The sequence below is a fragment of the Bufo bufo genome, chromosome 2 (genome assembly GCF_905171765.1).
Source record: "Bufo bufo chromosome 2, aBufBuf1.1, whole genome shotgun sequence".
NCBI lineage: Eukaryota > Metazoa > Chordata > Amphibia > Anura > Bufonidae > Bufo > Bufo bufo.
The window spans coordinates 112,557,915-112,630,003 of NC_053390.1; positions in this window are offsets into that span (position 1 = coordinate 112,557,915).

A 72,089-nucleotide genomic window follows, 5' to 3' on the forward strand; every position below is an offset into this window, starting at 1 on the left:
ATCACGGTTGAATTTTCTACTCTTCTTTTCTTTGATTTCCTCCTCTTTTTGGTGAATCCTTCTTTTTATGTTTTCTACCAGTTGGTGAATGCTCGCATGATCTTTCCAAGGTCTCAGTGTTTCAAATGTTGCCATTATTATTTTGTTGGTTTTGCGCAATCTTTCACCCCTTTTGTTGATGATAAATTTGATTGCATTGCGGGAGAACTCATGGAACATGCGTTCCCATTCGTTTGTTATGCCATGTTCTCCCATGTCCCCTGACAGTGTCTTTTCTACTTTTAATCCCCTGGGTATGATGTCCCATTCAAGGTATTTCTCTAATGAGGTAATTTCCCAAAGGTCCTTCATCTCGAGAATTAATAGTTGTTCTAACTCTCTGAGTGTGTCCTTCACATATGTAAACTGTATGCCATTATCTTGATTGAATACTTCGGATTGTCTTTTGTATGAACCAAAGAAGGTTTGTACCCTCTGTATTCTGTCTTTTCTGTCCCACCATAATTTTGACATTATTTCTTTGTGTCGTAGGTGTATTTTTTGTTGTTGTCAGTCTTGTTGTCTTCACGTTTGATATTCTTCTTAATTGGTTTTAGTCCTATTAGGCTGTCTGAATTTGTGTGGTGGTGTATATTCCACACTATTCTTTTTCTTCTGTAGTTCCTTATTTATAATTTGATTTTTAATTTTCTATTTTATTTTTATTTTTATTTATTTTTAGTTTTAGTTTTTAATTATATATATAAAATTGGTCTGTTCAAATCGTTTTGGAATTATAGAGTAGTTAGTTTGTGTGCAGCTGGCCTAGGTGTGTTGGCGATATGTGGTAAAGATAAAACAGTAGTGATGCACCGGCGCTTGCACTTGGTTAAGCTGACGCAGCGGTACCGCAACGGTATCGCCACCGTTGGATATCAAATAAATGATGTATGCAATATATGTATAGGTACTGCGCGACTTGTACTCCCTATTACTTTCTCAATCAGGATGGCACCATGAAGATACGCAGTGGATATAACAGGAACTTACAGTTCAGTTGTGATGTCTTAATCCTAGATGTTCCTCTGTGGGCACTGTTCTTCTGCGTCTTTCCGGTTCTCTTCTTTTTTCTTTTTTCTTTTGTTTTTGGTGCCGTCCGGGATGAGGGAAGGTTGAGGGAGCTGGGCCCTAATAGTAACAAATGTTTTAAATAGAATTGTTTCTTGAGCTTGCCCCGGCCGGTGGCACAGCTCGTGGTTTTAAAAAAGCCGCTTATTCGCGCTCGCTCGGAGCGCTGCGTGACGTCACGGCAGTGGCTACGGTGGACCAGGAGGACCAAAGTTTTCTCCAACGCGTTTCGATTAGTTCGCTAATCTTCGTCAGGGATGAATCCTCTGTCTCCTGATGCTGTTTTTAAAGGTATATGACTCCTCCCTTCCTTCATTCCTGCATCCCTGACTTGCTTTGATTGATGTATTAGTTGAAGGCAAATAGTTCTATCTCTGAGTTAAGACCCGAGGGTCCCAGAGTGTTCAAGTTAAATATCCAGCGGCTTTCTGATCTGGACATTTTCTTGATAAAATCTCCTCCTCTTTTGTCTTTTGTAACTATTTCAATCCCCCGGAAAGTGGTGCCGCTGTAGTTTCCTCCGTGTTTGTCCTTGTAGTGTCTAGAGAGTGGGTGGCCCTCATATTTCCTTCCTATATTGTAAATATGTTCCCCTATTCTTTTGCTTATAGTTCTCTTTGTGCGTCCTATATATATTTTTTTGCACGGACATGTAATTGCATATATTACTCCCTGGCTCCTGCAGGTTATGTGGTCTTTTATTTTGTATGTTTCTGTGTCCCCTGTCCATTCATTTTTTATTTCCATGTTGGTGTGCTGTTTTTTATTTATTTTTAATTTTTTGCAGACACCGCAAGTGCCGCATGGGACAAAACCTCCCTGGGATTTTGTTCCAAAGATGGTGTTTTGTTTCTCATTATCTTTACTCAGGCATTTGTTGGTGGGGGCTATTATGCTACCCACATTTTTGGCCTTTCTATAGATAAATTTAGGATTTCTTGGGATCTGGTCTCCTATTATTTTGTCTTCCTTCAGGGTTTCCCAATGTTTCTTGATAATTCTTCTTAGTATTCCTGCTTGGCTGTTGTATTGTGTGATGATGGGTGGCATTTCAAAGATTTCCGTTTTTGTGCCGTCTTCTGGTTTTTTCTTCTTTTTAATTAACTCCTGTCTGTCTAATTTACCTACTAATTCTTTCTGAATTTGTAGCTTGTTCATGTTGTAGCCTTTCTCTTCAAATTTTTTCAGCAATTTCTCTGCCTCTGTTTGATATTCGCTTTCCTTTGTACAGTTACGTTTTAGTCTCATCAGTTGTCCTTTAGGGATGTTTTCCAGCCACTGCGGGAGATGGCAACTTTCCCGGGAGATAAAGCCATTGACGTCTGTAGGTTTGTTGTATGTCCTGGTTTCTATTTTGCCATCCTCTATGTAAATGGTTAAGTCCAAGAAATTTATTTCATTCTGACTGAATATTGGTGTGAATTCTAGGTGGTAGTCATTGTGATTAATTTCTTCAAAAAATGTATTGAGTGCTTCTTTTTCTCCTGCCCAAATGAATATAATGTCGTCTATGAAACGTTTCCACAGGACGAGATTCGACCGGAGCTCGCCATGTGGACAGATGACTTGATGTTCCCACTGTCCAACATATATGTTTGCGAACCCCGGTGCGAATCTCGTCCCCATCGCGGTCCCCCACTGCTGTATGTAGAACTTGTCCTCAAATATGAAGTAATTTCTTTTTAGAATGAACATAATGCATGCCCCAATGAAGTCTATTTGTTTTTCAGGGAGGATTCCCTGATTCTGTAGGCAGGTTTTTGCTGCGTTACATCCTTTTTCATTTTCAATGATGGTGTATAGGGATTTGACATCCAGGGTACCTAAAATGTAGTGTGGTTCCCATTTGACCTGATTTAAGATGTTGAGGATGTGCTGGGTATCTTTCAAATGTGTTGGTAACAGGTTTACACACGGTTGCAGGAAGAGGTCTATATATTCGGATAGATTGCTTGTCAGGCACTCTACTCCTGATATTATTGGTCTTCCCGGGGGGTCTATTGTACTTTTATGGATTTTTGGATTGTAATAAAATGCGGCAATTCTGGGTTGCTTTGTTTCTATGTATTCAGCCTCTTTAGGGGTCAGAATGGCTTCTGTTTTTCCTCTCTTGACCAGTTCACCTAATTCCTTTCTAAAACCTTCTGTTGGGTCACTTTTTAGTATTTTGTATGTTTTTTCGTCGCCTAATAGTTTGTATGCTTCCTGTTGGTATTTTGCTTTGTCCAGTATTACAATTCCCCCGCCTTTGTCAGCAGGTCTTAGAATGATTTTGTCATTTTCTTGTATCTGTGTTAGTGCTTCCCGTTCTGCATGTGATATATTTCCTAGGTGTTTTTGTTTCTGCTTTTTAGGACTTCTGATTTTTCGTATGTCCTTGGTGACCATATTCATAAAGCTGTTAAGTGCCTGTGAGTATTCTTGCACGGGATGGTATTTGGATTTTGCTTTTAAATCCGTGTGTTTGTATCCCCTTTCTGGGTTGGTATCTTCTGTTACTTCTGTTTTGTCGGATTGATGGATTTTAATAGTGTCTTTCCTGTTGATGTTGTTTTTTTGTTGTTTTTTTATGAAATATTTCTTTAGCGCTAATCTTCTCATAAATTTGCGGATCCCTATGAACGCTTCAAATTTGTTGAACAGCGTACTTGGTGCAAATTTTAACCCTTTTTCCAGGATATTTTGTTCTCCCTTTGTCAGTATATGTGTGCTAAGGTTAAAAATCTTCTGTTCTGACCCCCTTCCAATCTCCTTTTGTTTTAGTTTCTTCTTTTGGGCGAGTTTCCCTCCTCTATTACCCCTTTTGTATTTTTTCTTCTCAGAAAAAAATCCTGTTTCATAGTTTTTTTTATTGTTGTTCTTTTTTCTCTCTGTTCATTACGTCCTCTTTCCTGTTCTTGAGATTTGTTTCTGTGTGTGTTTCTTGTTGTCATTGTTTGATTGGCGGTTCTCGATTCTTTTTTCCTGGTGTCATGGTTGCTAGTAGCAACTTTCACATTGTTTCCATCAGTATTGGGTTCTTTCTTATTTTTTTGGTGATTGTCTTCTAATGAGTCTTGTCTGTCTTTTTCTTGTGTATTCTTCTGTTGACAGGAGGGAGTTATTTCTTCTTCATCTGTTTCATAGTTCATTAGTACCTCATAGCGGTTATCCGTCTGTATTTCATTTCTATTTGTGACTTCGTTTTGTCTTCTGATTCTGACTTCTGGGGTTATAGGTATCGGTTGTTCTATTTGAATGTTCCCCTCGTCTTGGTAGTTTTCCTCTTCATGTACTGTGAAGATAGATGTATGCTCTTCCACTTGGCTATATCTGCCTTCGTCAAGTGTTTGGAAGGAATCCTGGCTATTGTATTCCGTCTGATTTTTTGGTAATGCATCACGGTTGAATTTTCTACTCTTCCTGCAACCGTGTGTAAACCTGTTACCAACACATTTGAAAGATACCCAGCACATCCTCAACATCTTAAATCAGGTCAAATGGGAACCACACTACATTTTAGGTACCCTGGATGTCAAATCCCTATACACCATCATTGAAAATGAAAAAGGATGTAACGCAGCAAAAACCTGCCTACAGAATCAGGGAATCCTCCCTAAAAAACAAATAGACTTCATTGGGGCATGCATTATGTTCATTCTAAAAAGAAATTACTTCATATTTGAGGACAAGTTCTACATACAGCAGTGGGGGACCGCGATGGGGACGAGATTCGCACCGGGGTTCGCAAACATATATGTTGGACAGTGGGAACATCAAGTCATCTGTCCACATGGCGAGCTCCGGTCGAATCTCGTCCTGTGGAAACGTTTCATAGACGACATTATATTCATTTGGGCAGGAGAAAAAGAAGCACTCAATACATTTTTTGAAGAAATTAATCACAATGACTACCACCTAGAATTCACACCAATATTCAGTCAGAATGAAATAAATTTCTTGGACTTAACCATTTACATAGAGGATGGCAAAATAGAAACCAGGACATACAACAAACCTACAGACGTCAATGGCTTTATCTCCCGGGAAAGTTGCCATCTCCCGCAGTGGCTGGAAAACATCCCTAAAGGACAACTGATGAGACTAAAACGTAACTGTACAAAGGAAAGCGAATATCAAACAGAGGCAGAGAAATTGCTGAAAAAATTTGAAGAGAAAGGCTACAACATGAACAAGCTACAAATTCAGAAAGAATTAGTAGGTAAATTAGACAGACAGGAGTTAATTAAAAAGAAGAAAAAACCAGAAGACGGCACAAAAACGGAAATCTTTGAAATGCCACCCATCATCACACAATACAACAGCCAAGCAGGAATACTAAGAAGAATTATCAAGAAACATTGGGAAACCCTGAAGGAAGACAAAATAATAGGAGACCAGATCCCAAGAAATCCTAAATTTATCTATAGAAAGGCCAAAAATGTGGGTAGCATAATAGCCCCCACCAACAAATGCCTGAGTAAAGATAATGAGAAACAAAACACCATCTTTGGAACAAAATCCCAGGGAGGTTTTGTCCCATGCGGCACTTGCGGTGTCTGCAAAAAATTAAAAATAAATAAAAAACAGCACACCAACATGGAAATAAAAAATGAATGGACAGGGGACACAGAAACATACAAAATAAAAGACCACATAACCTGCAGGAGCCAGGGAGTAATATATGCAATTACATGTCCGTGCAAAAAAATATATATAGGACGCACAAAGAGAACTATAAGCAAAAGAATAGGGGAACATATTTACAATATAGGAAGGAAATATGAGGGCCACCCACTCTCTAGACACTACAAGGACAAACACGGAGGAAACTACAGCGGCACCACTTTCCGGGGGATTGAAATAGTTACAAAAGACAAAAGAGGAGGAGATTTTATCAAGAAAATGTCCAGATCAGAAAGCCGCTGGATATTTAACTTGAACACTCTGGGACCCTCGGGTCTTAACTCAGAGATAGAACTATTTGCCTTCAACTAATACATCAATCAAAGCAAGTCAGGGATGCAGGAATGAAGGAAGGGAGGAGTCATATACCTTTAAAAACAGCATCAGGAGACAGAGGATTCATCCCTGACGAAGATTAGCGAACTAATCGAAACGCGTTGGAGAAAACTTTGGTCCTCCTGGTCCACCGTAGCCACTGCCGTGACGTCACGCAGCGCTCCGAGCGAGCGCGAATAAGCGGCTTTTTTAAAACCACGAGCTGTGCCACCGGCCGGGGCAAGCTCAAGAAACAATTCTATTTAAAACATTTGTTACTATTAGGGCCCAGCTCCCTCAACCTTCCCTCATCCCGGACGGCACCAAAAACAAAAGAAAAAAGAAAAAACAAGAGAACCGGAAAGACGCAGAAGAACAGTGCCCACAGAGGAACATCTAGGATTAAGACATCACAACTGAACTGTAAGTTCCTGTTATATCCACTGCGTATCTTCATGGTGCCATCCTGATTGAGAAAGTAATAGGGAGTACAAGTCGCGCAGTACCTATACATATATTGCATACATCATTTATTTGATATCCAACGGTGGCGATACCGTTGCGGTACCGCTGCGTCAGCTTAACCAAGTGCAAGCGCCGGTGCATCACTACTGTTTTATCTTTACCACATATCGCCAACACACCTAGGCCAGCTGCACACAAACTAACTACTCTATAATTCCAAAACGATTTAAACAGACCAATTTTATATATATAATTAAAAACTAAAACTAAAAATAAATAAAAATAAAAATAAAATAGAAAATTAAAAATCAAATTATAAATAAGGAACTACAGAAGAAAAAGAATAGTGTGGAATATACACCACCACACAAATTCAGACAGCCTAATAGGACTAAAACCAATTAAGAAGAATATCAAACGTGAAGACAACAAGACTGACAACAACAAAAAATACACCTACGACACAAAGAAATAATGTCAAAATTATGGTGGGACAGAAAAGACAGAATACAGAGGGTACAAACCTTCTTTGGTTCATACAAAAGACAATCCGAAGTATTCAATCAAGATAATGGCATACAGTTTACATATGTGAAGGACACACTCAGAGAGTTAGAACAACTATTAATTCTCGAGATGAAGGACCTTTGGGAAATTACCTCATTAGAGAAATACCTTGAATGGGACATCATACCCAGGGGATTAAAAGTAGAAAAGACACTGTCAGGGGACATGGGAGAACATGGCATAACAAACGAATGGGAACGCATGTTCCATGAGTTCTCCCGCAATGCAATCAAATTTATCATCAACAAAAGGGGTGAAAGATTGCGCAAAACCAACAAAATAATAATGGCAACATTTGAAACACTGAGACCTTGGAAAGATCATGCGAGCATTCACCAACTGGTAGAAAACATAAAAAGAAGGATTCACCAAAAAGAGGAGGAAATCAAAGAAAAGAAGAGTAGAAAATTCAACCGTGATGCATTACCAAAAAATCAGACGGAATACAATAGCCAGGATTCCTTCCAAACACTTGACGAAGGCAGATATAGCCAAGTGGAAGAGCATACATCTATCTTCACAGTACATGAAGAGGAAAACTACCAAGACGAGGGGAACATTCAAATAGAACAACCGATACCTATAACCCCAGAAGTCAGAATCAGAAGACAAAACGAAGTCACAAATAGAAATGAAATACAGACGGATAACCGCTATGAGGTACTAATGAACTATGAAACAGATGAAGAAGAAATAACTCCCTCCTGTCAACAGAAGAATACACAAGAAAAAGACAGACAAGACTCATTAGAAGACAATCACCAAAAAAATAAGAAAGAACCCAATACTGATGGAAACAATGTGAAAGTTGCTACTAGCAACCATGACACCAGGAAAAAAGAATCGAGAACCGCCAATCAAACAATGACAACAAGAAACACACACAGAAACAAATCTCAAGAACAGGAAAGAGGACGTAATGAACAGAGAGAAAAAAGAACAACAATAAAAAAAACTATGAAACAGGATTTTTTTCTGAGAAGAAAAAATACAAAAGGGGTAATAGAGGAGGGAAACTCGCCCAAAAGAAGAAACTAAAACAAAAGGAGATTGGAAGGGGGTCAGAACAGAAGATTTTTAACCTTAGCACACATATACTGACAAAGGGAGAACAAAATATCCTGGAAAAAGGGTTAAAATTTGCACCAAGTACGCTGTTCAACAAATTTGAAGCGTTCATAGGGATCCGCAAATTTATGAGAAGATTAGCGCTAAAGAAATATTTCATAAAAAAACAACAAAAAAACAACATCAACAGGAAAGACACTATTAAAATCCATCAATCCGACAAAACAGAAGTAACAGAAGATACCAACCCAGAAAGGGGATACAAACACACGGATTTAAAAGCAAAATCCAAATACCATCCCGTGCAAGAATACTCACAGGCACTTAACAGCTTTATGAATATGGTCACCAAGGACATACGAAAAATCAGAAGTCCTAAAAAGCAGAAACAAAAACACCTAGGAAATATATCACATGCAGAACGGGAAGCACTAACACAGATACAAGAAAATGACAAAATCATTCTAAGACCTGCTGACAAAGGCGGGGGAATTGTAATACTGGACAAAGCAAAATACCAACAGGAAGCATACAAACTATTAGGCGACGAAAAAACATACAAAATACTAAAAAGTGACCCAACAGAAGGTTTTAGAAAGGAATTAGGTGAACTGGTCAAGAGAGGAAAAACAGAAGCCATTCTGACCCCTAAAGAGGCTGAATACATAGAAACAAAGCAACCCAGAATTGCCGCATTTTATTACAATCCAAAAATCCATAAAAGTACAATAGACCCCCCGGGAAGACCAATAATATCAGGAGTAGAGTGCCTGACAAGCAATCTATCCGAATATATAGACCTCTTCCTGCAACCGTGTGTAAACCTGTTACCAACACATTTGAAAGATACCCAGCACATCCTCAACATCTTAAATCAGGTCAAATGGGAACCACACTACATTTTAGGTACCCTGGATGTCAAATCCCTATACACCATCATTGAAAATGAAAAAGGATGTAACGCAGCAAAAACCTGCCTACAGAATCAGGGAATCCTCCCTGAAAAACAAATAGACTTCATTGGGGCATGCATTATGTTCATTCTAAAAAGAAATTACTTCATATTTGAGGACAAGTTCTACATACAGCAGTGGGGGACCGCGATGGGGACGAGATTCGCACCGGGGTTCGCAAACATATATGTTGGACAGTGGGAACATCAAGTCATCTGTCCACATGGCGAGCTCCGGTCGAATCTCGTCCTGTGGAAACGTTTCATAGACGACATTATATTCATTTGGGCAGGAGAAAAAGAAGCACTCAATACATTTTTTGAAGAAATTAATCACAATGACTACCACCTAGAATTCACACCAATATTCAGTCAGAATGAAATAAATTTCTTGGACTTAACCATTTACATAGAGGATGGCAAAATAGAAACCAGGACATACAACAAACCTACAGACGTCAATGGCTTTATCTCCCGGGAAAGTTGCCATCTCCCGCAGTGGCTGGAAAACATCCCTAAAGGACAACTGATGAGACTAAAACGTAACTGTACAAAGGAAAGCGAATATCAAACAGAGGCAGAGAAATTGCTGAAAAAATTTGAAGAGAAAGGCTACAACATGAACAAGCTACAAATTCAGAAAGAATTAGTAGGTAAATTAGACAGACAGGAGTTAATTAAAAAGAAGAAAAAACCAGAAGACGGCACAAAAACGGAAATCTTTGAAATGCCACCCATCATCACACAATACAACAGCCAAGCAGGAATACTAAGAAGAATTATCAAGAAACATTGGGAAACCCTGAAGGAAGACAAAATAATAGGAGACCAGATCCCAAGAAATCCTAAATTTATCTATAGAAAGGCCAAAAATGTGGGTAGCATAATAGCCCCCACCAACAAATGCCTGAGTAAAGATAATGAGAAACAAAACACCATCTTTGGAACAAAATCCCAGGGAGGTTTTGTCCCATGCGGCACTTGCGGTGTCTGCAAAAAATTAAAAATAAATAAAAAACAGCACACCAACATGGAAATAAAAAATGAATGGACAGGGGACACAGAAACATACAAAATAAAAGACCACATAACCTGCAGGAGCCAGGGAGTAATATATGCAATTACATGTCCGTGCAAAAAAATATATATAGGACGCACAAAGAGAACTATAAGCAAAAGAATAGGGGAACATATTTACAATATAGGAAGGAAATATGAGGGCCACCCACTCTCTAGACACTACAAGGACAAACACGGAGGAAACTACAGCGGCACCACTTTCCGGGGGATTGAAATAGTTACAAAAGACAAAAGAGGAGGAGATTTTATCAAGAAAATGTCCAGATCAGAAAGCCGCTGGATATTTAACTTGAACACTCTGGGACCCTCGGGTCTTAACTCAGAGATAGAACTATTTGCCTTCAACTAATACATCAATCAAAGCAAGTCAGGGATGCAGGAATGAAGGAAGGGAGGAGTCATATACCTTTAAAAACAGCATCAGGAGACAGAGGATTCATCCCTGACGAAGATTAGCGAACTAATCGAAACGCGTTGGAGAAAACTTTGGTCCTCCTGGTCCACCGTAGCCACTGCCGTGACGTCACGCAGCGCTCCGAGCGAGCGCGAATAAGCGGCTTTTTTAAAACCACGAGCTGTGCCACCGGCCGGGGCAAGCTCAAGAAACAATTCTATTTAAAACATTTGTTACTATTAGGGCCCAGCTCCCTCAACCTTCCCTCATCCCGGACGGCACCAAAAACAAAAGAAAAAAGAAAAAAGAAGAGAACCGGAAAGACGCAGAAGAACAGTGCCCACAGAGGAACATCTAGGATTAAGACATCACAACTGAACTGTAAGTTCCTGTTATATCCACTGCGTATCTTCATGGTGCCATCCTGATTGAGAAAGTAATAGGGAGTACAAGTCGCGCAGTACCTATACATATATTGCATACATCATTTATTTGATATCCAACGGTGGCGATACCGTTGCGGTACCGCTGCGTCAGCTTAACCAAGTGCAAGCGCCGGTGCATCACTACTGTTTTAGTTATAGAACTAGTCTTACCTGGTTTTCGCAGGATCATTGAAAGCAATCCGGTTGGTGAGTCGGGCCTCATCACTCGTTTGCCCTTAAAGAGCTCCTCCTCGACTTGCAGATATTCAGGATGAAATTTACGACTAGAAATGAAAAAAAATAATATAAATTCTCAAAATGTTCTAGGACAACAAAAAGTTATATTTGATAAAGGACAATGTGTGGGGCATGGGAATCCATATCACTTCCATATAAAGTAACATTCTCAATTGCTTACCACCCTATACCTGAGCTTAACCATGGGTCTAAATCATGTTGCCCTCATCGTGCTAAAATATGATGTCTCTAACCTGAGCTGAAAACATGGGGGAATTAAATAACCAGTCTCTATCCAAGTCTCCATAAAAGTCCCCCAAATATATGAGTATAAACTTACTAAACGTAGATGAATAGCCACAGTCCGAGCCCCAGGACGATGACAATGAGCGATGTTCCAGCCACGACCACTTTGGCCAAAGTTGGCCTTCCTGGAATCACTGTAGAAACAAATGAAATGAGATGAAAAATAACAGAATAAGTATTAAATCTCACAAGGAGTTTAATAGAAAATAAAATTTAAATGCAAAAATTCCATTACCTGAATTCCAGAACCGGTCGGATGTTTCACGGAACCAGGCAGCAGGCGCTGATTCTGCAAAAGTATAAAAAAAAAAGTTATAAAATAAGTAGCAAATCCACGTAACGGCAGTAAACGTCAGAGGCATTCTATGATGGTCCAGTGGGTGGTGTGTAATTATTTGCCAGATCTACATTGACATTGATTATAAAAGGAGCTTGGGTCTTATATATCTGTATATGCATTAGATCATTGGTCCATTTGAGCGGACACTTACCCTCTTTGCCAGACAGTCTCCTCATCAGGGGATGAACCCCGGAATATTTGGATCCTCAAAAAGAAAAAGTTTACGATGAACCATAGAAACATAGAAGAGTGACAGCAGAAAAAGACCACCTGGTCCATCTAGTCTGCCCTTATATTATTTCTTTTTTTATGTTAGGATAGCCCAGGCATGTTTAAATTCACTTACTGTAGATTTCCCAACCACATCTGCTGGAAGTTTGTTCCAAGCTTCAACCACTCTTTCAGTAAAATATTATTTCCTGACATTGCTCCTGATCTTACCCCCAGCTAATTTCAGGGTCTGTCTCCTTGTTCTTGTGTTTAGCATCTTATTGACAACACTTCCCTACTGAACCTTAGTTAAACCTTTATGTAAATGTAGTGTGAATAAGCCCTAAGGGTAAATTCACAGAGCAGATTTTTACGCGCCCTTCGCTTTGGATGCAACAGGCCAACTCGCAGTTTAGCAGCACTGAATGGAGCTAAACTGCGAGCGGACACCTATTGTGGCTTCAAGCAATGTCTGTCCGCACTGCACCAAGAAGGGATATATCTCTTTTTGGCACTGTCATGGCTTTAAACTGTTGGGCTGCAACAATGGGAGGCAGACACGCATCTGTCTCTGGAATTTTGGTGTGATGTTTGTGCCAAAATGGCAAATTCCACCATATAAAGGGCCCTAAGGGGTTATTATAAGGTTTAGGGCAGTAAATGGGGGATGGGTGGGTGGGTGGGTGAAATAGGCATCCGTGGTGGTCTGGGGCAGTAAGGCGCTAATTTGATCATCCCTTACCTGGTCCTGGCAGTGGTCTCCCATGTCCTTGGACAATGAGAGAAAAAATAATGAAGACAATCACTGTGATCCTCATTGCAAAGTCGCTTTCTCAAAACCAAGTGAGAAATGGTTGCCCCCTGCTGCCGCGCACGCCTTTTTATAGGCTCGGGGGGCATTGTGACATCATCAATCACCAGGCAAGCCTCTGATTGGCTGCCATGGTCACATGGTATAACCACTTTAGCCATTCAGCAGCAGGTTAAAGCAGACATACACAGGGCTGTCACCCATAGTGATCAATCACAGCACAGCCTTGATTTATTTTTTTAAGACATTTTTATAAATGAGGCCCATTCTATGACCTATGTTTTTTGCCATCCACATCAATGCTCACACATCGAGCAAAGCCTGAGGCTGCACTACTGAGACATTCTGATGTCCCTGGAGACATGTGTGGTTGAAAATGACCCAATATATCAATTTCCATATAGAGATAGCTATTCCAGGCAGAAATGAGAGATATTATTGCAGATTTTGCATTGGGGACTGAGAGCTTCAGATGACTCTTCTGAGAGCAGTGATGTGCCCTGCAGGCTGCACTATCAGAATTTTATTTTAACTGCCATGCTCCCATTTAAAAGTCCTGGCCTCTTTGAAGGTAGCCCACCCCTTTCATGCTATGCTCCACCTAGGGTTGCCAGTTTTCAGAAAGAAAAACTACCTCCCAAGTTTATATGGCTAAAATGGGAGTGGCTTTGGGGGCGTGGTTTAACATAGGGTGCTATTTCACATCTATGGTTTTATCATATTTCGAGTTTTGCAGCATTTTTCCTGTCTTTTTCAATATCAAATGCAGCCAAAAATCATGCACTGGCCTCATATGTGAACAGGTATAATGAATGAGCTCTTATGGAGAAAAAAACTACCAAAAGGAGAGAAAAATCCACCTTCTTCACCTATTTCACTGCTGCCCCTGAACCGTATGGCCCTATGCAGGAGCCCAGATTGACCAGGTTTATGATACTGCTCTGTTCTAGAAAACCAATTGAAGATGACGGTTTATTGCCACAGTCAGCGATACAAAATGTCTGTTCTGATAGATTCACCAGGGGATCAGCAAAAACACATCCAGTATATAATACTACTGGTGCCACATCAATATTTTTTTTGTGTTTGAAAAAAATGGATCCTGCACAATTGACTTAGATTGTGTTTCATGCCGGATCCGTCTTGATCAGTATCTCATGACACACTCAAAAACGCTGCTTGCAGTGCTGTTATGTGTGTCATGGGAATGCAACAAAACGGAATGCATTTTGGTGCACTCCGTTCCAGACTCCAATAATATATTGTGTATTACCTTCAGATCTGATGCCTCCAAGGACCCTTCCTCCCAACCTTACCCAAATCCTAATGAAGGAAAATAAAATTGCCAAATGTCCCATAAAATCCTATCCTCTTCTTCCTTAGATATACTCCCCCAATAAGAAATCAAACACCCGAGCCCCTATCCATTCCCTCCTTAGAGCTATACTCCCCCATAAGAAACCTACAGTCTTCAAATACCTAGGCCATATTTGTAAGCCCACAACTTAGTAACCCCTACTCTTGCTTAAACCTCCGTCAAGCCACCTACTCTGCTAGGACAAGGGTCCCCACTACATGACTCACACCCAGATGAATAGTACAGTTGTAAAATGAACAAATCTGCCTTTAGGGAATATACCCTTAGAAATACTAGACATGCAACTTGTTCCCAGTACTTTTGGGGGTATTCTTTTGTATTGCAGTTGTCACACTTTAGGGGTGTATGCAGGCACAGTTGAGGCTACACAAAAACTTACATTGCATGACAATTTTATTAGCAACTTTTTAGTGACTAAACAACTTGTCTATAACTTTGCTATTTGCGCAGTACCCCGAAATAGGGTACTTGCAAACTTTTCTTGTTATGTCGTGTTTTATAATGTTATGTAACATGTTAATATCTTGAAATGTACCAGCATATCGCTGTATGGATCAGTCGGGTTTAATAATCCTGACTTAGCCCCTGCAGGAAGTTAGGTATGGGATATGGGTCTGCCCCTAGCTGAGTAGTTACTAGTTAACATAGGAAATAAGAGCTCTGACATGTGCTCTGTTGTTCATAAGACAAGGCTAAAGTTCCAGAGAATCACTATCTCTGAGGATTATCTACTGAGAGAAAGAACTCTCTACTTTTATAGCACTCCAGGAAAAGAGAGAAAGAAAGAAAGGTCCAGAATTTACTGAGAGCTGTGAAATGATGATAATTACCACCAAAATTATCTAGTCAATCTTTCCATCAAAAAAATCATGGATATATCTATTTTTTTTCAAGGACAGAGGAAGAAAGTCACTTATTTTTATGGACTGTCCAGAAATGTCTGGATAGTTTGCAACCCGGCCCCATATTTTGACTCGTCCTGGCCAGCCATAACTCAAACCTTTATCCCACAGCTGGGAATTACAGTTCTCCTTTGTGGTTGTTAACAGTCCGGAACAGAAATTTTCCTTGAGTAGGGATGTCCATGATAACTTTGAAGCGCATGGTCAGATCTCATAAATAAAGACTCTGTATAAGAGATCTGAACTTTCACCTACAACGGGCCACCCCCCAGAGTGATCGATTCCCAGTGTTTAGGATGCCAGGTGGTATAGTACGATCCTTATAGTTTGTGTCACGGTGCTCCTACCTGGATACTGTTTCCTCCCCGGGCTTAGCCTCCGTACCAACAAAGGAGTCGTAGTTACGAAATTATCAAGGCGCCCCAACTGTAAACGCGTTTCGAACCAACTACGTGTCCTTAATCATTTTGGTAATGATTAAGGACATGTAGTTAGTCTAAAACACGTTTACATTCGGGGTGCCATGATTATTTGTATGTTCTTGCTGTACTCAAGAATAAAGGATCGTCACAGCTTTTAAGGACGGTGCTGGTTTTCACTTAATGGATTGCAAAAAGTTGGAAATCAGACTATAGCTGTGCACGTCTGGTACAAAAAAGGTACAGGTGAGCTGGAGCGTACTTTTGCATAATATGTGATCTTTCTCTTGGCTCCAGCAGGCTAAGGGTAAACTGGCAGGTTAACTTGAATACTTTGCTTTATCTCTCTGCTGCTGTGCTAATTTCTGGCTTCAGTCTGGTTACTGGACTTTCTAGCAGTTTTGATACCGTTGAGTGGGGTTTTGGCTGTGGACCCCTCGTAATACTCTGTCTGTAAACTGCCTGGAGCCAGGGAGCTTTACAAGCTGCTTTCCGGGGCTCCTGCAGCTAGAAGGGGGATCGCTCCCCTCACTGCACCATGTCTGCACCCATTGTACTCTAAATTCCACTCCCTATAAAGCTTTCTGCAACCCTTTCCTTGGTAGGAAGCAGGACTAGCCCACTTCTGCCCAAAAGGGGGAAGAATGGAATGGTAAGTTCCATTCTATCCAAAGGTACTCTTGCCAGATACACTGCCACCTGCTGGACAACCAGGCACATTATATGTAATAAAAGTTGCATAACAATATTATTAAGGCACGGTATCAGAGGACCTAGAATTAAATACTCAGATTACATTCTTTTTTCAAACCATTTGAGACAGTAGCTAGGTGTAAAAATGATAATGCCACCTCCGGGGTACTACACACTGAGATGCTATAACTGAGATATCAATGTTAAAAGTTAAGGTGCATTCAAACAGCTATGTCCGTTTTGTGGAAGTGTGTAGATCTGGATCCCTGCAGACATGTTGCAAAAGATAGGACATGTCACCAGGACTAACACTATTAAACCAAGGCACGAGAAGGGGGCGTGGCAGACGTGGAACAGCAAGTAAGAGGAATCAGAAAATCGACAAGACGAAGACGTCAGGTCTCCTGGCGACAGTAGTTCCTGACGAACTCATTATTCAAACACCTCCTGAAAATGTGGTCCTTAATCTCACAGGCTCTGAACTGCCCCAGGGCTGTATCCCACTCCTCAATCGGGGGCTGGGATACAGCCTACCTGGACAGTTCAACCTGGTTGACTTCGAGATAGACCTGTTCTTGTCTATCCGCAAGCTATACCTTAAGAGATTGTTCTCTGAAACTACCTCTCAGGTCCCTGACCCCCTACAGGGGGAGGTTCCTGCCACAATGTCTATTACTGATTTTCATTTGTCTGGTAAATTCAGTGATGAAGAAATTTCCTGCATCCATTTCCTTTCCAGCACTGAACCAGATGAACCCACTGAGGGAGCAATATATTCTAATAAATACACAGGAGGCATCAGGTCCACCTTCCTTCCTCCCATGCCGGCCGGCTCACCTATTGACCTTTTTCACAAACAAGTTTTGAAAGAAATACGTGCGCTGGTGTATCCAGCAGCACCTTCCAACCTTTCGGTGGAAGAGTCTGATGCTTTATTGTGGTTAGGTAAGCAGAAAAATATGGTGATCAAGCCGGCCGACAAGGGAGGGAACGTGGTCCTGATGTCGAGGGAGTATTACATGGAGGAGGCCAATAGACAGCTGGGAGATAGTACGGTCTATAAGAAGCTTAGGGGGAACCCGATACCAGAAATATCTTCCAAACTTTATCGGTTTATTGACCAGCACATATATAATGGGTTTTTACCAAAAAATTTCAGGGATAAACTCGTGCCAGCTTTTCCAAAAATCCCCACCTGGTATTTCGTACCAAAAATTCACAAGTCCCTCACCCGGCCTCCGGGACGCCCTATTGTGGCGGGTATCGGTTCAGTGCTGGAACCTCTATCCGGCTATGTTGATTGGCTCCTTAGACCTTTACTAAGGAGCACTCCGACATATCTCAAGGACACGGGAGACTTCCTCCGGGCACTCCATGCCTTGGAGTGGCGGGAGGAATTCAGTCTCGTGTCCTTAGATGTCGAGAGCCTTTATACCAGAATACCCCATGATCTTGGTTTGAGGGCTGTTGATACAGTCCTGAGCAGAAGCAACAAGAGTGCGGTCTTCATTGATTTTGTCCACAGGGCATTAGACCTTGTTTTGTCAAACAATGTCTTTCAATTTGATGGACAGTGGTACCGCCAGGTACTAGGTACGGCTATGGGCACGCCTGTCTCGTGCACATTCGCCAACCTGTACCTGGCGGTATTTGAGGAGACCTACATTTTCGCGGTGGATAACCCCTATGTGAGCCACATTAGCCTATTTTTAAGATATGTGGACGACATTTTCCTGGTCTGGTCGGGGAGCGAGGAGTCGTGTCGGGCATTTGTCGACCATCTTAACGTATGTAACCACATGAACATGAAGTTCACCATCAATTTTGGTGGTGAAGTTCTGGATTTTCTAGATGTACATGTTATGGTTAAAGATGGAGCGATACATACTTGTGGCTATCGTAAGCCGACAGCGACTAACTCGCTCCTCCACCAGACCAGCTTCCATCCAGCATCCGTCACACGCGCAGTTCCATACGGGCAGTTTGTCCGTCTGCGAAGAATCAATGATACGGACGAAGGTTTCCTTCGCCAAGCTGAAGAACTCAGAGCTAGGCTTATCAGTAGGGGCTATCCACCGCGAGAAGTCTCCTCAGCTCTACTAAAAGCGTCTACACTTGAACGTAATTCTTTGCTCACTGAACGGAGCAATAGTACCAAACCTTCACGTTTTGCTTTTGCATTTCAATATAGTCCGGTTGCTGAAATGGTTCGGCAGAGTATTAATCGAAACTGGGACCTTCTCAAGGGAGACCCCACTCTTAATAGCCTCACTGAAAACAGACCATTGGTCACATTTAAAAGATGCCCCACAATTAAAGACAAATTAGTCAGAAGTGTCTTCTCTTCACCAAGAGATGAAATTTGGTTAAAGAAACCGATGGGCAATTTTAGATGTGGCCATTGTTCCTTTTGTGCACTAAATGTCTGCTCTAGGCATCTACAAATAGGCAGTGTATCACATACAGTACGGGACTTCATTAATTGCCGTACGTCTTATGTAGTATATGTGGTTTTCTGTCCCTGTAGACGCTTCTACATTGGAAAGACAATTCGCCCCCTTTTTGAGCGTATTCGTGAACACATTGGTTCTATTCGATCAGGCAGAGGTAGTCCTCGCCTCATTGAACATATCCGCACGGCCCACGACGCGTATCCGCGTTGTCTCTCCTTTGCGGGCGTAGAGCATGTCCGCCCTATCCCTCGGGGTGGTGACCGGCATCGCCTGCTCCTGCAGAGGGAGGCAAGGTGGATCATGCGTACGGAAGCCATGCATGCGGTGGGAATGAATGACAGAAATGATATGTCTGTATTTTTGTGATATTCCATGCGCTCATATATGGAGGGATCTTGTGGCGAGTTGTCTTTCCCGTGTAGAAGCAAATCCTCTTCTCCTCTTATCCTTTGCAGTAAAAGCTTTGTGCCTGTTTTATTAGGCCTTATATATGTATCGCGGACTTTTGTCCATGTCAAGGCATTCTGATTCATTATCGTAGCCTAGACCAGCTATTTCATTTTCGATTTCGCTGCATGCCCGAATATGTATTTTGTAATATTTGTCCTCTCTATGTATGCTCTCTTTATTTGTTCTAATTCTGGCTCAATTGATTATGTGATCGTAATCTTACCTGTTGTTTTGCATGTATTTTTATCACGTCACATCCGTGGGAGTGAGATACTTGCTGACGGCGTCGGCCGTCCCCCTATCCACTATGTATAAAGCGCACGTATGCGCAATGACGTAATCAGTGGCCTGAGGAAGCGCGTCTTAGCGCGCGAAACGGCCGTCGCTGCTCGCAACTATGTGTCCGCCCTGGATCCTTACCGCTACCTGCTGAGGAAGCCACAATAAAAGACACTTTTGATACACTTCGGTGAGTGCCGCAACTTTATTTTTCATTTCTCTCTTCAAGTTACTATTAAACCATACACAATGCCTGATAGGGATGTCCCAAGTGATTAATAGTGGTGTTATTGAGAAATGTAATCTTCAAAAAATATGCAAAGGAGGCCTAAAGTGCACCAAGGACAGACTCTTGCTGTTCCTTAGCTCCTCCCATCTGCACAGCTAGACTCTCCCTCCTCTAATTGATTTATAGGACCAGGCATCAAAGGTGTCGTGTCTGCTGACCCTTTAATCCTGTGCCTGCATAGTGCAGTACACCCACATAGATATGCCGTAGATACCATTGTCCTAGCCCTGTCACAAATAAAACTACTCCACATGTGCCGAGGGTGCACTGCACGGTCCTAGCGTGGACTTATAGTCCCAGCCAAGATGACTGGTCCAATTACCATTAGGGTAAACCCAGTGTGACCATTAGTGTACACTTAGCTATGGGATGTGATGACAAAGGTCTATCAAGGACTGAACACACAGACCAGTTAAGATTTTTATTTTATTTTTTTAATTTTAATTTTAATTTTTAAAGATAATATGGTGTTACTGGGTAAGATGAAGACCATGATGTTATTGGTCTTTTTGGCCATGATGTTTCTAGCCTTCTGGACCTTGATGTTAGTGGTCTACTTGGCCATGATGTTATTGACCTCTTTGAACATGATGTTTTTAGTCTTTTTGGATAGTAAGAGATGGTGGATGAGCGGCTTTCTGAAGGAGAGCTTTAAGAGATGGTGCGTATACCTCTGATGTCCTGGGGTGTGGTCGAAATATTCAGATGGAATAGATGTTTTAAGCTTTAGCAATGAGATGTTACTGTGGCAAGACGATGATGTTACTTTCGTCTCTTTTTGATCTTCTTGACCATGATGTTTTTGGTCTTCTTTGCCATATTTTTGGCCTCCTTGACCTTGATGTTTTTGGTCTTCTTGGCCATGATGTTTTGGGTCTTCTTGGCCAGGATGTTTTTGGCCTCCTTGACCTTGATGTTTTTGGTCTTGGTGGCCATGATGTTTTTGGCCTGCTTGACCTCCTTCTTTATGGCAACTGTCTTATCTTTTAATTGATTGGTCAGTTTCTTCACTCTCTTAGCCACATATTTTTTCACTGCCTTACTTTTCACACCTTCATCAGCGGCACTGTCATCTTCACTCTCCTCTGTTTCCTGCTCGTTTTCCACCATGTAGTTAGATGCTGCTATCAACCAATCTGACAAGGCACGACGTTGTTCTTCTTCGTCATCACCTTCTTCAATGTCCCTATGCTTTTTCACAGCATGATATTTCTTAGGAACTATGAAAATAAAAAAAATAATTGAATTAGGAATTCAAAATGGATATTGGAAGCAAAAGGTGAAATGTCAGATGATAAAATTGCAGGGTGGCACTTAGCCTCTCCTAGTTATAGAACTAGTCTTACCTGGTTTTCGCAGGATCATTGAAAGCAATCCGGTTGGTGAGTCGGGCCTCATCACTCGTTTGCCCTTAAAGAGCTCCTCCTCGACTTGCAGATATTCAGGATGAAATTTACGACTAGAAATGAAAAAAAATAATATAAATTCTCAAAATGTTCTAGGACAACAAAAAGTTATATTTGATAAAGGACAATGTGTGGGGCATGGGAATCCATATCACTTCCATATAAAGTAACATTCTCAATTGCTTACCACCCTATACCTGAGCTTAACCATGGGTCTAAATCATGTTGCCCTCATCGTGCTAAAATATGATGTCTCTAACCTGAGCTGAAAACATGGGGGAATTAAATAACCAGTCTCTATCCAAGTCTCCATAAAAGTCCCCCAAATATATGAGTATAAACTTACTAAACGTAGATGAATAGCCACAGTCCGAGCCCCAGGACGATGACAATGAGCGATGTTCCAGCCACGACCACTTTGGCCAAAGTTGGCCTTCCTGGAATCACTGTAGAAACAAATGAAATGAGATGAAAAATAACAGAATAAGTATTAAATCTCACAAGGAGTTTAATAGAAAATAAAATTTAAATGCAAAAATTCCATTACCTGAATTCCAGAACCGGTCGGATGTTTCACGGAACCAGGCAGCAGGCGCTGATTCTGCAAAAGTATAAAAAAAAAAAGTTATAAAATAAGTAGCAAATCCACGTAACGGCAGTAAACGTCAGAGGCATTCTATGATGGTCCAGTGGGTGGTGTGTAATTATTTGCCAGATCTACATTGACATTGATTATAAAAGGAGCTTGGGTCTTATATATCTGTATATGCATTAGATCATTGGTCCATTTGAGCGGACACTTACCCTCTTTGCCAGACAGTCTCCTCATCAGGGGATGAACCCCGGAATATTTGGATCCTCAAAAAGAAAAAGTTTACGATGAACCATAGAAACATAGAAGAGTGACAGCAGAAAAAGACCACCTGGTCCATCTAGTCTGCCCTTATATTATTTCTTTTTTTATGTTAGGATAGCCCAGGCATGTTTAAATTCACTTACTGTAGATTTCCCAACCACATCTGCTGGAAGTTTGTTCCAAGCTTCAACCACTCTTTCAGTAAAATATTATTTCCTGACATTGCTCCTGATCTTACCCCCAGCTAATTTCAGGGTCTGTCTCCTTGTTCTTGTGTTTAGCATCTTATTGACAACACTTCCCTACTGAACCTTAGTTAAACCTTTATGTAAATGTAGTGTGAATAAGCCCTAAGGGTAAATTCACAGAGCAGATTTTTACGCGCCCTTCGCTTTGGATGCAACAGGCCAACTCGCAGTTTAGCAGCACTGAATGGAGCTAAACTGCGAGCGGACACCTATTGTGGCTTCAAGCAATGTCTGTCCGCACTGCACCAAGAAGGGATATATCTCTTTTTGGCACTGTCATGGCTTTAAACTGTTGGGCTGCAACAATGGGAGGCAGACACGCATCTGTCTCTGGAATTTTGGTGTGATGTTTGTGCCAAAATGGCAAATTCCACCATATAAAGGGCCCTAAGGGGTTATTATAAGGTTTAGGGCAGTAAATGGGGGATGGGTGGGTGGGTGTGTGAAATAGGCATCCGTGGTGGTCTGGGGCAGTAAGGCGCTAATTTGATCATCCCTTACCTGGTCCTGGCAGTGGTCTCCCATGTCCTTGGACAATGAGAGAAAAAATAATGAAGACAATCACTGTGATCCTCATTGCAAAGTCGCTTTCTCAAAACCAAGTGAGAAATGGTTGCCCCCTGCTGCCGCGCACGCCTTTTTATAGGCTCGGGGGGCATTGTGACATCATCAATCACCAGGCAAGCCTCTGATTGGCTGCCATGGTCACATGGTATAACCACTTTAGCCATTCAGCAGCAGGTTAAAGCAGACATACACAGGGCTGTCACCCATAGTGATCAATCACAGCACAGCCTTGATTTATTTTTTTAAGACATTTTTATAAATGAGGCCCATTCTATGACCTATGTTTTTTGCCATCCACATCAATGCTCACACATCGAGCAAAGCCTGAGGCTGCACTACTGAGACATTCTGATGTCCCTGGAGACATGTGTGGTTGAAAATGACCCAATATATCAATTTCCATATAGAGATAGCTATTCCAGGCAGAAATGAGAGATATTATTGCAGATTTTGCATTGGGGACTGAGAGCTTCAGATGACTCTTCTGAGAGCAGTGATGTGCCCTGCAGGCTGCACTATCAGAATTTTATTTTAACTGCCATGCTCCCATTTAAAAGTCCTGGCCTCTTTGAAGGTAGCCCACCCCTTTCATGCTATGCTCCACCTAGGGTTGCCAGTTTTCAGAAAGAAAAACTACCTCCCAAGTTTATATGGCTAAAATGGGAGTGGCTTTGGGGGCGTGGTTTAACATAGGGTGCTATTTCACATCTATGGTTTTATCATATTTCGAGTTTTGCTGCATTTTTCCTGTCTTTTTCAATATCAAATGCAGCCAAAAATCATACACTGGCCTCATATGTGAACAGGTATAATGAATGAGCTCTTATGGAGAAAAAAACTACCAAAAGGAGAGAAAAATCCACCTTCTTCACCTATTTCACTGCTGCCCCTGAACCGTATGGCCCTATGCAGGAGCCCAGATTGACCAGGTTTATGATACTGCTCTGTTCTAGAAAACCAATTGAAGATGACGGTTTATTGCCACAGTCAGCGATACAAAATGTCTGTTCTGATAGATTCACCAGGGGATCAGCAAAAACACATCCAGTATATAATACTACTGGTGCCACATCAATATTTTTTTTGTGTTTGAAAAAAATGGATCCTGCACAATTGACTTAGATTGTGTTTCATGCCGGATCCGTCTTGATCAGTATCTCATGACACACTCAAAAACGCTGCTTGCAGTGCTGTTATGTGTGTCATGGGAATGCAACAAAACGGAATGCATTTTGGTGCACTCCGTTCCAGACTCCAATAATATATTGTGTATTACCTTCAGATCTGATGCCTCCAAGGACCCTTCCTCCCAACCTTACCCAAATCCTAATGAAGGAAAATAAAATTGCCAAATGTCCCATAAAATCCTATCCTCTTCTTCCTTAGATATACTCCCCCAATAAGAAATCAAACACCCGAGCCCCTATCCATTCCCTCCTTAGAGCTATACTCCCCCATAAGAAACCTACAGTCTTCAAATACCTAGGCCATATTTGTAAGCCCACAACTTAGTAACCCCTACTCTTGCTTAAACCTCCGTCAAGCCACCTACTCTGCTAGGACAAGGGTCCCCACTACATGACTCACACCCAGATGAATAGTACAGTTGTAAAATGAACAAATCTGCCTTTAGGGAATATACCCTTAGAAATACTAGACATGCAACTTGTTCCCAGTACTTTTGGGGGTATTCTTTTGTATTGCAGTTGTCACACTTTAGGGGTGTATGCAGGCACAGTTGAGGCTACACAAAAACTTACATTGCATGACAATTTTATTAGCAACTTTTTAGTGACTAAACAACTTGTCTATAACTTTGCTATTTGCGCAGTACCCCGAAATAGGGTACTTGCAAACTTTTCTTGTTATGTCGTGTTTTATAATGTTATGTAACATGTTAATATCTTGAAATGTACCAGCATATCGCTGTATGGATCAGTCGGGTTTAATAATCCTGACTTAGCCCCTGCAGGAAGTTAGGTATGGGATATGGGTCTGCCCCTAGCTGAGTAGTTACTAGTTAACATAGGAAATAAGAGCTCTGACATGTGCTCTGTTGTTCATAAGACAAGGCTAAAGTTCCAGAGAATCACTATCTCTGAGGATTATCTACTGAGAGAAAGAACTCTCTACTTTTATAGCACTCCAGGAAAAGAGAGAAAGAAAGAAAGGTCCAGAATTTACTGAGAGCTGTGAAATGATGATAATTACCACCAAAATTATCTAGTCAATCTTTCCATCAAAAAAATCATGGATATATCTATTTTTTTTCAAGGACAGAGGAAGAAAGTCACTTATTTTTATGGACTGTCCAGAAATGTCTGGATAGTTTGCAACCCGGCCCCATATTTTGACTCGTCCTGGCCAGCCATAACTCAAACCTTTATCCCACAGCTGGGAATTACAGTTCTCCTTTGTGGTTGTTAACAGTCCGGAACAGAAATTTTCCTTGAGTAGGGATGTCCATGATAACTTTGAAGCGCATGGTCAGATCTCATAAATAAAGACTCTGTATAAGAGATCTGAACTTTCACCTACAACGGGCCACCCCCCAGAGTGATCGATTCCCAGTGTTTAGGATGCCAGGTGGTATAGTACGATCCTTATAGTTTGTGTCACGGTGCTCCTACCTGGATACTGTTTCCTCCCCGGGCTTAGCCTCCGTACCAACAAAGGAGTCGTAGTTACGAAATTATCAAGGCGCCCCAACTGTAAACGCGTTTCGAACCAACTACGTGTCCTTAATCATTTTGGTAATGATTAAGGACATGTAGTTAGTCTAAAACACGTTTACATTCGGGGTGCCATGATTATTTGTATGTTCTTGCTGTACTCAAGAATAAAGGATCGTCACAGCTTTTAAGGACGGTGCTGGTTTTCACTTAATGGATTGCAAAAAGTTGGAAATCAGACTATAGCTGTGCACGTCTGGTACAAAAAAGGTACAGGTGAGCTGGAGCGTACTTTTGCATAATATGTGATCTTTCTCTTGGCTCCAGCAGGCTAAGGGTAAACTGGCAGGTTAACTTGAATACTTTGCTTTATCTCTCTGCTGCTGTGCTAATTTCTGGCTTCAGTCTGGTTACTGGACTTTCTAGCAGTTTTGATACCGTTGAGTGGGGTTTTGGCTGTGGACCCCTCGTAATACTCTGTCTGTAAACTGCCTGGAGCCAGGGAGCTTTACAAGCTGCTTTCCGGGGCTCCTGCAGCTAGAAGGGGGATCGCTCCCCTCACTGCACCATGTCTGCACCCATTGTACTCTAAATTCCACTCCCTATAAAGCTTTCTGCAACCCTTTCCTTGGTAGGAAGCAGGACTAGCCCACTTCTGCCCAAAAGGGGGAAGAATGGAATGGTAAGTTCCATTCTATCCAAAGGTACTCTTGCCAGATACACTGCCACCTGCTGGACAACCAGGCACATTATATGTAATAAAAGTTGCATAACAATATTATTAAGGCACGGTATCAGAGGACCTAGAATTAAATACTCAGATTACATTCTTTTTTCAAACCATTTGAGACAGTAGCTAGGTGTAAAAATGATAATGCCACCTCCGGGGTACTACACACTGAGATGCTATAACTGAGATATCAATGTTAAAAGTTAAGGTGCATTCAAACAGCTATGTCCGTTTTGTGGAAGTGTGTAGATCTGGATCCCTGCAGACATGTTGCAAAAGATAGGACATGTCACCAGGACTAACACTATTAAACCATACACAATGCCTGATAGGGATGTCCCAAGTGATTAATAGTGGTGTTATTGAGAAATGTAATCTTCAAAAAATATGCAAAGGAGGCCTAAAGTGCACCAAGGACAGACTCTTGCTGTTCCTTAGCTCCTCCCATCTGCACAGCTAGACTCTCCCTCCTCTAATTGATTTATAGGACCAGGCATCAAAGGTGTCGTGTCTGCTGACCCTTTAATCCTGTGCCTGCATAGTGCAGTACACCCACATAGATATGCCGTAGATACCATTGTCCTAGCCCTGTCACAAATAAAACTACTCCACATGTGCCGAGGGTGCACTGCACGGTCCTAGCGTGGACTTATAGTCCCAGCCAAGATGACTGGTCCAATTACCATTAGGGTAAACCCAGTGTGACCATTAGTGTACACTTAGCTATGGGATGTGATGACAAAGGTCTATCAAGGACTGAACACACAGACCAGTTAAGATTTTTATTTTATTTTTTTAATTTTAATTTTTAAAGATAATATGGTGTTACTGGGTAAGATGAAGACCATGATGTTATTGGTCTTTTTGGCCATGATGTTTCTAGCCTTCTGGACCTTGATGTTAGTGGTCTACTTGGCCATGATGTTATTGACCTCTTTGAACATGATGTTTTTAGTCTTTTTGGATAGTAAGAGATGGTGGATGAGCGGCTTTCTGAAGGAGAGCTTTAAGAGATGGTGCGTATACCTCTGATGTCCTGGGGTGTGGTCGAAATATTCAGATGGAATAGATGTTTTAAGCTTTAGCAATGAGATGTTACTGTGGCAAGACGATGATGTTACTTTCGTCTCTTTTTGATCTTCTTGACCATGATGTTTTTGGTCTTCTTTGCCATATTTTTGGCCTCCTTGACCTTGATGTTTTTGGTCTTCTTGGCCATGATGTTTTGGGTCTTCTTGGCCATGATGTTTTTGGCCTCCTTGACCTTGATGTTTTTGGTCTTGGTGGCCATGATGTTTTTGGCCTGCTTGACCTCCTTCTTTATGGCAACTGTCTTATCTTTTAATTGATTGGTCAGTTTCTTCACTCTCTTAGCCACATATTTTTTCACTGCCTTACTTTTCACACCTTCATCAGCGGCACTGTCATCTTCACTCTCCTCTGTTTCCTGCTCGTTTTCCACCATGTAGTTAGATGCTGCTATCAACCAATCTGACAAGGCACGACGTTGTTCTTCTTCGTCATCACCTTCTTCAATGTCCCTATGCTTTTTCACAGCATGATATTTCTTAGGAACTATGAAAATAAAAAAAATAATTGAATTAGGAATTCAAAATGGATATTGGAAGCAAAAGGTGAAATGTCAGATGATAAAATTGCAGGGTGGCACTTAGCCTCTCCTAGTTATAGAACTAGTCTTACCTGGTTTTCGCAGGATCATTGAAAGCAATCCGGTTGGTGAGTCGGGCCTCATCACTCGTTTGCCCTTAAAGAGCTCCTCCTCGACTTGCAGATATTCAGGATGAAATTTACGACTAGAAATGAAAAAAAATAATATAAATTCTCAAAATGTTCTAGGACAACAAAAAGTTATATTTGATAAAGGACAATGTGTGGGGCATGGGAATCCATATCACTTCCATATAAAGTAACATTCTCAATTGCTTACCACCCTATACCTGAGCTTAACCATGGGTCTAAATCATGTTGCCCTCATCGTGCTAAAATATGATGTCTCTAACCTGAGCTGAAAACATGGGGGAATTAAATAACCAGTCTCTATCCAAGTCTCCATAAAAGTCCCCCAAATATATGAGTATAAACTTACTAAACGTAGATGAATAGCCACAGTCCGAGCCCCAGGACGATGACAATGAGCGATGTTCCAGCCACGACCACTTTGGCCAAAGTTGGCCTTCCTGGAATCACTGTAGAAACAAATGAAATGAGATGAAAAATAACAGAATAAGTATTAAATCTCACAAGGAGTTTAATAGAAAATAAAATTTAAATGCAAAAATTCCATTACCTGAATTCCAGAACCGGTCGGATGTTTCACGGAACCAGGCAGCAGGCGCTGATTCTGCAAAAGTATAAAAAAAAAAGTTATAAAATAAGTAGCAAATCCACGTAACGGCAGTAAACGTCAGAGGCATTCTATGATGGTCCAGTGGGTGGTGTGTAATTATTTGCCAGATCTACATTGACATTGATTATAAAAGGAGCTTGGGTCTTATATATCTGTATATGCATTAGATCATTGGTCCATTTGAGCGGACACTTACCCTCTTTGCCAGACAGTCTCCTCATCAGGGGATGAACCCCGGAATATTTGGATCCTCAAAAAGAAAAAGTTTACGATGAACCATAGAAACATAGAAGAGTGACAGCAGAAAAAGACCACCTGGTCCATCTAGTCTGCCCTTATATTATTTCTTTTTTTATGTTAGGATAGCCCAGGCATGTTTAAATTCACTTACTGTAGATTTCCCAACCACATCTGCTGGAAGTTTGTTCCAAGCTTCAACCACTCTTTCAGTAAAATATTATTTCCTGACATTGCTCCTGATCTTACCCCCAGCTAATTTCAGGGTCTGTCTCCTTGTTCTTGTGTTTAGCATCTTATTGACAACACTTCCCTACTGAACCTTAGTTAAACCTTTATGTAAATGTAGTGTGAATAAGCCCTAAGGGTAAATTCACAGAGCAGATTTTTACGCGCCCTTCGCTTTGGATGCAACAGGCCAACTCGCAGTTTAGCAGCACTGAATGGAGCTAAACTGCGAGCGGACACCTATTGTGGCTTCAAGCAATGTCTGTCCGCACTGCACCAAGAAGGGATATATCTCTTTTTGGCACTGTCATGGCTTTAAACTGTTGGGCTGCAACAATGGGAGGCAGACACGCATCTGTCTCTGGAATTTTGGTGTGATGTTTGTGCCAAAATGGCAAATTCCACCATATAAAGGGCCCTAAGGGGTTATTATAAGGTTTAGGGCAGTAAATGGGGGATGGGTGGGTGGGTGTGTGAAATAGGCATCCGTGGTGGTCTGGGGCAGTAAGGCGCTAATTTGATCATCCCTTACCTGGTCCTGGCAGTGGTCTCCCATGTCCTTGGACAATGAGAGAAAAAATAATGAAGACAATCACTGTGATCCTCATTGCAAAGTCGCTTTCTCAAAACCAAGTGAGAAATGGTTGCCCCCTGCTGCCGCGCACGCCTTTTTATAGGCTCGGGGGGCATTGTGACATCATCAATCACCAGGCAAGCCTCTGATTGGCTGCCATGGTCACATGGTATAACCACTTTAGCCATTCAGCAGCAGGTTAAAGCAGACATACACAGGGCTGTCACCCATAGTGATCAATCACAGCACAGCCTTGATTTATTTTTTTAAGACATTTTTATAAATGAGGCCCATTCTATGACCTATGTTTTTTGCCATCCACATCAATGCTCACACATCGAGCAAAGCCTGAGGCTGCACTACTGAGACATTCTGATGTCCCTGGAGACATGTGTGGTTGAAAATGACCCAATATATCAATTTCCATATAGAGATAGCTATTCCAGGCAGAAATGAGAGATATTATTGCAGATTTTGCATTGGGGACTGAGAGCTTCAGATGACTCTTCTGAGAGCAGTGATGTGCCCTGCAGGCTGCACTATCAGAATTTTATTTTAACTGCCATGCTCCCATTTAAAAGTCCTGGCCTCTTTGAAGGTAGCCCACCCCTTTCATGCTATGCTCCACCTAGGGTTGCCAGTTTTCAGAAAGAAAAACTACCTCCCAAGTTTATATGGCTAAAATGGGAGTGGCTTTGGGGGCGTGGTTTAACATAGGGTGCTATTTCACATCTATGGTTTTATCATATTTCGAGTTTTGCAGCATTTTTCCTGTCTTTTTCAATATCAAATGCAGCCAAAAATCATGCACTGGCCTCATATGTGAACAGGTATAATGAATGAGCTCTTATGGAGAAAAAAACTACCAAAAGGAGAGAAAAATCCACCTTCTTCACCTATTTCACTGCTGCCCCTGAACCGTATGGCCCTATGCAGGAGCCCAGATTGACCAGGTTTATGATACTGCTCTGTTCTAGAAAACCAATTGAAGATGACGGTTTATTGCCACAGTCAGCGATACAAAATGTCTGTTCTGATAGATTCACCAGGGGATCAGCAAAAACACATCCAGTATATAATACTACTGGTGCCACATCAATATTTTTTTTGTGTTTGAAAAAAATGGATCCTGCACAATTGACTTAGATTGTGTTTCATGCCGGATCCGTCTTGATCAGTATCTCATGACACACTCAAAAACGCTGCTTGCAGTGCTGTTATGTGTGTCATGGGAATGCAACAAAACGGAATGCATTTTGGTGCACTCCGTTCCAGACTCCAATAATATATTGTGTATTACCTTCAGATCTGATGCCTCCAAGGACCCTTCCTCCCAACCTTACCCAAATCCTAATGAAGGAAAATAAAATTGCCAAATGTCCCATAAAATCCTATCCTCTTCTTCCTTAGATATACTCCCCCAATAAGAAATCAAACACCCGAGCCCCTATCCATTCCCTCCTTAGAGCTATACTCCCCCATAAGAAACCTACAGTCTTCAAATACCTAGGCCATATTTGTAAGCCCACAACTTAGTAACCCCTACTCTTGCTTAAACCTCCGTCAAGCCACCTACTCTGCTAGGACAAGGGTCCCCACTACATGACTCACACCCAGATGAATAGTACAGTTGTAAAATGAACAAATCTGCCTTTAGGGAATATACCCTTAGAAATACTAGACATGCAACTTGTTCCCAGTACTTTTGGGGGTATTCTTTTGTATTGCAGTTGTCACACTTTAGGGGTGTATGCAGGCACAGTTGAGGCTACACAAAAACTTACATTGCATGACAATTTTATTAGCAACTTTTTAGTGACTAAACAACTTGTCTATAACTTTGCTATTTGCGCAGTACCCCGAAATAGGGTACTTGCAAACTTTTCTTGTTATGTCGTGTTTTATAATGTTATGTAACATGTTAATATCTTGAAATGTACCAGCATATCGCTGTATGGATCAGTCGGGTTTAATAATCCTGACTTAGCCCCTGCAGGAAGTTAGGTATGGGATATGGGTCTGCCCCTAGCTGAGTAGTTACTAGTTAACATAGGAAATAAGAGCTCTGACATGTGCTCTGTTGCTCATAAGACAAGGCTAAAGTTCCAGAGAATCACTATCTCTGAGGATTATCTACTGAGAGAAAGAACTCTCTACTTTTATAGCACTCCAGGAAAAGAGAGAAAGAAAGAAAGGTCCAGAATTTACTGAGAGCTGTGAAATGATGATAATTACCACCAAAATTATCTAGTCAATCTTTCCATCAAAAAAATCATGGATATATCTATTTTTTTTCAAGGACAGAGGAAGAAAGTCACTTATTTTTATGGACTGTCCAGAAATGTCTGGATAGTTTGCAACCCGGCCCCATATTTTGACTCGTCCTGGCCAGCCATAACTCAAACCTTTATCCCACAGCTGGGAATTACAGTTCTCCTTTGTGGTTGTTAACAGTCCGGAACAGAAATTTTCCTTGAGTAGGGATGTCCATGATAACTTTGAAGCGCATGGTCAGATCTCATAAATAAAGACTCTGTATAAGAGATCTGAACTTTCACCTACAACGGGCCACCCCCCAGAGTGATCGATTCCCAGTGTTTAGGATGCCAGGTGGTATAGTACGATCCTTATAGTTTGTGTCACGGTGCTCCTACCTGGATACTGTTTCCTCCCCGGGCTTAGCCTCCGTACCAACAAAGGAGTCGTAGTTACGAAATTATCAAGGCGCCCCAACTGTAAACGCGTTTCGAACCAACTACGTGTCCTTAATCATTTTGGTAATGATTAAGGACATGTAGTTAGTCTAAAACACGTTTACATTCGGGGTGCCATGATTATTTGTATGTTCTTGCTGTACTCAAGAATAAAGGATCGTCACAGCTTTTAAGGACGGTGCTGGTTTTCACTTAATGGATTGCAAAAAGTTGGAAATCAGACTATAGCTGTGCACGTCTGGTACAAAAAAGGTACAGGTGAGCTGGAGCGTACTTTTGCATAATATGTGATCTTTCTCTTGGCTCCAGCAGGCTAAGGGTAAACTGGCAGGTTAACTTGAATACTTTGCTTTATCTCTCTGCTGCTGTGCTAATTTCTGGCTTCAGTCTGGTTACTGGACTTTCTAGCAGTTTTGATACCGTTGAGTGGGGTTTTGGCTGTGGACCCCTCGTAATACTCTGTCTGTAAACTGCCTGGAGCCAGGGAGCTTTACAAGCTGCTTTCCGGGGCTCCTGCAGCTAGAAGGGGGATCGCTCCCCTCACTGCACCATGTCTGCACCCATTGTACTCTAAATTCCACTCCCTATAAAGCTTTCTGCAACCCTTTCCTTGGTAGGAAGCAGGACTAGCCCACTTCTGCCCAAAAGGGGGAAGAATGGAATGGTAAGTTCCATTCTATCCAAAGGTACTCTTGCCAGATACACTGCCACCTGCTGGACAACCAGGCACATTATATGTAATAAAAGTTGCATAACAATATTATTAAGGCACGGTATCAGAGGACCTAGAATTAAATACTCAGATTACATTCTTTTTTCAAACCATTTGAGACAGTAGCTAGGTGTAAAAATGATAATGCCACCTCCGGGGTACTACACACTGAGATGCTATAACTGAGATATCAATGTTAAAAGTTAAGGTGCATTCAAACAGCTATGTCCGTTTTGTGGAAGTGTGTAGATCTGGATCCCTGCAGACATGTTGCAAAAGATAGGACATGTCACCAGGACTAACACTATTAAACCATACACAATGCCTGATAGGGATGTCCCAAGTGATTAATAGTGGTGTTATTGAGAAATGTAATCTTCAAAAAATATGCAAAGGAGGCCTAAAGTGCACCAAGGACAGACTCTTGCTGTTCCTTAGCTCCTCCCATCTGCACAGCTAGACTCTCCCTCCTCTAATTGATTTATAGGACCAGGCATCAAAGGTGTCGTGTCTGCTGACCCTTTAATCCTGTGCCTGCATAGTGCAGTACACCCACATAGATATGCCGTAGATACCATTGTCCTAGCCCTGTCACAAATAAAACTACTCCACATGTGCCGAGGGTGCACTGCACGGTCCTAGCGTGGACTTATAGTCCCAGCCAAGATGACTGGTCCAATTACCATTAGGGTAAACCCAGTGTGACCATTAGTGTACACTTAGCTATGGGATGTGATGACAAAGGTCTATCAAGGACTGAACACACAGACCAGTTAAGATTTTTATTATATTTTTTTAATTTTAATTTTAATTTTTAAAGATAATATGGTGTTACTGGGTAAGATGAAGACCATGATGTTATTGGTCTTTTTGGCCATGATGTTTCTAGCCTTCTGGACCTTGATGTTAGTGGTCTACTTGGCCATGATGTTATTGACCTCTTTGAACATGATGTTTTTAGTCTTTTTGGATAGTAAGAGATGGTGGATGAGCGGCTTTCTGAAGGAGAGCTTTAAGAGATGGTGCGTATACCTCTGATGTCCTGGGGTGTGGTCGAAATATTCAGATGGAATAGATGTTTTAAGCTTTAGCAATGAGATGTTACTGTGGCAAGACGATGATGTTACTTTCGTCTCTTTTTGATCTTCTTGACCATGATGTTTTTGGTCTTCTTTGCCATATTTTTGGCCTCCTTGACCTTGATGTTTTTGGTCTTCTTGGCCATGATGTTTTGGGTCTTCTTGGCCAGGATGTTTTTGGCCTCCTTGACCTTGATGTTTTTGGTCTTGGTGGCCATGATGTTTTTGGCCTGCTTGACCTCCTTCTTTATGGCAACTGTCTTATCTTTTAATTGATTGGTCAGTTTCTTCACTCTCTTAGCCACATATTTTTTCACTGCCTTACTTTTCACACCTTCATCAGCGGCACTGTCATCTTCACTCTCCTCTGTTTCCTGCTCGTTTTCCACCATGTAGTTAGATGCTGCTATCAACCAATCTGACAAGGCACGACGTTGTTCTTCTTCGTCATCACCTTCTTCAATGTCCCTATGCTTTTTCACAGCATGATATTTCTTAGGAACTATGAAAATAAAAAAAATAATTGAATTAGGAATTCAAAATGGATATTGGAAGCAAAAGGTGAAATGTCAGATGATAAAATTGCAGGGTGGCACTTAGCCTCTCCTAGTTATAGAACTAGTCTTACCTGGTTTTCGCAGGATCATTGAAAGCAATCCGGTTGGTGAGTCGGGCCTCATCACTCGTTTGCCCTTAAAGAGCTCCTCCTCGACTTGCAGATATTCAGGATGAAATTTACGACTAGAAATGAAAAAAAATAATATAAATTCTCAAAATGTTCTAGGACAACAAAAAGTTATATTTGATAAAGGACAATGTGTGGGGCATGGGAATCCATATCACTTCCATATAAAGTAACATTCTCAATTGCTTACCACCCTATACCTGAGCTTAACCATGGGTCTAAATCATGTTGCCCTCATCGTGCTAAAATATGATGTCTCTAACCTGAGCTGAAAACATGGGGGAATTAAATAACCAGTCTCTATCCAAGTCTCCATAAAAGTCCCCCAAATATATGAGTATAAACTTACTAAACGTAGATGAATAGCCACAGTCCGAGCCCCAGGACGATGACAATGAGCGATGTTCCAGCCACGACCACTTTGGCCAAAGTTGGCCTTCCTGGAATCACTGTAGAAACAAATGAAATGAGATGAAAAATAACAGAATAAGTATTAAATCTCACAAGGAGTTTAATAGAAAATAAAATTTAAATGCAAAAATTCCATTACCTGAATTCCAGAACCGGTCGGATGTTTCACGGAACCAGGCAGCAGGCGCTGATTCTGCAAAAGTATAAAAAAAAAAGTTATAAAATAAGTAGCAAATCCACGTAACGGCAGTAAACGTCAGAGGCATTCTATGATGGTCCAGTGGGTGGTGTGTAATTATTTGCCAGATCTACATTGACATTGATTATAAAAGGAGCTTGGGTCTTATATATCTGTATATGCATTAGATCATTGGTCCATTTGAGCGGACACTTACCCTCTTTGCCAGACAGTCTCCTCATCAGGGGATGAACCCCGGAATATTTGGATCCTCAAAAAGAAAAAGTTTACGATGAACCATAGAAACATAGAAGAGTGACAGCAGAAAAAGACCACCTGGTCCATCTAGTCTGCCCTTATATTATTTCTTTTTTTATGTTAGGATAGCCCAGGCATGTTTAAATTCACTTACTGTAGATTTCCCAACCACATCTGCTGGAAGTTTGTTCCAAGCTTCAACCACTCTTTCAGTAAAATATTATTTCCTGACATTGCTCCTGATCTTACCCCCAGCTAATTTCAGGGTCTGTCTCCTTGTTCTTGTGTTTAGCATCTTATTGACAACACTTCCCTACTGAACCTTAGTTAAACCTTTATGTAAATGTAGTGTGAATAAGCCCTAAGGGTAAATTCACAGAGCAGATTTTTACGCGCCCTTCGCTTTGGATGCAACAGGCCAACTCGCAGTTTAGCAGCACTGAATGGAGCTAAACTGCGAGCGGACACCTATTGTGGCTTCAAGCAATGTCTGTCCGCACTGCACCAAGAAGGGATATATCTCTTTTTGGCACTGTCATGGCTTTAAACTGTTGGGCTGCAACAATGGGAGGCAGACACGCATCTGTCTCTGGAATTTTGGTGTGATGTTTGTGCCAAAATGGCAAATTCCACCATATAAAGGGCCCTAAGGGGTTATTATAAGGTTTAGGGCAGTAAATGGGGGATGGGTGTGTGAAATAGGCATCCGTGGTGGTCTGGGGCAGTAAGGCGCTAATTTGATCATCCCTTACCTGGTCCTGGCAGTGGTCTCCCATGTCCTTGGACAATGAGAGAAAAAATAATGAAGACAATCACTGTGATCCTCATTGCAAAGTCGCTTTCTCAAAACCAAGTGAGAAATGGTTGCCCCCTGCTGCCGCGCACGCCTTTTTATAGGCTCGGGGGGCATTGTGACATCATCAATCACCAGGCAAGCCTCTGATTGGCTGCCATGGTCACATGGTATAACCACTTTAGCCATTCAGCAGCAGGTTAAAGCAGACATACACAGGGCTGTCACCCATAGTGATCAATCACAGCACAGCCTTGATTTATTTTTTTAAGACATTTTTATAAATGAGGCCCATTCTATGACCTATGTTTTTTGCCATCCACATCAATGCTCACACATCGAGCAAAGCCTGAGGCTGCACTACTGAGACATTCTGATGTCCCTGGAGACATGTGTGGTTGAAAATGACCCAATATATCAATTTCCATATAGAGATAGCTATTCCAGGCAGAAATGAGAGATATTATTGCAGATTTTGCATTGGGGACTGAGAGCTTCAGATGACTCTTCTGAGAGCAGTGATGTGCCCTGCAGGCTGCACTATCAGAATTTTATTTTAACTGCCATGCTCCCATTTAAAAGTCCTGGCCTCTTTGAAGGTAGCCCACCCCTTTCATGCTATGCTCCACCTAGGGTTGCCAGTTTTCAGAAAGAAAAACTACCTCCCAAGTTTATATGGCTAAAATGGGAGTGGCTTTGGGGGCGTGGTTTAACATAGGGTGCTATTTCACATCTATGGTTTTATCATATTTCGAGTTTTGCAGCATTTTTCCTGTCTTTTTCAATATCAAATGCAGCCAAAAATCATGCACTGGCCTCATATGTGAACAGGTATAATGAATGAGCTCTTATGGAGAAAAAAACTACCAAAAGGAGAGAAAAATCCACCTTCTTCACCTATTTCACTGCTGCCCCTGAACCGTATGGCCCTATGCAGGAGCCCAGATTGACCAGGTTTATGATACTGCTCTGTTCTAGAAAACCAATTGAAGATGACGGTTTATTGCCACAGTCAGCGATACAAAATGTCTGTTCTGATAGATTCACCAGGGGATCAGCAAAAACACATCCAGTATATAATACTACTGGTGCCACATCAATATTTTTTTTGTGTTTGAAAAAAATGGATCCTGCACAATTGACTTAGATTGTGTTTCATGCCGGATCCGTCTTGATCAGTATCTCATGACACACTCAAAAACGCTGCTTGCAGTGCTGTTATGTGTGTCATGGGAATGCAACAAAACGGAATGCATTTTGGTGCACTCCGTTCCAGACTCCAATAATATATTGTGTATTACCTTCAGATCTGATGCCTCCAAGGACCCTTCCTCCCAACCTTACCCAAATCCTAATGAAGGAAAATAAAATTGCCAAATGTCCCATAAAATCCTATCCTCTTCTTCCTTAGATATACTCCCCCAATAAGAAATCAAACACCCGAGCCCCTATCCATTCCCTCCTTAGAGCTATACTCCCCCATAAGAAACCTACAGTCTTCAAATACCTAAGCCATATTTGTAAGCCCACAACTTAGTAACCCCTACTCTTGCTTAAACCTCCGTCAAGCCACCTACTCTGCTAGGACAAGGGTCCCCACTACATGACTCACACCCAGATGAATAGTACAGTTGTAAAATGAACAAATCTGCCTTTAGGGAATATACCCTTAGAAATACTAGACATGCAACTTGTGCCCAGTACTTTTGGGGGTATTCTTTTGTATTGCAGTTGTCACACTTTAGGGGTGTATGCAGGCACAGTTGAGGCTACACAAAAACTTACATTGCATGACAATTTTATTAGCAACTTTTTAGTGACTAAACAACTTGTCTATAACTTTGCTATTTGCGCAGTACCCCGAAATAGGGTACTTGCAAACTTTTCTTGTTATGTCGTGTTTTATAATGTTATGTAACATGTTAATATCTTGAAATGTACCAGCATATCGCTGTATGGATCAGTCGGGTTTAATAATCCTGACTTAGCCCCTGCAGGAAGTTAGGTATGGGATATGGGTCTGCCCCTAGCTGAGTAGTTACTAGTTAACATAGGAAATAAGAGCTCTGACATGTGCTCTGTTGCTCATAAGACAAGGCTAAAGTTCCAGAGAATCACTATCTCTGAGGATTATCTACTGAGAGAAAGAACTCTCTACTTTTATAGCACTCCAGGAAAAGAGAGAAAGAAAGAAAGAAAGGTCCAGAATTTACTGAGAGCTGTGAAATGATGATAATTACCACCAAAATTATCTAGTCAATCTTTCCATCAAAAAAATCATGGATATATCTATTTTTTTTCAAGGACAGAGGAAGAAAGTCACTTATTTTTATGGACTGTCCAGAAATGTCTGGATAGTTTGCAACCCGGCCCCATATTTTGACTCGTCCTGGCCAGCCATAACTCAAACCTTTATCCCACAGCTGGGAATTACAGTTCTCCTTTGTGGTTGTTAACAGTTCGGAACAGAAATTTTCCTTGAGTAGGGATGTCCATGATAACTTTGAAGCGCATGGTCAGATCTCATAAATAAAGACTCTGTATAAGAGATCTGAACTTTCACCTACAACGGGCCACCCCCCAGAGTGATCGATTCCCAGTGTTTAGGATGCCAGGTGGTATAGTACGATCCTTATAGTTTGTGTCACGGTGCTCCTACCTGGATACTGTTTCCTCCCCGGGCTTAGCCTCCGTACCAACAAAGGAGTCGTAGTTATTATCAAGGCGCCCCAACTGTAAACGCGTTTCGAACCAACTACGTGTCCTTAATCATTTTGGTAATGATTAAGGACATGTAGTTAGTCTAAAACACGTTTACATTCGGGGTGCCATGATTATTTGTATGTTCTTGCTGTACTCAAGAATAAAGGATCGTCACAGCTTTTAAGGACGGTGCTGGTTTTCACTTAATGGATTGCAAAAAGTTGGAAATCAGACTATAGCTGTGCACGTCTGGTACAAAAAAGGTACAGGTGAGCTGGAGCGTACTTTTGCATAATATGTGATCTTTCTCTTGGCTCCAGCAGGCTAAGGGTAAACTGGCAGGTTAACTTGAATACTTTGCTTTATCTCTCTGCTGCTGTGCTAATTTCTGGCTTCAGTCTGGTTACTGGACTTTCTAGCAGTTTTGATACCGTTGAGTGGGGTTTTGGCTGTGGACCCCTCGTAATACTCTGTCTGTAAACTGCCTGGAGCCAGGGAGCTTTACAAGCTGCTTTCCGGGGCTCCTGCAGCTAGAAGGGGGATCGCTCCCCTCACTGCACCATGTCTGCACCCATTGTACTCTAAATTCCACTCCCTATAAAGCTTTCTGCAACCCTTTCCTTGGTAGGAAGCAGGACTAGCCCACTTCTGCCCAAAAGGGGGAAGAATGGAATGGTAAGTTCCATTCTATCCAAAGGAACTCTTGCCAGATACACTGCCACCTGCTGGACAACCAGGCACATTATATGTAATAAAAGTTGCATAACAATATTATTAAGGCACGGTATCAGAGGACCTAGAATTAAATACTCAGATTACATTCTTTTTTCAAACCATTTGAGACAGTAGCTAGGTGTAAAAATGATAATGCCACCTCCGGGGTACTACACACTGAGATGCTATAACTGAGATATCAATGTTAAAAGTTAAGGTGCATTCAAACAGCTATGTCCGTTTTGTGGAAGTGTGTAGATCTGGATCCCTGCAGACATGTTGCAAAAGATAGGACATGTCACCAGGACTAACACTATTAAACCATACACAATGCCTGATAGGGATGTCCCAAGTGATTAATAGTGGTGTTATTGAGAAATGTAATCTTCAAAAAATATGCAAAGGAGGCCTAAAGTGCACCAAGGACAGACTCTTGCTGTTCCTTAGCTCCTCCCATCTGCACAGCTAGACTCTCCCTCCTCTAATTGATTTATAGGACCAGGCATCAAAGGTGTCGTGTCTGCTGACCCTTTAATCCTGTGCCTGCATAGTGCAGTACACCCACATAGATATGCCGTAGATACCATTGTCCTAGCCCTGTCACAAATAAAACTACTCCACATGTGCCGAGGGTGCACTGCACGGTCCTAGCGTGGACTTATAGTCCCAGCCAAGATGACTGGTCCAATTACCATTAGGGTAAACCCAGTGTGACCATTAGTGTACACTTAGCTATGGGATGTGATGACAAAGGTCTATCAAGGACTGAACACACAGACCAGTTAAGATTTTTATTTTATTTTTTTAATTTTAATTTTAATTTTTAAAGATAATATGGTGTTACTGGGTAAGATGAAGACCATGATGTTATTGGTCTTTTTGGCCATGATGTTTCTAGCCTTCTGGACCTTGATGTTAGTGGTCTACTTGGCCATGATGTTATTGACCTCTTTGAACATGATGTTTTTAGTCTTTTTGGATAGTAAGAGATGGTGGATGAGCGGCTTTCTGAAGGAGAGCTTTAAGAGATGGTGCGTATACCTCTGATGTCCTGGGGTGTGGTCGAAATATTCAGATGGAATAGATGTTTTAAGCTTTAGCAATGAGATGTTACTGTGGCAAGACGATGATGTTACTTTCGTCTCTTTTTGATCTTCTTGACCATGATGTTTTTGGTCTTCTTTGCCATATTTTTGGCCTCCTTGACCTTGATGTTTTTGGTCTTCTTGGCCATGATGTTTTGGGTCTTCTTGGCCAGGATGTTTTTGGCCTCCTTGACCTTGATGTTTTTGGTCTTGGTGGCCATGATGTTTTTGGCCTGCTTGACCTCCTTCTTTATGGCAACTGTCTTATCTTTTAATTGATTGGTCAGTTTCTTCACTCTCTTAGCCACATATTTTTTCACTGCCTTACTTTTCACACCTTCATCAGCGGCACTGTCATCTTCACTCTCCTCTGTTTCCTGCTCGTTTTCCACCATGTAGTTAGATGCTGCTATCAACCAATCTGACAAGGCACGACGTTGTTCTTCTTCGTCATCACCTTCTTCAATGTCCCTATGCTTTTTCACAGCATGATATTTCTTAGGAACTATGAAAATAAAAAAAATAATTGAATTAGGAATTCAAAATGGATATTGGAAGCAAAAGGTGAAATGTCAGATGATAAAATTGCAGGGTGGCACTTAGCCTCTCCTAGTTATAGAACTAGTCTTACCTGGTTTTCGCAGGATCATTGAAAGCAATCCGGTTGGTGAGTCGGGCCTCATCACTCGTTTGCCCTTAAAGAGCTCCTCCTCGACTTGCAGATATTCAGGATGAAATTTACGACTAGAAATGAAAAAAAATAATATAAATTCTCAAAATGTTCTAGGACAACAAAAAGTTATATTTGATAAAGGACAATGTGTGGGGCATGGGAATCCATATCACTTCCATATAAAGTAACATTCTCAATTGCTTACCACCCTATACCTGAGCTTAACCATGGGTCTAAATCATGTTGCCCTCATCGTGCTAAAATATGATGTCTCTAACCTGAGCTGAAAACATGGGGGAATTAAATAACCAGTCTCTATCCAAGTCTCCATAAAAGTCCCCCAAATATATGAGTATAAACTTACTAAACGTAGATGAATAGCCACAGTCCGAGCCCCAGGACGATGACAATGAGCGATGTTCCAGCCACGACCACTTTGGCCAAAGTTGGCCTTCCTGGAATCACTGTAGAAACAAATGAAATGAGATGAAAAATAACAGAATAAGTATTAAATCTCACAAGGAGTTTAATAGAAAATAAAATTTAAATGCAAAAATTCCATTACCTGAATTCCAGAACCGGTCGGATGTTTCACGGAACCAGGCAGCAGGCGCTGATTCTGCAAAAGTATAAAAAAAAAAGTTATAAAATAAGTAGCAAATCCACGTAACGGCAGTAAACGTCAGAGGCATTCTATGATGGTCCAGTGGGTGGTGTGTAATTATTTGCCAGATCTACATTGACATTGATTATAAAAGGAGCTTGGGTCTTATATATCTGTATATGCATTAGATCATTGGTCCATTTGAGCGGACACTTACCCTCTTTGCCAGACAGTCTCCTCATCAGGGGATGAACCCCGGAATATTTGGATCCTCAAAAAGAAAAAGTTTACGATGAACCATAGAAACATAGAAGAGTGACAGCAGAAAAAGACCACCTGGTCCATCTAGTCTGCCCTTATATTATTTCTTTTTTTATGTTAGGATAGCCCAGGCATGTTTAAATTCACTTACTGTAGATTTCCCAACCACATCTGCTGGAAGTTTGTTCCAAGCTTCAACCACTCTTTCAGTAAAATATTATTTCCTGACATTGCTCCTGATCTTACCCCCAGCTAATTTCAGGGTCTGTCTCCTTGTTCTTGTGTTTAGCATCTTATTGACAACACTTCCCTACTGAACCTTAGTTAAACCTTTATGTAAATGTAGTGTGAATAAGCCCTAAGGGTAAATTCACAGAGCAGATTTTTACGCGCCCTTCGCTTTGGATGCAACAGGCCAACTCGCAGTTTAGCAGCACTGAATGGAGCTAAACTGCGAGCGGACACCTATTGTGGCTTCAAGCAATGTCTGTCCGCACTGCACCAAGAAGGGATATATCTCTTTTTGGCACTGTCATGGCTTTAAACTGTTGGGCTGCAACAATGGGAGGCAGACACGCATCTGTCTCTGGAATTTTGGTGTGATGTTTGTGCCAAAATGGCAAATTCCACCATATAAAGGGCCCTAAGGGGTTATTATAAGGTTTAGGGCAGTAAATGGGGGATGGGTGGGTGGGTGTGTGAAATAGGCATCCGTGGTGGTCTGGGGCAGTAAGGCGCTAATTTGATCATCCCTTACCTGGTCCTGGCAGTGGTCTCCCATGTCCTTGGACAATGAGAGAAAAAATAATGAAGACAATCACTGTGATCCTCATTGCAAAGTCGCTTTCTCAAAACCAAGTGAGAAATGGTTGCCCCCTGCTGCCGCGCACGCCTTTTTATAGGCTCGGGGGGCATTGTGACATCATCAATCACCAGGCAAGCCTCTGATTGGCTGCCATGGTCACATGGTATAACCACTTTAGCCATTCAGCAGCAGGTTAAAGCAGACATACACAGGGCTGTCACCCATAGTGATCAATCACAGCACAGCCTTGATTTATTTTTTTAAGATATTTTTATAAATGAGGCCCATTCTATGACCTATGTTTTTTGCCATCCACATCAATGCTCACACATCGAGCAAAGCCTGAGGCTGCACTACTGAGACATTCTGATGTCCCTGGAGACATGTGTGGTTGAAAATGACCCAATATATCAATTTCCATATAGAGATAGCTATTCCAGGCAGAAATTAGAGATATTATTGCAGATTTTGCATTGGGGACTGAGAGCCTCAGATGACTCTTCTGAGAGCAGTGATGTGCCCTGCAGGCTGCACTATCAGAATTTTATTTTAACTGCCATGCTCCCATTTAAAAGTCCTGGCCTCTTTGAAGGTAGCCCACCCCTTTCATGCTATGCTCCACCTAGGGTTGCCAGTTTTCAGAAAGAAAAACTACCTCCCAAGTTTATATGGCTAAAATGGGAGTGGCTTTGGGGGCGTGGTTTAACATAGGGTGCTATTTCACATCTATGGTTTTATCATATTTCGAGTTTTGCAGCATTTTTCCTGTCTTTTTCAATATCAAATGCAGCCAAAAATCATGCACTGGCCTCATATGTGAACAGGTATAATGAATGAGCTCTTATGGAGAAAAAAACTACCAAAAGGAGAGAAAAATCCACCTTCTTCACCTATTTCACTGCTGCCCCTGAACCGTATGGCCCTATGCAGGAGCCCAGATTGACCAGGTTTATGATACTGCTCTGTTCTAGAAAACCAATTGAAGATGACGGTTTATTGCCACAGTCAGCGATACAAAATGTCTGTTCTGATAGATTCACCAGGGGATCAGCAAAAACACATCCAGTATATAATACTACTGGTGCCACATCAATATTTTTTTTTGTGTTTGAAAAAAATGGATCCTGCACAATTGACTTAGATTGTGTTTCATGCCGGATCCGTCTTGATCAGTATCTCATGACACACTCAAAAACGCTGCTTGCAGTGCTGTTATGTGTGTCATGGGAATGCAACAAAACGGAATGCATTTTGGTGCACTCCGTTCCAGACTCCAATAATATATTGTGTATTACCTTCAGATCTGATGCCTCCAAGGACCCTTCCTCCCAACCTTACCCAAATCCTAATGAAGGAAAATAAAATTGCCAAATGTCCCATAAAATCCTATCCTCTTCTTCCTTAGATATACTCCCCCAATAAGAAAAGAAACACCCTCAAACACCCGAGCCCCTATCCATTCCCTCCTTAGAGCTATACTCCCCCATAAGAAACCTACAGTCTTCAAATACCTAGGCCATATTTGTAAGCCCACAACTTAGTAACCCCTACTTTTGCTTAAACCTCCGTCAAGCCACCTACTCTGCTAGGACAAGGGTCCCCACTACATGACTCACACCCAGATGAATAGTACAGTTGTAAAATGAACAAATCTGCCTTTAGGGAATATACCCTTAGAAATACTAGACATGCAACTTGTGCCCAGTACTTTTGGGGGTATTCTTTTGTATTGCAGTTGTCACACTTTAGGGGTGTATGCAGGCACAGTTGAGGCTACACAAAAACTTACATTGCATGACAATTTTATTAGCAACTTTTTAGTGACTAAACAACTTGTCTATAACTTTGCTATTTGCGCAGTACCCCGAAATAGGGTACTTGCAAACTTTTCTTGTTATGTCGTGTTTTATAATGTTATGTAACATGTTAATATCTTGAAATGTACCAGCATATCGCTGTATGGATCAGTCGGGTTTAATAATCCTGACTTAGCCCCTGCAGGAAGTTAGGTATGGGATATGGGTCTGCCCCTAGCTGAGTAGTTACTAGTTAACATAGGAAATAAGAGCTCTGACATGTGCTCTGTTGCTCATAAGACAAGGCTAAAGTTCCAGAGAATCACTATCTCTGAGGATTATCTACTGAGAGAAAGAACTCTCTACTTTTATAGCACTCCAGGAAAAGAGAGAAAGAAAGAAAGGTCCAGAATTTACTGAGAGCTGTGAAATGATGATAATTACCACCAAAATTATCTAGTCAATCTTTCCATCAAAAAAATCATGGATATATCTATTTTTTTTCAAGGACAGAGGAAGAAAGTCACTTATTTTTATGGACTGTCCAGAAATGTCTGGATAGTTTGCAACCCGGCCCCATATTTTGACTCGTCCTGGCCAGCCATAACTCAAACCTTTATCCCACAGCTGGGAATTACAGTTCTCCTTTGTGGTTGTTAACAGTTCGGAACAGAAATTTTCCTTGAGTAGGGATGTCCATGATAACTTTGAAGTGCATGGTCAGATCTCATAAATAAAGACTCTGTATAAGAGATCTGAACTTTCACCTACAACGGGCCACCCCCCAGAGTGATCGATTCCCAGTGTTTAGGATGACAGGTGGTATGTTACGATCCTTATAGTTTGTGTCACGGTGCTCCTACCTGGATACTGTTTCCTCCCCGGGCTTAGCCTCCGTAGCAACAAAGGAGTCGTAGTTTGTGGAGTAAGTAGAGTCCAGACTTGGTGAATTTTAACGGTTTTAGTTGGATAAACTTACAATAAACTTGTGTCATCCAAACAATATGTGATCTTTCATACACTAAAATCAAGCACCGTTCTTAAAAGCTGTGACGATTGTTTATTCTTGAGTACAGCAGGCACATTGAAATTATCAAGGCGCCCCAACTGTAAACGCGTTTCGAACCAACTACGTGTCCTTAATCATTTTGGTAATGATTAAGGACATGTAGTTTGTCTAAAACACGTTTACAGTCGGGGTGCCATGATTATTTGTATGTTCTTGCTGTATACAAGAATAAAGGATCGTCACAGCTTTTAAGGACGGTGCTGGTTTTCACTTAATGGATTACAAAAAGTTGGAAATCAGACTATAACTGTGCACGTCTGGTACAAAAAAGGTACAGGTGAGCTGGAGCGTACTTTTGCATAATATGTGATCTTTCTCTTGGCTCCAGCAGGCCAAGGGTAAACTGGCAGGTTAACTTGAATACTTTGCTTTATCTCTCTGCTGCTGTGCTAATTTCTGGCTTCAGTCTGGTTACTGGACTTTCTAGCAGTTTTGATACCGTTGAGTGGGGTTTTGGCTGTGTACCCCTCGTAATACTCTGTCTGTAAACTGCCTGGAGCCAGGGAGCTTTACAAGCTGCTTTCCGGAGCTCCTGCAGCTAGAAGGGGGATCGCTCCCCTCACTGCACCATGTCTGCACCCATTGTACTCTAAATTCCACTCCCTATAAAGCTTTCTGCAACCCTTTCCTTGGTAGGAAGCAGGACTAGCCCACTTCTGCCCAAAAGGGGGAAGAATGGAATGGTAAGTTCCATTCTATCCAAAGGTACTCTTGCCAGATACACTGCCACCTGCTGGACAACCAGGCACATTATATGTAATAAAAGTTGCATAACAATATTATTAAGGCACGGTATCAGAGGACCTGGAATTAAATACTCAGATGACATTCTTTTTTCAAACCATTTGAGACAGTAGCTAGGTGTAAAAATGATAATGCCACCTCCAGGGTACTACACACTGAGATGCTATAACTGAGATATCCATGTTAAAAGTTAAGGTGCATTCAAACAGCTATGTCCGTTTTGTGGAAGTGTGTAGATCTGGATCCCTGCAGACATGTTGCAAAAGATAGGACATGTCACCAGGACTAACACTATTAAACCATACACAATGCCTGATAGGGATGTCCCAAGTGATTAATAGTGGTGTTATTGAGAAATGTAATCTTCAAAAAATATGCAAAGGACGCCTAAAGTGCACCAAGTATATTCAAGGAAAATCCCAGCAGTCGTGTCTTCAATCAATAGGATATTTATTTCATCAAATTAGAAATGTCCACAATCCTGGACGCGTTGCGGCTAGCATGCCTTCATCAGCAGATACAGTTATACAAAATGACCTGGTTTATATAGAGGAATATACTCCTCCCCTCATGACAACATCTCCCACTCCCATTACCTGCACAGGTGATGGGAGGGGTGTATAATTAGCAAAGAAAAAACGCCCATTAGTAAATCACAAAAAATGGGTCTGTGTCTCAGATTATACTTCACAATCACATGTATGCAAAAAAATGATACTAAATCATATCCACATTTATATATATATATCTCATACATTGCCAGGTATATAAGGCCCCTCACCGAATATTAGAAGTCTGAAAAATAGAACATAAGCATAGTATTAGCTTGTTAGATATGCATAATCTCATAGTCCCTATTAAGGCCTCTGGGATGTAAAGTATCCAACGTGTGGATCCAATACGCCTCTCTGCGCAGTAACAGCTTCTTTAAATCACCTCCTCTCCTAGGTCTTTTAACCTGTTCCAAAACTTGAAATCTCAACTGAGCAATCCCATGTTTGCACTGTTCAAAATGAGATGGAATAGGTAACAATAAATTTTTTGTACGAATGGTCGATTTATGTTTCCCAATGCGATCCCTAATCGTTTGTGTAGTCTCCCCAATATATAATAGGCCACACGGGCACTTTATTAAGTATATCACATTAGTAGATTCACATGTGAAAAAACCTTCAATAGAGAAGGGGCGCCCACTATGGGGATGAAAAAATGTAGAACCTCTGATTATATGGGAACATTGGGAACAGTGCAAACATGGGAACGTGCCCTTGCGTTGCGTCGCTAATACAGATTGTTTCAGGGTCTTCTTAGTACTTCCAATGTCTGAATGTACCAATTTATCCCTATAACTAGAATTTCTCTTATTGCATATCAGAGGTAGATTTTTAAACTCCTCAATAATAGGGTAAGCCTTCTGTAACAGAGGCCAATGTTTCCGGATAATATTATCTAATTTCTGGTTATAGGGATGAAATTTATGTACCAATGCTACCCTAGAAGATGTATCTCTAGATGATTTACCAGATTCCATAAGTGTTGTTTGTGTTTGACTCAGGATGGAACGGGGATAACCCCTTTGTTCAAATCGCTGAGTCATTTCATTCATCCTGACAGATTGCATGTCAGGGTCAGATACAATGCGCCACACTCGTTGATACTGAGATTTAGGGATTGCTCTTTTCAATGCTGGTGGATGAGAGCTTGTGAAATGAAGAATGCTGTTCCTATCCGTATCCTTCCTAAATAGATCTGTAGATAACCTGCCATATTGATCCTTTATCACCATGGTATCTAGAAAACTAACTCTTTCACTATCTTGAACCAATGTAAATTTTAAACCCTCGTATGCATGGTTAAGATGGTCAAGGAAGGTTAAAAGGGTTTCATGTGGCCCCGCCCATATGCAAAAGATGTCATCAATAAATCTTTTCCAAACAAGGACATTATTTGAATACCATACGGTGTTATATACTTTTAATTCCTCGAATTGTGACATATATGCATTTGCATAGGGCGGGGCCACATTCGACCCCATCGCGGTCCCCCGCCTTTGTAGGTAAAAGTCATCTTCAAACATAAAGTAGTTTTCATATAATACTAATTTCAATAGTTCCAACAAAAATTCCTGTTCATCCTGAGTATACTGACTCCTACCTAATAATGATTTGACTGCTTCAACACCAGTGGCATGGTCTATAGAGGTATAGAGACTTACCACGTCTATAGTTACTAATAGACTGTCAGATGGAACTGTTTCTAAATTGGCTATTGTGTTGAGAAAATGCTGTGTGTCAGACAAAAAAGATTTTGTATCCTTAATTAAAGGAGTCAAAGTTTTTTCCAACACAATAGCCATTGGTGATAATATAGAACCTACAGAAGCCACAATTGGTCGCCCTGGGGGGTCAATTAAGGTCTTGTGTACTTTGGGCAAAACATAGAAAACTGGGGTAATCGGTGTGTGATTAATCAAAAATGTGTGTAATTTACCATCAATAACCCCTAAGGATAAATATTGGTTAACTAATTGCATAATTTTATCTTTGATACGAAACACCGGATCCCCTGATAATTTCATATACGTCTCTTCATCCGAAAGTTGACGCATTATTTCTGTAACATATTTTGCCCGATCCATTAGTACAATAGCACCGCCTTTATCCGCAGGCTTCAAAATAAGACCTTTATCCTCCATCAATGACCTAATGGCCATATTTTCCTGCAATGTCACATTATGTGAAAAACGCAATTGTCCCCTCTTTATCGAATCCAGCTGGCTCTGAATGTCTCTGTTAACTAAATGAATATAAGTCTCTATAGGATGGTACACCTTAGGGGGTATGAAGCGGCTCTTGATCTTGAGACCCAAATCAGCAAGGCGTAGACCTGAATGTCCCTCCTCAACCCCATGCACACTATGCGGTTTTTCTGGAGACTCCAAAAAATGCGCCTTGAGTCTCAGTTTGCGAAAAAATTGATTCAAATCAATGTCAAACTGAAAGGAATCAAATGGAGTGGATGGACTAAACGAAAGTCCTTTCTGCAGCGCAGTCATTTGTTCAGTATTAAGACTTTTAGAGGACAGATTAATTACAAGAGACGGGCTCTTACCTGAGAGCGCGTCTGAACCATCTGGCTCGCTCCCGTCATCTCGCCGGCGTCTCCGGTGCTTCCGGCCTGCGCGCCTCGTGTGTCTCCTCCCCCTCCACGCGGACGCCGACCGCCCTTCCGAAAAAAACGGCGAGTCTCCTGTGGTCCCGTGGATTCGTTCCCTGAACTGGAGGTATATGATCCTGGTTTTGCAGGTCTTCTGTGGACATTTCTAATTTGATGAAATAAATATCCTATTGATTGAAGACACGACTGCTGGGATTTTCCTTGAATATACGTGGATTTCAGTCCTATCCCGTGCAACGTGCAAACTGAGTGAGTGCCGACTATTTTTCCTGTAAAGTGCACCAAGAACAGACTCTTGCTGTTCCTTAGCTCCTCCCATCTGCACAGCTAGACTCTCCCTCCTCTAATTGATTTATAGGACCAGGCATCAAAGGTGTCGTGTCTGCTGACCCTTTAATCCTGTGCCTGCATAGTGCAGTACAACCACATAGATATGCCGTAGATACCATTGTCCTAGCCCTGTCACAAATAAAACTACTCCACATGTGCCGAGGGTGCACTGCACGGTCCTAGCGTGGACTTACAGTCCCAGCCAAGATGACTGGTCCAATTACCATTAGGGTAAACCCAGTGTGACCATTAGTGTACACTTAGCTATGGGATGTGATGACAAAGGTCTTTCAAGGACTGAACACACAGACCAGTTAAGATTTTTTTTTTTTTTTTTTTTTTTTTTAAAGATAATATGGTGTTACTGGGTAAGATGAAGACCATGATGTTATTGGTCTTTTTGTCCATGATGTTTCTAGCCTTCTGGACCTTGATGTTAGTGGTCTACTTGGCCATGATGTTATTGACCTCTTTGACCATGATGTTTTTAGTCTTTTTGGATAGAAAAAGATGGTGGATGAGCGGCTTTCTGAAGGAGAGCTTTAAGAGATGGTGCGTATACCTCTGATGTCCTGAGGTGTGGTCGAAATATTCAGATGGAATAGATGTTTTAAGCTTTAGCAATGAGATGTTACTGTGGCAAGACGATGATGTTACTTTCGTCTCTTGAGCTTTTTGATCTTCTTGACCATGATGTTTTTGGTCTTCTTTGCCATATTTTTGGCCTCCTTGACCTTGATGTTTTTGGTCTTCTTTGCCATGATGTTTTGGGTCTTCTTGGCCAGGATGTTTTTGGCCTCCTTGACCTTGATGTTTTTGGTCTTGGTGGCCATGATGTTTTTGGCCTACTTGACCTCCTTCTTTATGGCAACTGTCTTATCTTTTAATTGATTGGTCAGTTTCTTCACTCTCTTAGCCACATATTTTTTCACTGCCTTACTTCTCACACCTTCATCAGCGGCACTGTCATCTTCACTCTCCTCTGTTTCCTGCTCGTTTTCCACCATGTAGTTAGATGCTGCTATCAACCAATCTGACAAGGCACGACGTTGTTCTTCTTCGTCATCACCTTCTTCAATGTCCCTATGCTTTTTCACAGCATGATATTTCTTAGGAACTATGAAAATAAAAAAAATTATTGAATTAGGAATTCAAAATGGATATTGGAAGCAAAAGGTGAAATGTCAGATGATAAAATTGCAGGGTGGCACTTAGCCTCTCCTAGTTATAGAACTAGTCTTACCTGGTTTTCGCAGCATCATTGAAAGCAATCCGGTTGGTGAGTCGGGCCTCATCACTCGTTTGCCCTTAAAGAGCTCCTCCTCGACTTGCAGATATTCAGGATGAAATTTACGACTAGAAATGAAAAAAAATAATATAAATTCTCAAAAAGTTTTAGGACAACAAAAAGTTATATTTGATAAAGGACAATGTGTGGGGCATGGGAATCCATATCATAGTCCCGGACTTCCATATAAAGTAACATTCTCAATTGCTTACCACCCTATACCTGAGCTTAACCATGGGTCTAAATCATGTTTCCCTCATCGTGCTAAAATATGATGTCTCTAACCTGAGCTGAAAACATGGGGGAATTAAATAACCAGTCTCTATCCAAGTCTCCATAAAAGTCCCCCAAATATATGAGTATAAACTTACTAAACGTAGATGAATAGCCACAGTCCGAGCCCCAGGACGATGACAATGAGCGATGTTCCAGCCACGACCACTTTGGCCAAAGTTGGCCTTCCTGGAATCACTGTAGAAACAAATGAAATGAGATGAAAAATAACAGAATAAGTATTAAATCTCACAAGGAGTTTAATAGAAAATAAAATTTAAATGCAAAAATTCCATTACCTGAATTCCAGAACCGGTCGGATGTTTCACGGAACCAGGCAGCAGGCACTGATTCTGCAAAAGTATAAAAAAAAAAGTTATAAAATAAGTAGCAAATCCACGTAACGGCAGTAAACGTCAGAGGCATTCTATGATGGTCCAGTGGGTGGTGTGTAATTATTTGGCAGATCTACATTGACATTGATTATAAAAGGAGCTTGGGTCTTATATATCTGTATATGCATTAGATTATTGGTCCATTTGAGCGGACACTTACCCTCTTTGCCAGGCAGTCTCCTCATCAGGGGATGGACCCCGGAATATTTGGATCCTCAAAAAGAAAAAGTTTACGATGAACCATAGAAACATAGAAGAGTGACGGCAGAAAAAGACCACCTGGTCCATCTAGTCTGCCCTTATATTATTTCTTTTTTTATGTTAGGATAGCCCAGGCATGTTTAAATTCACTTACTGTAGATTTCCCAACCACATCTGCTGGAAGTTTGTTCCAAGCTTCAACCACTCTTTCAGTAAAATATTATTTCCTGACATTGCTCCTGATCTTACCCCCAGCTAATTTCAGGGTCTGTCTCCTTGTTCTTGTGTATAGCATCTTATTGACAACACTTCCCTACTGAACCTTAGTTAAACCTTTATGTAAATGTAGTGTGAATAAGCCCTAAGGGTAAATTCACAGAGCAGATTTTTACGCGCCCTTCGCTTTGGATGCAACGAGCCAACTCGCAGCTTAGCAGCACTGAATGGAGCTAAACCGCGAGCGGACACCTATTGTGGCTTCAAGCAATGTCTGTCCGCACTGCACCAAGAAGGGATATATCTCTTTTTGGCACTGTCATGGCTTTAAACTGTTGGGCTGCAACAATGGGAGGCAGACACGCATCTGTCTCTGGAATTTTGGTGTCATGTTTGTGCCAAAATTGCAAATTCCACCATATAAAGGGCCCTAAGGGGTTATTATAAGGTTTAGGGCAGTAAATGGGGGATGGGTGTGTGTGTGTGTGAAATAAGCATCCGTGGAGGTCTGGGGCAGTAAGGCGCTAATTTGATCATCCCTTACCTGGTCCTGGCAGTGGTCTCCCATGTCCTTGGACAATGAGAGAAAAAATAATGAAGACAATCACTGTGATCCTCATTGCAAAGTCGCTTTCTCAAAACCAAGTGAGAAATGGTTGCCCCCTGCTGCCGCACACGCCTTTTTATAGGCTCGGGGGGCATTGTGACATCATCAATCACCAGGCAAGCCTCTGATTGGCTGCCATGGTCACATGGTATAACCACTTTAGCCATTCAGCTGCAGGTTAAAGCAGACATACACAGGGCTGTCACCCATAGTGATCAATCACAGCACAGCCTTGATTTATTTTTTTAAGATATTTTTATAAATGAGGCCCATTCTATGACCTATGTTTTTTGCCATCCACATCAATGCTCACACATCGAGCAAAACCTGAGGCTGCACTACTGAGACATTCTGATGTCCCTGGAGACATGTGTGGTTGAAAACGACCCAATATATCAATTTCCATATAGAGATAGCTATTCCAGGCAGAAATGAGAGATATTATTGCAGATTTTGCATTGGGGACTGAGAGCCTCAGATGACTCTTCTGAGAGCAGTGATGTGCCCTGCAGGCTGCACTATCAGAATTTTATTTTAACTGCCATGCTCCCTTTTAAAAGTCCTGGCCTCTTTGAAGGTAGCCCACCCCTTTCATGCTATGCTCCACCTAGGGTTGCCAGTTTTCAGAAAGAAAAACTACCTCCCAAGTTTATATGGCTAAAATGGGAGTGGCTTTGGGGGCGTGGTTTAACATAGGGTGCTATTTCACATCTATGGTTTTATCATATTTCGAGTTTTGCAGCATTTTTCCTGTCTTTTTCAATATCAAATGCAGCCAAAAATCATGCACTGGCCTCATATGTGAACAGGTATAATGAATGAGCTCTTATGGAGAAAAAAACTACCAAAAGGAGAGAAAAATCCACCTTCTTCACCTATTTCACTGCTGCCCCTGAACCATATGGCCCTATGCAGGAGCCCAGATTGACCAGGTTTATGATACTGCTCTGTTCTAGAAAACCAATTGAAGATGACGGTTTATTGCCACAGTCAGTGATACAAAATGTCTGTTCTGATAGATTCATCAGGGGATCAGCAAAAACACATCCAGTATATAATACTACTGGTGCCACATCAATATTTTTTTTGTGTTTGAAAAAAACGGATCCTGCACAATTGACTTACATTGTGTTTCATGCCGGATCCGTCTTGATCAGTATCTCATGACACACTCAAAAACGCTGCTTGCAGTGCTGTTATGTGTGTCATGGGAATGCAACAAAACGGAATGCATTTTGGTGCACTCCGTTCCAGACTCCAATAATATATTGTGTATTACTTTCAGATCTGATGCCTCCAAGGACCCTTCCTCCCAACCTTACCCAAATCCTAATGAAGGAAAATAAAATTGCCAAATGTCCCATAAAATCCTATCCTCTTCTTCCTTAGATATACTCCCCCAATAAGAAAACAAACACCCTCAAACACCCGAGCCCCTATCCATTCCCTCCTTAGAGCTATACTCCCCCATAAGAAACCTACAGTCTTCAAATACCTAAGCCATATTTGTAACCTCACAACTTAGTAACCCCTACTCTTGCTTAAACCTCCGTCAAGCCACCTACTCTGCTAGGACAAGGGTCCCCACTACATGACTCACACCCAGATGAATAGTACAGTTGTAAAATGAACAAATCTGCCTTTAGGGAATATACCCTAAGAAATACTAGACATGCAACTTGTGCCCAGTACTTTTGGGGGTATTCTTTTGTATTGCAGTTGTCACACTTTAGGGGTGTATGCAGGCACAGTTGAGGCTACACAAAAACTTACATTGCATGACAATTTTATTAGCAACTTTTTAGTGACTAAACAACTTGTCTATAACTTTGCTATTTGTGCAGTACCCCAAAATAGGGTACTTGCAAACTTTTCTTGTTATGTCGTGTTTTATAATGTTATGTAACATGTTAATATCTTGAAATGTACCAGCATATCGCTGTATGGATCAGTCGGGTTTAATAATCCTGACTTAGCCCCTGCAGGAAGTTAGGTATGGGAGATGGGTCTGCCCCTAGCTGAGCCTAGAGAGTAGTTACCATAGGAAATAAGAGCTCTGACATGTGCTCTGTTGCTCATAAGACAAGGCTAAAGTTCCAGAGAATCACTATCTCTGAGGATTATCTACTGAGAGAAAGAACTCTCTACTTTTATAGCACTCCAGGAAAAGAGAGAAAGAAAGAAAGGTCCAGAATTTGCAAGGCACTGAAGTCAGTAAGGTATTTGCCGTTTAAGGCTGAGGTGGCTTTACTGCAGTGAGAGGGAAATTGCTAAAACTACATACACTCCATACCAGGGTTGCCAACCAAAATTTTTCTTTTTTTGGAGAACATATCCCAAAATCACGGAGAGCCAACATTTTTTACGGACAAATTGTTAAACTAGAATGAATGGTAAGGATTATAAGTATTACACGTCTATAGCTTCATATACTGACAAGAACTCATTGTCAGCATTTACTGAGAGCTGTGAAATGATGATAATTACCACCAAAATTATCTAGTCAATCTTTCCATCAAAAAAATCATGGATATATCTATTTTTTTTCAAGGACAGAGGAAGAAAGTCACTTATTTTTATGGACTGTCCAGAAATGTCTGGATAGTTGGCAACCCGGCCCCATATTTTGACTCATCCTGGCCAACCATAACTCAAACCTTTATCCCACAGCTGGGAATTACAGTTCTCCTTTGTGGTTGTTAACAGTTCGGAACAGAAATTTTCCTTGAGTAGGGATGTCCATGATAACTTTGAAGTGCATGGTCAGATCTCATAAATAAAGACTCTGTATAAGAGATCTGAAATTTCACCTACAATGGGCCACCCCCCAGAGTGATCGATTCTCAGTGTTTAGGATGACAGGTGGTATGTTACGATCCTTATAGTTTGTGTCACGGTGCTCCTACCTGGATACTGTTTCCTCCCCGGGCTTAGCCTCCGTAGCAACAAAGGAGTCGTAGTTTGTGGCGTAAGTAGAGTCCATACTTGGTGAAGTTTAACGGTTTTAGTTGGATAAACTTACAATAAACTTGTGTCACCCAAACAATATGTGATCTTTCATACACTAAAAACAAGCACCGTTCTTAAAAGCTGTGACGATTGTTTATTCTTGAGTACAGCAAGCACATTGAAATTATCAAGGCGCCCCAACTGTAAACGTGTTTCGAACCAACTACGTGTCCTTAATCATTTTGGTAATGATTAAGGACATGTAGTTTGTCTAAAACACGTTTACAGTCGGGGTGCCATGATTATTTGTATGTTCTTGCTGTACTCAAGAATAAAGGATCGTCACAGCTTTTAAGGACGGTGCTGGTTTTCACTTAATGGATTATAAAAAGTTGGAAATCAGACTATAACTGTGCACGTCTGGTACAAAAAAGGTACAGGTGAGCTGGAGCGTACTTTTGCATAATATGTGATCTTTCTCTTGGCTCCAGCAGGCTAAGGGTAAACTGGCAAGTTAACTTGAATACTTTGCTTTATCTCTCTGCTGCTGTGCTAATTTCTGGCTTCAGTCTGGTTACTGGACTTTCTAGCAGTTTTGATACCGTTGAGTGGGGTTTTGGCTGTGGACCCCTCGTAATACTCTGTCTGTAAACTGCCTGGAGCCAGGGAGCTTTACAAGCTGCTTTCCGGGGCTCCTGCAGCTAGAAGGGGGATCGCTCCCCTCACTGCACCATGTCTGCACCCATTGTACTCTAAATTCCACTCCCTATAAAGCTTTCTGCAACCCTTTCCTTGGTAGGAAGCAGGACTAGCCCACTTCTGCCCAAAAGGGGGAAGAATGGAATGTTAAGTTCCATTCTATCCAAAGGTGCTCTTGCCAGATACACTGCCACCTGCTGGACAACCAGGCACATTATATGTAATAAAAGTTGCATAACAATATTATTAAGGCACGGTATCAGAGGACCTGGAATTAAATACTCAGATGACATTCTTTTTTCAAACCATTTGAGACAGTAGCTAGGTGTAAAAATGATAATGCCACCTCCGGGGTACTACACACTGAGATGCTATAACTGAGATATCCATGTTAAAAGTTAAGGTGCATTCAAACAGCTATGTCCGTTTTGTGGAAGTGTGTAGATCTGGATCCCTGCAGACATGTTGCAAAAGATAGGACATGTCAACAGGACTAACACTATTAAACCATACACAATGCCTGATAGGGTTGTCCCAAGTGATTAATAGTGGTGTTATTGAGAAATGTAATCTTCAAAAAATATGCAAAGGAGGCCGAAAGTGCACCAAGGACAGACTCTTGCTGTTCCTTAGCTCCTCCCATCTGCACAGCTAGACTCTCCCTCCTCTAATTGATTTATAGGACCAGGCATCAAAGGTGTCGTGTCTGCTGACCCTTTAATACTGAGCCTGCATAGTGCAGTACACCCACATAGATATGCCGTAGATACCATTGTCCTAGCCCTGTCACAAATAAAACTACTCCACATGTGCCGAGGGTGCACTGCACGGTCCTAGCGTGGACTTATAGTCCCAGCCAAGGTGACTGGTCCAATTACCATTAGGGTAAACCCAGTGTGACCATTAGTGTACACTTAGCTATGGGATGTGATGACAAAGGTCTATCAAGGACTGAACACACAGACCAGTTAAGATTTTTATTTTATTTTTTTAATTTTTATTTTAATTTTTAAAGATAATATGGTGTTACTGGGTAAGATGAAGGCCATGATGTTATTGGTCTTTTTGGCCATGATGTTTCTAGCCTTCTGGACCTTGATGTTAGTGGTCTACTTGGCCATGATGTTATTGACCTCTTTGACCATGATGTTTTTAGTCTTTTTGGATAGAAAAAGATGGTGGATGAGCGGCTTTCTGAAGGAGAGCTTTAAGAGATGGTGCGTATACCTCTGATGTCCTGGGGTGTGGTCGAAATATTCAGATGGAATAGATGTTTTAAGCTTTAGCAATGAGATGTTACTGTGGCAAGACGATGATGTTACTTTCGTCTCTTGAGCTTTTTGATCTTCTTGACCATGATGTTTTTGGTCTTCTTTGCCATATTTTTGGCCTCCTTGACCTTGATGTTTTTGGTCTTCTTGGCCATGATGTTTTGGGTCTTCTTGGCCAGGATGTTTTTGGCCTCCTTGACCTTGATGTTTTTGGTCTTGGTGGCCATGATGTTTTTGGCCTGCTTGACCTCCTTCTTTATGGCAACTGTCTTATCTTTTAATTGATTGGTCAGTTTCTTCACTCTCTTACCCACATATTTTTTCACTGCCTTACTTTTCACACCCTCATCAGCGGCACTGTCATCTTCACTCTCCTCTGTTTCCTGCTCGTTTTCCACCATGTAGTTAGATGCTGCTATCAACCAATCTGACAAGGCACGACGTTGTTCTTCTTCGTCATCACCTTCTTCAATGTCCCTATGCTTTTTCACAGCATGATATTTCTTAGGAACTATGAAAATAAAAAAAATAATTGAATTAGGAATTCAAAATGGATATTGGAAGCAAAAGGTGAAATGTCAGATGATAAAATTGCAGGGTGGCACTTAGCCTCTCCTAGTTATAGAACTAGTCTTACCTGGTTTTCGCAGCATCATTGAAAGCAATCCGGTTGGTGAGTCGGGCCTCATCACTCGTTTGCCCTTAAAGAGCTCCTCCTCGACTTGCAGATATTCAGGATGAAATTTACGACTAGAAATGAAAAAAAATAATATAAATTCTCAAAAAGTTTTAGGACAACAAAAAGTTATATTTGATAAAGGACAATGTGTGGGGCATGGGAATCCATATCATAGTCCCGGACTTCCATATAAAGTAACATTCTCAATTGCTTACCACCCTATACCTGAGCTTAACCATGGATCTAAATCATGTTGCCCTCATCGTGCTAAAATATGATGTCTCTAACCTGAGCTGAAAACATGGGGGAATTAAATAACCAGTCTCTATCCAAGTCTCCATAAAAGTCCCCCAAATATATGAGTATAAACTTACTAAACGTAGATGAATAGCCACAGTCCGAGCCCCAGGACGATGACAATGAGCGATGTTCCAGCCACGACCACTTTGGCCAAAGTTGGCCTTCCTGGAATCACTGTAGAAACAAATGAAATGAGATGAAAAATAACAGAATAAGTATTAAATCTCACAAGGAGTTTAATAGAAAATAAAATTTAAATGCAAAAATCCCATTACCTGAATTCCAGAACCGGTCGGATGTTTCACGGAACCAGGCAGCAGGCACTGATTCTGCAAAAGTATAAAAAAAAAAGTTATAAAATAAGTAGCAAATCCACGTAACGGCAGTAAACGTCAGAGGCATTCTATGATGGTCCAGTGGGTGGTGTGTAATTATTTGCCAGATCTACATTGACATTGATTATAAAAGGAGCTTGGGTCTTATATATCTGTATATGCATTAGATTATTGGTCCATTTGAGCGGACACTTACCCTCTTTGCCAGGCAGTCTCCTCATCAGGGGATGGACCCCGGAATATTTGGATCCTCAAAAAGAAAAAGTTTACGATGAACCATAGAAACATAGAAGAGTGACGGCAGAAAAAGACCACCTGGTCCATCTAGTCTGCCCTTATATTATTTCTTTTTTTATGTTAGGATAGCCCAGGCATGTTTAAATTCACTTACTGTAGATTTCCCAACCACATCTGCTGGAAGTTTGTTCCAAGCTTCAACCACTCTTTCAGTAAAATATTATTTCCTGACATTGCTCCTGATCTTACCCCCAGCTAATTTCAGGGTCTGTCTCCTTGTTCTTGTGTATAGCATCTTATTGACAACACTTCCCTACTGAACCTTAGTTAAACCTTTATGTAAATGTAGTGTGAATAAGCCCTAAGGGTAAATTCACAGAGCAGATTTTTACGCGCCCTTCGCTTTGGATGCAACGAGCCAACTCGCAGCTTAGCAGCACTGAATGGAGCTAAACCGCGAGCGGACACCTATTGTGGCTTCAAGCAATGTCTGTCCGCACTGCACCAAGAAGGGATATATCTCTTTTTGGCACTGTCATGGCTTTAACCACCTCAGCCCCCAGTGCTTAAACACCCTGAAAGACCAGGCCACTTTTTACACTTCTGACCTACACTACTTTCACCGTTTATTGCTCGGTCATGCAACTTACCACCCAAATGAATTTTACCTCCTTTTCTTCTCACTAATAGAGCTTTCATTTGGTGGTATTTCATTGCTGCTGACATTTTTACTTTTTTTGTTATTAATCGAAATTTAACGATTTTTTTGCAAAAAAATGACATTTTTCACTTTCAGTTGTAAAATTTTGCAAAAAAAACGACATCCATATAGAAATTTTGCTCTAAATTTATAGTTCTACATGTCTTTGATAAAAAAAAAATGTTTGGGTAAAAAAAAAATGGTTTGGGTAAAAGTTATAGCGTTTACAAACTATGGTACAAAAATGTGAATTTCCGCTTTTTGAAGCAGCTCTGACTTTCTGAGCACCTGTCATGTTTCCTGAGGTTCTATAATGCCCAGACAGTACAAACACCCCACAAATGACCCCATTTCTGAAAGTACACACACTAAGGTATTCACTGATGGGCATAGTGAGTTCATAGAACTTTTTATTTTTTGTCACAAGTTAGCGGAAAATTATGATTTTTTTTTTTTTTTTCTTACAAAGTCTCATATTCCACTAACTTGTGACAAAAAATAAAAAGTTCTATGAACTCACTATGCCCATCAGCGAATACCTTGGGGTCTCTTCTTTCCAAAATGGGGTCACTTGTGGGGAAGTTATACTGCCCTGGCATTCTAGGGGCCCAAATGTGTGGTAAGGAGTTTGAAATCAAATTCTGTAAAAAATGACCAGTGAAATCCGAAAGGTGCTCTTTGGAATATGGGCCCCTTTGCCCACCTAGGCTGCAAAAAAGTGTCACACATCTGGTATCTCCGTACTCAGGAGAAGGTGGGGAATGTGTTTTGGGGTGTCATTTTATATATACCCATGCTGGGTGAGAGAAATATCTTGGCAAAAGACAACTTTTCCCATTTTTTTATACAAAGTTGTCATTTGACCAAGATATTTATCTCACCCAGCATGGGTATATGTAAAAAGACACCCCAAAACACATTCCTCAACTTCTCCTGAGTACGGGGATACCAGATGTGTGACACTTTTTTGCAGCCTAGGTGGGCAAAGGGGCCCATATTCCAAAGAGCACCTTTCGGATTTCACTCCTCATTTTTTCCTGAATTTGATTTCAAACTCCTTACCACACATTTGGGCCCCTAGAATACCAGGGCAGTATAACTACCCCACAAGTGACCCCATTTTGGAAAGAAGACACCCCAAGGTATTCCGTGAGGGGCATGGCGAGTTCCTAGAATTTTTTATTTTTTGTCACAAGTTAGTGGAAAATGATGATTTTTTTTTTTATTTTTTTTTTTCATACAAAGTCTCATATTCCACAAACTTGTGACAAAAAATAAAAACTTCCATGAACTCACTATGCCCATCAGCGAATACCTTGGGGTCTCTTCTTTCCAAAATGGGGTCACTTGTGGGGTAGTTATACTGCCCTGGCATTCTAGGGGCCCAAATGTGTGGTAAGTAGGTAAATGACCTGTGAAATCCGAAAGGTGCTCTTTGGAATGTGGGCCCCTTTGCCCACCTAGGCTGCAAAAAAGTGTCACACATCTGGTATCTCTGTATTCAGGAGAAGTTGAGGAATGTGTTTTGGGGTGTCTTTTTACATATACCCATGCTGGGTGAGATAAATATCTTGGTCAAATGCCAACTTTGTATAAAAAAATGGGAAAAGTTGTCTTTTGCCAAGATATTTCTCTCACCCAGCATGGGTATATGTAAAATGACACCCCAAAACACATTCCCCAACTTCTCCCGATTACGGAGATACCAGATGTGTGACACTTTTTTGCAGCCTAGGTGGGCAAAGGGGCCCATATTCAAAAGAGCACCTTTCGGATTTCACAGGTCATTTTTTACAGAATTTGATTTCAAACTCCTTACCACACATTTGGGCCCCTAGAATGCCAGGGCAGTATAACTACCCCACAAGTGACCCCATTTTGGAAAGAAGAGACCCCAAGGTATTCGCTGATGGGCATAGTGAGTTCATGGAACTTTTTATTTTTTGTCACAAGTTAGTGGAATATGAGACTTTGTATGAAAAAAAAAAAAAAAAAAAATCATCATTTTCCACTAACTTGTGACAAAAAATAAAAAATTCTAGGAACTCGCCATGCCCCTCACGGAATACCTTGGGGTGTCTTCTTTCCAAAATGGGGTCACTTGTGGGGTAGTTATACTGCCCTGGCATTTTCCAGGGGCCCTAATGTGTGGTAAGTAGGTAAATGACCTGTGAAATCCTAAAGGTGCTCTTTGGAATATGGGCCCCTTTGCCCACCTAGGCTGCAAAAAAGTGTCACACATGTGGTATCGCCGTATTCAGGAGAAGTTGGGGAATGTGTTTTGGGGTGTCATTTTACATATACCCATGCTGGGTGAGAGAAATATCTTGGCAAAAGACAACTTTTCCCATTTTTTTATACAAAGTTGGCATTTGACCAAGATATTTCTCTCACCCAGCATGGGTATATGTAAAATGACACCCCAAAACACATTCCCCAACTTCTCCTGAGTACGGCGATACCAGATGTGTGACACTTTTTTGCAGCCTAGATGCGCAAAGGTGCCCAAATTCCTTTTAGGAGGGCATTTTTAGACATTTGGATACCAGACTTCTTCTCACGCTTTGGGGCCCCTAGAATGCCAGAGCAGTATAAATACCCCACATGTGACCCCATTTTGGAAAGAAGACACCCCAAGGTATTCAATGAGGGGCATGGCGAGTTCATAGAAATTTTTTTTTTTTGGCACAAGTTAGCGGAAATTGATATTTTTAATTTTTTTCTCACAAAGTCTCCCGTTCCGCTAACTTGGGACAAAAATTTCAATCTTTCATGGACTCAATATGCCCCTCACGGAATACCTGGGGGTGTCTTCTTTCCGAAATGGGGTCACATGTGGGGTATTTATACTGCCCTGGCATTCTAGGGGCCCTAAAGCGTGAGAAGAAGTCTGGAATATAAATGTCTAAAAAATTTTACGCATTTGGATTCCGTGAGGGGTATGGTGAGTTCATGTGAGATTTTATTTTTTGACACAAGTTAGTGGAATATGAGACTTTGTAAGAAAAAAAAAAAAAATTCTGCTAACTTGGGCCAAAAAAATATCTGAATGGAGCCTTACAGAGGGGTGATCAATGACAGGGGGGTGATCAATGACAGGGGGGTGATCAATGACAGGGGGGGTGATCAATGACAGGGGGGTTGATCAATGACAGGGGGGTGATCAGGGAGTCTATATGGGGTGATCACCACAGTCATTGATCACGCCCCTGTAAGGCTTCATTCAGACGTCCGGATGCGTTTTGCGGATCCGATCCATCTATCAGTGCATCCGTAAAAATCATGCGGACATCTGAATGGAGCTTTACAGGGGGGTAATCAATGACAGGGGGGTGATCAGGGAGTCTATATGGGGTGATCACCACAGTCATTGATCACTCCCCTGTAAGGCTTCATTCAGACGTCCGGATGCGTTTTGCGGATCCGATCCATCTATCAGTGGATCCGTAAAAATCATGCGGACATCTGAATGGAGCTTTACAGGGGGGTGATCAATGACAGGGGGGTGATCAGGGAGTCTATATGGGGTGATCACCACAGTCATTGATCATGCCCCTGTAAGGCTTCATTCAGACGTCCGGATGCGTTTTGCGGATCGGATCCATCTATCAGTGCATCCGTAAAAATCATGCGGACATCTGAATGGAGCTTTACAGGGGGGTGATCAATGACAGGGGGGTGATCAGGGAGTCTATATGGGGTGATCACCACAGTCATTGATCACGCCCCTGTAAGGCTTCATTCAGACGTCCGGATGCGTTTTGCGGATCGGATCCATCTATCAGTGCATCCGTAAAAATCATGCGGACATCTGAATGGAGCTTTACAGGGGGGTGATCAGGGAGTCTATATGGGGTGATCACCACAGTCATTGATCACGCCCCTGTAAGGCTTCATTCAGACGTCCGGATGCGTTTTGCGGATCGGATCCATCTATCAGTGCATCCGTAAAAATCATGCGGACATCTGAATGGAGCTTTACAGGGGGTTGATCAATGACAGGGGTGTAATCAATGACAGGGGGGTGATCAGGGAGTCTATATGGGGTGATAACCACAGTCATTGATCACGCCCCTGTAAGGCTTCATTCAGACGTCCGGATGCGTTTTGCGGATCCGATCCATCTATCAGTGGATCCGTAAAAATCATGCGGACATCTGAATGGAGCTTTACAGGGGGGTAATCAATGACAGGGGGGTGATCAATGACAGGGGGGTGATCAGGGAGTCTATATGGGGTGATCAGGGGTGATCAGGGGCTAATAAGGGGTTAATAAGTGACGGGGGGGGGGGTGTAGTGTAGTGTAGTGGTGCTTGGTGGGACTTTACTGAGCTACCTGTGTCCTCTGGTGGTCGATCCAAACAAAGGGGACCACCAGAGGACCAGGTAGCAGGTATATTAGACGCTGTTATCAAAACAGCGTCTAATATACCTGTTAGGGGTTAAAAAAAACACATCTCCAGCCTGCCAGCGAACGATCGCCGCTGGCAGGCTGGAGATCAACTCTCTTACCTTCCGTTCCTGTGAGCGCGCGCGCCTGTGTGCGCGCGTTCACAGGAAATCTCGCCCATCGCGAGATGACGCATATATGCGTGACTGTGCGCAGCGCTGCCACCTCCGGAACGCGATCCTGCGTTAGGCGGTCCGGAGGTGGTTAAACTGTTGGGCTGCAACAATGGGAGGCAGACACGCATCTGTCTCTGGAATTTTGGTGTCATGTTTGTGCCAAAATTGCAAATTCCACCATATAAAGGGCCCTAAGGGGTTATTATAAGGTTTAGGGCAGTAAATGGGGGATGGGTGTGTGTGTGTGTGAAATAAGCATCCGTGGAGGTCTGGGGCAGTAAGGCGCTAATTTGATCATCCCTTACCTGGTCCTGGCAGTGGTCTCCCATGTCCTTGGACAATGAGAGAAAAAATAATGAAGACAATCACTGTGATCCTCATTGCAAAGTCGCTTTCTCAAAACCAAGTGAGAAATGGTTGCCCCCTGCTGCCGCACACGCCTTTTTATAGGCTCGGGGGGCATTGTGACATCATCAATCACCAGGCAAGCCTCTGATTGGCTGCCATGGTCACATGGTATAACCACTTTAGCCATTCAGCTGCAGGTTAAAGCAGACATACACAGGGCTGTCACCCATAGTGATCAATCACAGCACAGCCTTGATTTATTTTTTTAAGATATTTTTATAAATGAGGCCCATTCTATGACCTATGTTTTTTGCCATCCACATCAATGCTCACACATCGAGCAAAACCTGAGGCTGCACTACTGAGACATTCTGATGTCCCTGGAGACATGTGTGGTTGAAAACGACCCAATATATCAATTTCCATATAGAGATAGCTATTCCAGGCAAAAATGAGAGATATTATTGCAGATTTTGCATTGGGGACTGAGAGCCTCAGATGACTCTTCTGAGAGCAGTGATGTGCCCTGCAGGCTGCACTATCAGAATTTTATTTTAACTGCCATGCTCCCTTTTAAAAGTCCTGGCCTCTTTGAAGGTAGCCCACCCCTTTCATGCTATGCTCCACCTAGGGTTGCCAGTTTTCAGAAAGAAAAACTACCTCCCAAGTTTATATGGCTAAAATGGGAGTGGCTTTGGGGGCGTGGTTTAACATAGGGTGCTATTTCACATCTATGGTTTTATCATATTTCGAGTTTTGCAGCATTTTTCCTGTCTTTTTCAATATCAAATGCAGCCAAAAATCATGCACTGGCCTCATATGTGAACAGGTATAATGAATGAGCTCTTATGGAGAAAAAAACTACCAAAAGGAGAGAAAAATCCACCTTCTTCACCTATTTCACTGCTGCCCCTGAACCATATGGCCCTATGCAGGAGCCCAGATTGACCAGGTTTATGATACTGCTCTGTTCTAGAAAACCAATTGAAGATGACGGTTTATTGCCACAGTCAGTGATACAAAATGTCTGTTCTGATAGATTCATCAGGGGATCAGCAAAAACACATCCAGTATATAATACTACTGGTGCCACATCAATATTTTTTTTGTGTTTGAAAAAAACGGATCCTGCACAATTGACTTACATTGTGTTTCATGCCGGATCCGTCTTGATCAGTATCTCATGACACACTCAAAAACGCTGCTTGCAGTGCTGTTATGTGTGTCATGGGAATGCAACAAAACGGAATGCATTTTGGTGCACTCCGTTCCAGACTCCAATAATATATTGTGTATTACTTTCAGATCTGATGCCTCCAAGGACCCTTCCTCCCAACCTTACCCAAATCCTAATGAAGGAAAATAAAATTGCCAAATGTCCCATAAAATCCTATCCTCTTCTTCCTTAGATATACTCCCCCAATAAGAAAACAAACACCCTCAAACACCCGAGCCCCTATCCATTCCCTCCTTAGAGCTATACTCCCCCATAAGAAACCTACAGTCTTCAAATACCTAAGCCATATTTGTAACCTCACAACTTAGTAACCCCTACTCTTGCTTAAACCTCCGTCAAGCCACCTACTCTGCTAGGACAAGGGTCCCCACTACATGACTCACACCCAGATGAATAGTACAGTTGTAAAATGAACAAATCTGCCTTTAGGGAATATACCCTAAGAAATACTAGACATGCAACTTGTGCCCAGTACTTTTGGGGGTATTCTTTTGTATTGCAGTTGTCACACTTTAGGGGTGTATGCAGGCACAGTTGAGGCTACACAAAAACTTACATTGCATGACAATTTTATTAGCAACTTTTTAGTGACTAAACAACTTGTCTATAACTTTGCTATTTGTGCAGTACCCCAAAATAGGGTACTTGCAAACTTTTCTTGTTATGTCGTGTTTTATAATGTTATGTAACATGTTAATATCTTGAAATGTACCAGCATATCGCTGTATGGATCAGTCGGGTTTAATAATCCTGACTTAGCCCCTGCAGGAAGTTAGGTATGGGAGATGGGTCTGCCCCTAGCTGAGCCTAGAGAGTAGTTACCATAGGAAATAAGAGCTCTGACATGTGCTCTGTTGCTCATAAGACAAGGCTAAAGTTCCAGAGAATCACTATCTCTGAGGATTATCTACTGAGAGAAAGAACTCTCTACTTTTATAGCACTCCAGGAAAAGAGAGAAAGAAAGAAAGGTCCAGAATTTGCAAGGCACTGAAGTCAGTAAGGTATTTGCCGTTTAAGGCTGAGGTGGCTTTACTGCAGTGAGAGGGAAATTGCTAAAACTACATACACTCCATACCAGGGTTGCCAACCAAAATTTTTCTTTTTTTGGAGAACATATCCCAAAATCACGGAGAGCCAACATTTTTTACGGACAAATTGTTAAACTAGAATGAATGGTAAGGATTATAAGTATTACACGTCTATAGCTTCATATACTGACAAGAACTCATTGTCAGCATTTACTGAGAGCTGTGAAATGATGATAATTACCACCAAAATTATCTAGTCAATCTTTCCATCAAAAAAATCATGGATATATCTATTTTTTTTCAAGGACAGAGGAAGAAAGTCACTTATTTTTATGGACTGTCCAGAAATGTCTGGATAGTTGGCAACCCGGCCCCATATTTTGACTCATCCTGGCCAACCATAACTCAAACCTTTATCCCACAGCTGGGAATTACAGTTCTCCTTTGTGGTTGTTAACAGTTCGGAACAGAAATTTTCCTTGAGTAGGGATGTCCATGATAACTTTGAAGTGCATGGTCAGATCTCATAAATAAAGACTCTGTATAAGAGATCTGAAATTTCACCTACAATGGGCCACCCCCCAGAGTGATCGATTCTCAGTGTTTAGGATGACAGGTGGTATGTTACGATCCTTATAGTTTGTGTCACGGTGCTCCTACCTGGATACTGTTTCCTCCCCGGGCTTAGCCTCCGTAGCAACAAAGGAGTCGTAGTTTGTGGCGTAAGTAGAGTCCATACTTGGTGAAGTTTAACGGTTTTAGTTGGATAAACTTACAATAAACTTGTGTCACCCAAACAATATGTGATCTTTCATACACTAAAAACAAGCACCGTTCTTAAAAGCTGTGACGATTGTTTATTCTTGAGTACAGCAAGCACATTGAAATTATCAAGGCGCCCCAACTGTAAACGTGTTTCGAACCAACTACGTGTCCTTAATCATTTTGGTAATGATTAAGGACATGTAGTTTGTCTAAAACACGTTTACAGTCGGGGTGCCATGATTATTTGTATGTTCTTGCTGTACTCAAGAATAAAGGATCGTCACAGCTTTTAAGGACGGTGCTGGTTTTCACTTAATGGATTATAAAAAGTTGGAAATCAGACTATAACTGTGCACGTCTGGTACAAAAAAGGTACAGGTGAGCTGGAGCGTACTTTTGCATAATATGTGATCTTTCTCTTGGCTCCAGCAGGCTAAGGGTAAACTGGCAAGTTAACTTGAATACTTTGCTTTATCTCTCTGCTGCTGTGCTAATTTCTGGCTTCAGTCTGGTTACTGGACTTTCTAGCAGTTTTGATACCGTTGAGTGGGGTTTTGGCTGTGGACCCCTCGTAATACTCTGTCTGTAAACTGCCTGGAGCCAGGGAGCTTTACAAGCTGCTTTCCGGGGCTCCTGCAGCTAGAAGGAGGATCGCTCCCCTCACTGCACCATGTCTGCACCCATTGTACTCTAAATTCCACTCCCTATAAAGCTTTCTGCAACCCTTTCCTTGGTAGGAAGCAGGACTAGCCCACTTCTGCCCAAAAGGGGGAAGAATGGAATGTTAAGTTCCATTCTATCCAAAGGTGCTCTTGCCAGATACACTGCCACCTGCTGGACAACCAGGCACATTATATGTAATAAAAGTTGCATAACAATATTATTAAGGCACGGTATCAGAGGACCTGGAATTAAATACTCAGATGACATTCTTTTTTCAAACCATTTGAGACAGTAGCTAGGTGTAAAAATGATAATGCCACCTCCGGGGTACTACACACTGAGATGCTATAACTGAGATATCCATGTTAAAAGTTAAGGTGCATTCAAACAGCTATGTCCGTTTTGTGGAAGTGTGTAGATCTGGATCCCTGCAGACATGTTGCAAAAGATATGACATGTCAACAGGACTAACACTATTAAACCATACACAATGCCTGATAGGGTTGTCCCAAGTGATTAATAGTGGTGTTATTGAGAAATGTAATCTTCAAAAAATATGCAAAGGAGGCCGAAAGTGCACCAAGGACAGACTCTTGCTGTTCCTTAGCTCCTCCCATCTGCACAGCTAGACTCTCCCTCCTCTAATTGATTTATAGGACCAGGCATCAAAGGTGTCGTGTCTGCTGACCCTTTAATACTGAGCCTGCATAGTGCAGTACACCCACATAGATATGCCGTAGATACCATTGTCCTAGCCCTGTCACAAATAAAACTACTCCACATGTGCCGAGGGTGCACTGCACGGTCCTAGCGTGGACTTATAGTCCCAGCCAAGGTGACTGGTCCAATTACCATTAGGGTAAACCCAGTGTGACCATTAGTGTACACTTAGCTATGGGATGTGATGACAAAGGTCTATCAAGGACTGAACACACAGACCAGTTAAGATTTTTATTTTATTTTTTTCATTTTTATTTTAATTTTTAAAGATAATATGGTGTTACTGGGTAAGATGAAGGCCATGATGTTATTGGTCTTTTTGGCCATGATGTTTCTAGCCTTCTGGACCTTGATGTTAGTGGTCTACTTGGCCATGATGTTATTGACCTCTTTGACCATGATGTTTTTAGTCTTTTTGGATAGAAAAAGATGGTGGATGAGCGGCTTTCTGAAGGAGAGCTTTAAGAGATGGTGCGTATACCTCTGATGTCCTGGAGTGTGGTCGAAATATTCAGATGGAATAGATGTTTTAAGCTTTAGCAATGAGATGTTACTGTGGCAAGACGATGATGTTACTTTCGTCTCTTGAGCTTTTTGATCTTCTTGACCATGATGTTTTTGGTCTTCTTTGCCATATTTTTGGCCTCCTTGACCTTGATGTTTTTGGTCTTCTTGGCCATGATGTTTTGGGTCTTCTTGGCCAGGATGTTTTTGGCCTCCTTGACCTTGATGTTTTTGGTCTTGGTGGCCATGATGTTTTTGGCCTGCTTGACCTCCTTCTTTATGGCAACTGTCTTATCTTTTAATTGATTGGTCAGTTTCTTCACTCTCTTACCCACATATTTTTTCACTGCCTTACTTTTCACACCCTCATCAGCGGCACTGTCATCTTCACTCTCCTCTGTTTCCTGCTCGTTTTCCACCATGTAGTTAGATGCTGCTATCAACCAATCTGACAAGGCACGACGTTGTTCTTCTTCGTCATCACCTTCTTCAATGTCCCTATGCTTTTTCACAGCATGATATTTCTTAGGAACTATGAAAATAAAAAAAATAATTGAATTAGGAATTCAAAATGGATATTGGAAGCAAAAGGTGAAATGTCAGATGATAAAATTGCAGGGTGGCACTTAGCCTCTCCTAGTTATAGAACTAGTCTTACCTGGTTTTCGCAGCATCATTGAAAGCAATCCGGTTGGTGAGTCGGGCCTCATCACTCGTTTGCCCTTAAAGAGCTCCTCCTCGACTTGCAGATATTCAGGATGAAATTTACGACTAGAAATGAAAAAAAATAATATAAATTCTCAAAAAGTTTTAGGACAACAAAAAGTTATATTTGATAAAGGACAATGTGTGGGGCATGGGAATCCATATCATAGTCCCGGACTTCCATATAAAGTAACATTCTCAATTGCTTACCACCCTATACCTGAGCTTAACCATGGATCTAAATCATGTTGCCCTCATCGTGCTAAAATATGATGTCTCTAACCTGAGCTGAAAACATGGGGGAATTAAATAACCAGTCTCTATCCAAGTCTCCATAAAAGTCCCCCAAATATATGAGTATAAACTTACTAAACGTAGATGAATAGCCACAGTCCGAGCCCCAGGACGATGACAATGAGCGATGTTCCAGCCACGACCACTTTGGCCAAAGTTGGCCTTCCTGGAATCACTGTAGAAACAAATGAAATGAGATGAAAAATAACAGAATAAGTATTAAATCTCACAAGGAGTTTAATAGAAAATAAAATTTAAATGCAAAAATTCCATTACCTGAATTCCAGAACCGGTCGGATGTTTCACGGAACCAGGCAGCAGGCACTGATTCTGCAAAAGTATTAAAAAAAAAGTTATAAAATAAGTAGCAAATCCACGTAACGGCAGTAAACGTCAGAGGCATTCTATGATGGTCCAGTGGGTGGTGTGTAATTATTTGCCAGATCTACATTGACATTGATTATAAAAGGAGCTTGGGTCTTATATTCCCTTACGTCCTCAACAGCAGCACAGATGGGGTTAACTGCCCCTGTGGACTGGTAGGACCGGCGGAATTTTAATGAGCCCAAGAACCAATAAACGATCTTCAGCTCCCTGAAAGGGAGGAGATCACCCCCAGCCCACCG